The sequence below is a fragment of the Erithacus rubecula genome (genome assembly GCF_903797595.1).
Source record: "Erithacus rubecula genome assembly, chromosome: 2".
NCBI classification, from domain to species: domain Eukaryota; kingdom Metazoa; phylum Chordata; class Aves; order Passeriformes; family Muscicapidae; genus Erithacus; species Erithacus rubecula.
In genome coordinates this window covers 31,419,966-31,492,054 of record NC_136685.1, presented here as the reverse complement: position 1 = coordinate 31,492,054, position 72,089 = coordinate 31,419,966, and the positions used below count along the sequence as shown (strand labels likewise).

The 72,089-nt window shown below is 38.8% G+C and overlaps 1 protein-coding gene across 1 annotated transcript; it reads right to left on the bottom strand.

Moving 5' to 3' along the window:
* Window positions 1–22,882: 22,882 nt before the first annotated feature.
* Window positions 22,883–51,209, bottom strand: TTK (TTK protein kinase). The gene is made up of 23 exons (XM_079297553.1): window positions 51,111–51,209; window positions 49,525–49,693; window positions 47,264–47,408; window positions 46,757–46,982; window positions 43,587–43,693; window positions 39,867–40,010; window positions 36,987–37,095; window positions 36,789–36,864; window positions 36,612–36,709; window positions 35,922–36,021; window positions 35,093–35,216; window positions 33,581–33,762; window positions 33,317–33,453; window positions 31,742–31,868; window positions 30,553–30,645; window positions 28,737–28,894; window positions 28,501–28,652; window positions 27,224–27,348; window positions 26,835–26,915; window positions 25,434–25,610; window positions 25,016–25,106; window positions 24,682–24,779; window positions 22,883–23,587 (listed from the first exon to the last, which is right to left on the bottom strand). The coding sequence occupies exons 3-23, from the start codon at window positions 47,406–47,408 to the stop codon at window positions 23,501–23,503; spliced, it is 2,637 nt and encodes an 878-aa protein (XP_079153679.1). The 5' UTR covers window positions 49,525–49,693; window positions 51,111–51,209; the 3' UTR covers window positions 22,883–23,500.
* Window positions 51,210–72,089: the final 20,880 nt, after the last annotated feature.

Sequence of the window (72,089 nt, the reverse complement as noted above, 5' to 3'; positions counted from 1 at the left end):
CCCCAGGTTTCATTCCTGAATGATGGTCAGAGTTCAGAGGCTCCTAAATTCACCAAGAGTAGAGTCAGGAGTGGTTTATGGGCATCTTTTGCCATATATGCTTATACACATATACTTAATTATCATTTGACACCTAGCTGATTTTCGTAAAACCTTTCTAAATTCTTCTGACAGTCCTGTCTTCCTTCAAATAATTTTGTACCATCAGTAGGCATTCATATTCTCAAACTTTGAAGGCACTGATCTTCAGAAGAGTTCACTCAACACTGTGAGTTATTTAAAAGACTATAATAATATAACTATGAGGCAGAAAATGTGACACTGCCCTTATAGCAGGGTGTCCATACAATCACATATGTACATCATGTATATAGTAACTATGTTATTACCAAGCATTGATGTGAGCTCTTCTACTTTCCTAAAAGCTGAGATTGGAGGCAGATGCATTTCTGGAGAAACAGAATCTTCTGCAATTATTTCATATGGACTATAAGAAGGAAATGCCTTCCTAGGAAACTGACAGCAGCCTTTCTGGCATCACACCAGGTTGATATATGCACATATTCCTTGATTCAGTGACCTCTTATCTCTCTGGTCTCACTTGCAAACGTTTAATTGGCTTATAACATCCATATGATTTCAGAACAAGAATCTCTAGGAGTTTTTTACGATGTGTTTTCTGGGAGAAGTTGGGTGAATTCCACATCACTGGCACTTTTGAGGACAACTGATCTCTCTTACAGCCTCAAGAAAAAAACTAGTAATAAAACCATTCTCTTTCTAGAAGGGTTCCATTTCCTTCATCTTTCTTGAGCAATAAAGGCATTCATTTCTCAGCAAGAGAAACCAAGTGTCTGGCATTGAAGAGTCTGGCCAAGTCTGAAACTGGCATTCAGACTACCAACTTTGGCTAGAGAGATGCTGGGAAATACCAGGCCCACATTGAAACCTGCTCAGCTTTTAAACAAGTTCTGAAACAGTGTCTTTAGCTTATGAGAATGCCATGGCAAAGTAGGATTTGACCCTTATATATGAAGCAGGTCTACATGAATCATGAATCCAAGTAATTTAAATATGTTTAGCCTACCTTGAAGCTCGAGTTATTTTTAAAGATGTGCTTTTAATACTTTGGTTGCTTATGTCTGATAAAATGAACATCTTTTTGATGATAGCTATTTGAATAAAATATCAAATTAATAGAGAGGCAGCTGCCCTGCCATGAAATATTTTCTCACTGAAACTATATCTGTTTTAAATTTGCCTCTGGTGTCTGAGTTAGATAGAAGGCAAGTGTCTCTGAACTTCTGTCCCAAATCTTGATGCAAAACAGAAGTTCTGAGAAGTGCTCTCCCTAAAATCCTATCCAAGGCATCATATTTAACTCCTGTTCTTTCTTTCAAGGAACCTTGGAGTAGCATTTAAAGTGACCATTTGGCAGGTGCTGCTCACTAGCTGAAGTAGAGGAGGTGTTTATCTTCATTTTGAACCAAGGACATTTTGTTAGATATATTATGCTGGCTGCCTGTATTTCAGCTGTTGCAAATGTGAATGCAAACATGTGCCATCTGGAGCTATAACCACATATGAGACTAAAATATTAGCACAGAAAGTAAATAACAGCTCAGCAGTGCTCCTCAGGCAGAAGACAGGATGACACAGGAACATATTTCTTAACTCTTCAGTTTGTTATAAATCTAAAGAAGCAATAGGTTTCTTTACATACATATGCATAAATAAACACAAAAGAGCTCTTTATGTTGTTTAAGAAAGCAAAGAAACAAACAAACAAAATAACAAACAAACAAGCAAAACCAAACAAACCCAGCTGGATAAGTAAAATCTTTCCACGATTTTTAACAGCTCTAACCTGCCTCATAGTAACATGGGGTCAGAGCCCTTTACACCACTTTGCACACCATAGCAGATGTGCTGCTTCTGGGACTGGTTTAAGTTGTGTTTGGAAATGGACATGAATCTGGAGACATGAATAGCTTTTAAGCTGTCCAATGCCAATTGTTTGCTTTCTTCATACTAAACTTTTTACAAGGGTAAATTGGCAAATTTTTTTAGGGGGATGGGATGTAGAGCTTCTAAAATAAACCAGAAGTGACCTTGTACAAGTTTGTGCCAATTTTCTGCAGGTCCCCCACTGAGGAGATGGTGTTTGTACAGTCACCCCTATCAGTGCCTGGACAGGCACCATCTGTCATTTTAAATACAGATAGATGTACCTCTTATTATTGCTCAGCAAGTGAAAAATGCTGCAAAGCACACTTAGAAAATGTCCCTGGCTAGAAATGCCATCTCCAGAGTGGCACTGAAAAGCAGCTCCTCCTTCAGCCCCCACCTCTGTTGAGAAGAGGGGTGCAGATGATAAACTTTTTAATGTGGTATGGAGGCTACTATCATATTAAAGCTTAGCCTGTCTTATATCTTTGAAGATAAATGCCTAATGCAGTGATTAGTACTCTATGAATACCAGATTAGTATTAGATGGCAGGTCAGATATGTGGTGTGTATCTTCAGACTTGCCTTTATACATTTCATTTATGATCAGATTAGCAAGGCCCAAGAAACTGAATCCGAAACTCTTTCATTTTATTTTGAAATATATAGGGGACAAAAAGATCAGAAGATGTCTTCTGCAAGGAACATAAGACTAAATTGAAGTTTTCCCTGTGACAAAATTAACATGCCCAAACTTCCCTCACTGTTTGCCATAGGATAACTTCTCTGCTAATAATTCTTGATTTAAGTATCTCGCTATTCAGATTGGGGAAAAAGAAGAAAGTAGATCTATTTCAAATCTGAATTTTTTAAGAGCTAAGAGCATTTAAAAACAGAACTAATTCTCTGGTACTACATACAATGGATGCACAATCTGTTAAACCCTTACTTGCCTGGCAGCACTGCAGGCCAATAAGAGCATGATTCTGCCTGCCTTTAGGCAAGTATTTCTTTAGAAATAGGTTGGTCTGACAAAACTGGGGAGTAAGAAAATATGTTGAGTTGTACTGTAAATTATAAATCTTTTTTTTTTTCTATCTCCATGTTAGAGATAGGGAAAAAATAGGCTCAGCTATCAAAATGCTTCAGGGAAAGAGCCAGTTTTCTGAGAACCATGGACTCCAGAAGGGGTGAAGAAGAATGACTGAAAACCTTGCCAGAAAGCATGTATTGTTTTGAGCAAAAAGTCCTGTGGAATTGAGGCTAAGGAAATGGATTTCAAATGCTCAAACCCAGAGGACAGTCACAGTGTCTTTGTAGAAAGAACTAGGATGCTGAAAGAGTAGAAGATTCTGATACCTGAAAATGTTAAATAGTACAGGTTAAAACAGAAGGGAGAGAAAGGAGAGAAAGATCAATCTCAGCATATTTAATAAGAACAGATTATGAGAGGATAAATGCAAATAGTGGTATAAAGATGTGAGTTGCCAAGTTAAAGGTGGCCACAAGACACAGCCATTTCCATGCTGTCTATGGTAGTTTAAAAGACACTCAGACCTTCTTCTGGATCTGTTCTGTGTACAATAAATTACTTAGCATTGAAACTTCAGTGTTGCAAATCAACTGCTTACTCTGGCATTTATGTTATTTCTGTCACTCTGAAAAACAGCTCTAAGATTTTTAGAACCATGCACATTTGCAAAAATCATATTTTTGAAAGAGAAGTCTGGCTCCATTTGTCTCATAAAAGTCTGCACTTAACCACTTTTTTTAAAAAACACTAATATTTTAAGGTCTGTGGAAACTCCATAAACGTGTTTCAGGAAATCATCAGATCATTAGAGCAATGGAAACTGAAATGTATGCAATGTACTGATTTCAAACACATTATAAAACTGGACAAGAAATCAAGTGTGTAACATTCTCCTTTGGGAACCACACAGTTCCAGTATGATTTTATCATGCTACATGCCAGTGACTGCTCCCAGCTTGCAGTGGCTACTGGAAGGTATTTTTCCTTCAGAGATGCATCCATTGTCACCTCTCAAACCAGCCTTTGAAACTCAGCAGAGGCAGACCTTTTTCTCTCTTAGCTACTCAGGTGAACATATGTAGGAGGAGTTTTGTCCTTGGGAGTGTGTCTGATACCTAAATATCCCACCTTGAAGGGAGTAGACACCTTAGAGTCCTGCCATTGTGCATTGAAACTGTGCTCAGAAAGGCAAGGTTTGAAAACCACAAATCAGATCAGCTTAACTGCAAGGGCTGTGTGAACACATTAAAAGAAACAAAAGATCAAGAGAAGCGTGTCTGCAGTGTTTAGTCAGTGTTCAGCAGTCCTTTGCTGTGTTCCTGTGACAGGATGGTGACAGCTCTGAGATAATCTTGTAGGAGGTCACATCCAAACTCAGATGGACTGAAGCATTTATGCCTCCAGGACCTCTTTCCCTTTATAGCTCAGATCCAACAGTGTAGGTCATTCTGGCCCAAACCTCTCCCCTTTGTCCTTCCTTCTCCTGTCTCATGTGTTTCTGGTTCATTAGGTCAAGCAGGAAAGGCCCTAGAATTTCCTTTTATTAAGTCAGTACCTGATGCCATCTGTTGTGGCATTCTCTTCTGGACAGGGCAGAAGGATTTCTCCTTGAACAGTTTGCAGCTATTCCCATAATGGGCCAGGATTAACCAAGTTCTCAGCTGAGCATGAAGTAGAACTGATCTGGGAAATGCCCAAATCCCATTATATAAATGTTTCATGTTAGAGCTCCCACTTTGAACCCACACCAAGTACCCTGCCCATCATGTGTTACAGGATTTCATAAGTGTGAACGAATGACACAGCTCATTATTGATCTCATTTGAACTAGAGTTGGCAGCAACCACACATGTGGAGGTGACAGTGCTCTGGGAGGGGATCTCAACCCAGTTCCCAGCTCAGTGTTTGGAAAGGCTTTTGGGACAAGCTGTACTAAGCTGGCCCAACAGGTCCCATCCTGGTAGGAGGTCACCCCTTCACAGATTTTTGCTCCTGCCCAGTTCCCCACAGTTCTGCAAGCAGAGTTTGGAAAGGGCAGCACTCACCTTTGTTCTGCTGTCATGCTAGCACCACTTTACTAATAAAACATATACTGTCACAAAAAATAGATTTGTTTTTCAGAACAAATGCAGGAATGGAACGCCCAGTAGAAAACAAACCTGTGAAAATTTTAATTTCACACATGTTTTCTCTTGAGTAACTATCCACATGGGATGTTCGGTTTATTGTGAGTAGGAGTGTCACCTTTAAATCCCAAAAACCTGGGGCAAAAATGAAGTCAAAACAAATAGGGGGAAAAGTAATTCTGGTTTTATTTGCAATGTCAAAACAAGACATCACTTGAAACACTTCTAAAGTTGAAACAAATAAAATAAAATATATTGGAAAACAGCATGCAGAACAGCTAAAAAGATTTATTTTTGGAATAAGCACCCCCAACCCCAATTCATGTGTCCACAGTAAAAATATGATTTTTTTAAAAATCAAGCAGAGTTTTGTTAGCTGGCCTTCCTCTGTTTGAGTTTGTGTTTCAATGTGCCCAGAGGATTAACAGATTGTTAATACAGCCTCAGAAAACATACATCTTGACCCAAAATGTCATTTCAGGAAGCAAGAAAACAGAAAAAAATATCAGTAGATGATAGAAAATTCCATTGAATAATCATAGCAGGAGAGGAAGAGGTCTCTGGAATATTAAACCTTCTGAAAAATGAACATTTTGATAAGTGTGAGATTAAGTGTGAGGTCTTGGTGCATTCTGTGACATATTAAATCCTGACACAGAAATCTCAATAGATGGAGGCATTTAGAAGAAGTGAACAATTAAGGAAGAAAACTGTCAAGCAAATAAAATAAAATTATTGGAAAAATTATTATTACGGTTATTTGTTTTCACTGTTATTTCTTATTAAGAAAATATCACTTCACTGCCTGAGCCAAGAGTTTACTATGGAGTGTTAATCTCAAAGAAGATAACATAGAGGAAAGTGGGAAGACATTTTTCCCCCTTTAATTTTCTTTTCTAATACCAAAACATTTTTTTTTTTTTGCTGCAAATAAGCATGGCTATCACTGATGTCCATGAGCAACCACACAAGTGCTTGGGTTTGGATGTGCCTTGGCTACACACAGCTGATACTATGATTAAAACTGCAAGAAGAAACAATGACATATGAAGATACATTAAAATGGGCATTCATTTACTTAACAAACAAATGCTTTCTTCTAACTGTTTCTTTCCTGCTTTCTGTTTTGTCTGCTTGTTTGTCACAGGATGTTTGAGCAGGTAAAACAACTGGACCTTGACCTTCTTTGGACTCATCACAAAACTAGTTAATACATTAAGTAAACAAGCTCCAGCAAATTACAGGTGCATCATTGCTTATTGCTCTCAAAACCCAGATTTCTAAATGTGAAAGTAAAGAAGAAAGGCAGATTAACCCTGACAAACAATATCACAATTTCTAAGACAGTTGCTGGGATATGCCCTCAAGTGTGTGTATCACCTATTTATGATATTACACTTAACAAGAGCAGTGCTGATAGGAAAATACTTCCCTGTTTGTGGAGCACTGTAGAGCTTTGCTCTGCCACCCTATTTCCTGTTTTCTTTTCTCACTCCATTGTGGGACAAATCCAGGTACGCTTTTGAGTCCCTAAATGCACAACCAGATTAGCTACAAACAGGATGATGACCACACACCTGGTAATTCTCTGCAAGAACACAATGATTTTTGATCTGACAATCACCTCCACAAGTATATTTTTTTCATTTTCACTCTAACCATCTTAAACTACCCAGATGTAATTGCAGAATTCAAGGACAGAGAATTATATTCAGGTTGACCTCACATACAGAAAACAACTGATAAGCCACTAATATGACAGCTGACTGCAGTTAACCTTTAATTGGGATCCAGCAGCAGCATGTGCTTGTTAATATGCTGCTCTAAAAGCAAAAAACCCCACAGTCCTGTCTTGTTTATGGAACACGAAAAATTAATGGAAAAACATTAATCTCTGGTCTAACATGACCATGTTTACCCTGTAAAGCCACAGTGCAGTGAGTGTTATTCAACACTGAGTCTCAAGTTGGACTGCTCTGGCTTTGCCTTTGCACTCTGAAACCAGTGCTTTAATGTTCACTAAGCAGACATAAAAGTTTTTTAAAATAAAATCATTTACACATACATGTATTTAAGCACAAGCAGGCACTTCTCTCTAGTGTTACATAGCTATAATAATAATTTTCCCATTTAACTTCACAGGAGATATAGGGCAGGAAAAAAAGAAAAGGTAAACCTCACTTAAATCTATTTTGCACCTTTATTCCTGTGCTGCATGCATGTAGATATTCCAGGCAGTTTGAATCATTAGTATTTCCATGTGAACTGGCTATTTGGGGACATGCTGCTCTACAAGACAGAACTAGAAATACAAAGCAGGTTTGCAATGACCACTCTGTGGACACAGAGATGAAATCTGTATCTCACTGCAGCACAGACACTGGCCAAGGGGACCACCTGTGGTAAAGTAACAACTTGAATCAAAAACATACACTGGAGAAGATGAGATGTTTTGCTGTTTTGGATGGGGTGGAGTTAGCTTTCTCCAAGTGGCTTGCAGGGGGCTGTGTTTTGGATTTGTGCTGTACACAGGGTTGGTGATATAGAGCTGGTTTTGTGCTTACAGGGCTTACACAGAGCCAAGGCCTTTTCTGATTTTTGTACTGCCAGGCTGGGGAGGAGACTGGGGGTGCCTGGCAGGTTTAGAGGAGCTGGGCCAGGTGGCCCCAATGGATCAAAGGGATACTCATATGACTTCATGTTCAGTATATAAGATGGGTGGAGGAAGGGGAGGACATTTGCAGTGATGGCATTTGCCTTCCCAAGTCAGTGCTGGGTGTGGTGGTTCCTGCTCTCCTGGGGATGGCTGAACAGCCCCCTGCCCGTGGAAAGCAGGGAATTCATCCCTTGCTTTGCTTTGCTTGTATAACTTTTACTTTCCCTGTCAAACTCTCTATATCAACTCATGAGTTTTAAGCCTTTTACTCTTCCAATTCTCTGCCTTCCCCTGCAGGTGAGGGAGAGTGGCTGCATGGGGCTTGGCTGCTGGCTGGGGTTGAGCCATGGCAGGTGTAAAGCTACCTTTAGAAGCTGCCAAGCTTCTAAATGGATTTAGATGAAAGAAAACCAGGAGCCAGACGGATTTACATGCAGACATTCCTTGTAGCGTGGATTGAACAACTAGGCAGGAAAAGAATGGAACTGAAGACTTAGAACTGAACTACCCAGCACCTCAAAGGGGGAGTAGAGTTCATAGACAACAGGAGAGGAGACCAGAGCCTCCAAAGGTAGTAGATATATACCACAAAAGTATAAAATCAAGTCTAATTCTCATTGCCCTTTTGAACTGTGCAGAGGCCTGTTAGATGCCACTGAACAGGAACCATTCTCTTCTGACACCTACACCAAACTGCTTATGAAGGATGATGGAAACACTGCTGGAGTCAATGTTCACAGCACATAGCTTGATTTTCTTTCCAGAAAATTGGTTGGTTATCTGGTCTGACAGAGAAAACAGATAAAACAACTTGTGGAGTTGAACCCTGGGCTTTCAGACCATTATTTTATTCAAGAAGCAAGAGACATCCCAGTACATGGGCTGTCTGGGACAGTGAGGACCCTCACAGTTCACTCAGTGCAACAGCTCTGCAACAGGGAGACTTCTGGGTTCTCACTGTGGAAACCAGGGAGTTATTTCTATCAATAAGCAGTTCATTAAAATCAGCTGTTATTTGATTTGCAGCCTCTGTGGGGAGTGCAGGCTGCACCTCACTCCTGGCTGGCACAAGCTCAGCAGAGTCCCTGGCGGTCCCAAATCTCACAGCCTGATCACCAACCTCATTCAACAAAGCTAAGAGAGAGATAATAGTTGGCAAGGGAGCAGCTGACCCAGGGACAAGAGGCACTCATTTTTCCCACCCTTTAGACCAATACCAGCCTGCCCAAAGTCTCTTTATCGGGTGAAATTTCATCTGTTGCAGAGGAGTTCTGAAAGAGATGAATCACCCAGAAAGATAAGGTTCTCAATTGAGGCCATAAATAACAAATCTAGACAGCAATGTCACCCCCGCATTTTAGGCCATTGAATGTGAACATAATGAAGTGCAGTGTGCAGCTACTGAAGCTGAAGCTCAGAGAAGACACACAGATTTTCACACAATCTAGTGGCTGATTTGAGACTTAAACCTATTTTTCCTGTTTATTTGTGTGGCATGCTGCCATCCAGGGCCCTTTGTTGTCCTGGGCTGAGCCTCAAATTAAATTAATTAATATTCTTTCTTGCACTATGGGACAGATGTCTCCTACTGAAGCTTTATGCATTTGGGAGCCCATTCATGTGCTGACAAGCCTGCAGTGGCCCAGCCTCTGAAAAGAAAACAGAAACACTTTTGGGGCACAACTCCAAGGCCTGCAACACTTGCCAGAGCAGCACACACCTCCTCCTTTTTATTTCTCTGAGGTAATAAGCTTAAATTCAAAGTACCCCTCAGGAGGTTTCACCAGGCAGCTCTTAATAGTGCTTTATAGTGCTTTGAAGGACTCCTGACCTAACAATTGGCCCTAGCAGGAACAGACCATCCATTGGTCCTTTCTGGCTTAGTCAGATCCTCAATCAGCTCTCTTTGCCAAAAGGGCTCTACAGAGGGATCTGGACAGGCTGGATCAATGGGTCAAGGCCAACTGTAAGATTCAACAAGGCCAAGTGCCAGGTCCTGCACTTGGGTGACAACAACCCCCTCCAGCACTACAGGCTAGAGGAAAAGTGCCTGGAAAGCTGCCCAGAGGAAAAGGACCTTGAGGTGCTGGTTGCCAACAGCTGAACATGAGCCCACAGTGCCCAGGTGGCCAAGAAGGCCAAAAACATCCTGGCCTGGATCAGCAATAGATCAGCAACTCTGCAGGTTCCTGAAAGGAGGTTGTAGCCAGGTGGGGATCAGGCTCTTGTCCCATGTAACAAGTGACAGGACAGAAGGAAATGCATTCAAGTTGTCCTGAGGAGCTAGATTATGGGAAAATTGCTTCACTGAAAGGTTGGTCAAACATTAGAATCACCTGCCTAGGGAAGAGGTGGAATCACCATCCCTGGAAGTGTTCTACAGGCCTGCAGAGGTGGCATTTAGGGACACAGCTTAGTGGCGGACTTTGCATTGCTGGGTTACCGGTTGGATTTGATGGCCTGAAAATCTTTTGCAACTTTAATAATTCTATGAAAATTCAGAAACCCCCCTCTAAAACCAGTAAGTAACCATCCCTCAGCCACTGCCAGCATTGCTCTCCTTCAAGCAACCAAGCCAAGGGGCTGGACCTCTGAGGGGATGCAGAGTGAACCAAGGCCATTTTTCTTCTGGGGCTTGTTCAGCCTCTGCTTCTCTCAGGAGCTCTGTGATACAGGGGGACCTCCTCAGCCACAGGAAGGTGACCTTATTGTTAGAAGGACTCACTTGGCTGAGGGAATGCAGCTGCAGGCAAACCTGTCCTGTGCCCTGCCTGCAGGGGATGCTGCAGAGGGCAGTAACAAACACGACTGCAATTAGGCTGGGTGCAGATGGAAAGGTCAAAGCCTGAGAGTAAAGCTGTGCTTGAAGGGAGGGAAAGCATGGGATGCAGACACAGAATGTAAAAAGGAAGGAAGAAGAGGTTTAGCATCTCACTCAGTGGCTTAGCCTGTTGGAGGGGAGGGTGCTCCCCATGCTGAGCACAGTATCTGCCTTTGGCTCACAAGCCCTTCTCAAATGAATGAGTTGTCACTGTCCTGGCTCTCCCAGAAAAGCTGGTATCTCAGCAGAGCTAAGAACTGAGTAATTCCTTGTTTTTTCTCTATTTGAGTCTGTACACCTAAAAGCACATGTCCCTCTCAGCAGGGGAAGTGCTGGAATAATGTGTGCACCACAAGAGGGTCTCTTGTGCTGGGGCAAAGTGCCCACAATCCTGGGGGAGATCAAACAGAGCAGAAACACACATTCCTACAATGTGGCAGTGGTTTTAAATAAATTATGCAGTTGTCTTTTTTTTTTTTTTCACTAAAGGATTTTTTAAAGTGCAGGGTACAGTCCTCCACGGAGTTAAATCCCTGCTACTGGCAATGCTGTGGTGCCCTCAAGTGGATGCAGAACACTGAGAAATCTGTTACATTGCAATCCCTGCTCCCTGCCTCACAAACCCAGCCTGCAAACAAAGCTCCTCCCCACTACAAGAACTCTTTGCAGTGCTAGAGGAGTAAATGTGGTTCAGCATTAAGACTGCCAGACCAACAGTTTCTCACTTAAGAGAAATTTATTTTTCAAGAAATTATTTATGAAAAAAAAAATAAAAGGGGATTGGTTACAGGACTACTCTCATGATATTTCCAAGGAGTAAGCAGAAAACAGATGTTTGGATGGGTCCAACCGCAGACCAAATGCCCTTGAATTTGATTCCCCTCACCAAATGCAGTATTGCTGGCCTTCCTCTGGAAACTGGCCAGTAGATGCCAAATTGCCTGACATCAGCCCCTACTAGTGTGCCATCCAACCAATTCCCAGTGCCAGCAGATGTGAAACACCCCATTTCCCACCTGCAGCTTTACTGGTGGCAAGCTACCCATGTATGGTTTCCTCCTCTTCGTGATTGTTCTTCCCATGCACTGTGCTCTTTATCACAAAGATGCAGGGGCAGCACAGGCTCCAACAGCCACACTGAAAGAAGACAGGGAAGACCCTGAGGGGCTGGAAAGGTAATAAAAAATACCCTGACACCTGGACCACATAATGTTAAAAAATCACTAACTTTTAAGATTACACAGTGAGCACGGCTGTGCTTACTGTTCAGAGGTCACAGGGCAAATCATGCTACTGCTGGAGAGAGCTTGAATCATGGGGAATGATGCAAAACTTAACAGCAGTGTTTAGCCAATTTACCTCAGCTAAACACTCTGCAGGCAGAGGCTCTGTTGGAAGAGCACTGCAGGTACTGATCCAGGGCACACACTCACTGTCTACCATGGTCCTTTCCACTGAGCTATTCCCCAGCAGTCCCGGCCTGTCCTAGTGCTCAGGGCAGGGCTTAGCATTTGCCCCTGCTGAATTTTATGGGGTTCTTGTTTATCCATTCCTCCAGCCTGCCCGGGAAAAGCATCCCTGATCTCAAGCATTAATCATCTGCAAATCTGATGAGGGTGCATTGCACTGCCTCCTCCAGGCCATTGATGACGTAGAATAGGACACACCCAAGCAACAAGTAGAGAACTGCAGGGGTCTGTAAAGTGCAACTCATTAACCACTGCCCTCTGATCCCAGTCATCCAGCCAGCACTTCACCCATCTTCCAGCTGTCCATCCACCCAATCCTTAATATCCTGCCTTGGTTACAAGAGTTTTATGGGAGGCAGTGCCAAAAGTCTTGCTAAAGCCAAGGGAAACATCTCTTGCTCACCCCTTATTCCCAGATCCAGTCATTTCACCATAGAAGGCCATCAGATTAGTCATTAGACTTAATCTTGTGAGCAGCTGTGGAAAGAACTGGCAATACAAGGCTAAAGTTATCTCAAACCATATTGATTAGAAAGAACATTTTTAAGTCAATAGAGGAACCATGGCCAACCAGAGTCAAACAGAAGCAACTGTCCAGCAGAGCAGGAATGAATACAAAACTCCTTAAACGAGTGAACTAAGTTCAGAACCAGCTGCTTTAGAGTATTCCAATGCAAAAGTATCCAAACCACTGCTAAAATTTCCTGGTAAAGATTCAACTCTTAAAGGAGTTAATTAAAGAACCTGATAATAATATCTGTGGGTCTCTGAAGCAGTGCATGGGCAATGCACTCCTAAAACACCAGGAGGACATGGGGCTTCTGGCATGTGGGCCAGGCACAAACAGTCCCCAGCAAGCAGCACATTTGAGCAGAAACAGGTTTGATCACAGCCTACAGTCACAGCAAATTTTAGTGTCACTACTGGAATACCAGTGTTTGACTCTGGACAAAAAATGTTTGCCATCCCTGACTTCAAGAAACATGCCTTTCAGACAGTCAAAAAGCTCTGTGTGCTTTAAGTCAGTGTAGGTAACCCACAAATCAAATGCCCACCTGGAAAATATTTGGTGAGTGCAGGAATTTTTCCCTGAGGATCATCAAAAGTGAGTTAAACTATAGTGCAGAGCCAGTGGCATGTCAGTATTATACAGCTCAGCCAACCACTACAAGAGCTGTAAATCAACACAAAACCCTACCAAAAAAAGGTAGAGCTATGAATACAAAAGATTGTTTGTAATCTCTTAAGTGACAGATGAGGAAGCTGCCAGTACAGGTAGAAACATGTTAAAAGGCACCTAGACTCTGACTAATAAAATTATTTTTTTATAGAGAGAGAACTAAGAAAGCTAAAAGACATTTCATATTAGCTTGAAGGTGGACTGAGGACACTGTCAACACCTGCCAGTTTAATGCCAAAAATACAGGCCCATGCAGAGAACAGAAGGGACTGCTGACATTGCCATAGCAGCTCTTACACCAGTGCCACTATCAGTTTGACATTTGACTGGACAATGACATTGTTCTGTAGCATCATCACTGATAACAAACCCCAGGAGAGCATGAAAAGAAACCCTGTCCACTCTTGGGACTGTGTTCTGACTGTGACACTGGGATGGCTGAAGGAAGCAAACCTGGACTCTGGCTGCCACTGGTACACACCTGATTTGGATACAGTCACAGCTCACATTAACAGCTTGCAGTCATTAATACAAGGGCAATCAGTAAGCAGCAGTTACTTGCAACATAAATACAACATTAAGTTACTTGCAGAAGTGAAACATCAAACAATTAAAAGGCGATGTTTTGATTGAGGCAAATAGTTGAGTTCAGTTTGTAGAAGATGCAGCAGAACATCCTTCTGCTGAGGAAATCTCTCCTGGCCCTTAGTGCTCACCAAGCACCAGTCCAGACCCAGCCTGAAATGCAGTTCCCAGGGCAGGCCTGTGGCCACACCAAACCAGAAGCATGAGGAGAGCACTCATTTGTAGGCTTGCCTCAGACCAAGCTTCTCAGGCTTCTGATTCCTTTCTGACCATTCTGGCCAGCAGGTGACATCCACCTCTGCCACCCTGGGCAGCAGCTCTGCCTACAGGAAAGAGCTGCTCTCCAGAGACATAAAGGCTAAAACAGATATTAATATTTACATATGCCGCACCCTTTGGGAGGCTGGCAACCTCAAAAACTAAAAGTTCAAGACACAAACTAGAGAGAGACATTTCTCCTTACCAAATAGCTCCTAAATCTGTAAGTCCAAAAACCAGGTGGTTTCATTTTGTTAAGCAAAGAGGATAGAAGGATTACAAGACACTCTTGTAGAAACAAGTGATCATAGAGTCAAAGTGGAAGGACAAACAAATGCAAATCAAGAAATACAGCTTTTGATTTCTATAAAACTCAAAAAGCATGAATTCCACATATAAAATGTCAGAACTTTATTTCAAAAAGGGGGAGGGGGAATTTTAAAACTTCTCAAAAAATTGTTTTTCATCTAAAAGGTAATCAAAATGAACTGGATGTTCTCCTACATAAAAAGAAACAGGGAAAATGAGAATATACACGTAACTAAACCTACACATAACCCCAAAAGAAATCTGTTTTCTGCCTCAGGTTTCAGTGAGGACCATGATGTCTCCTTGGAGCAAAGGCATGGCAGGCACTGAGACTGAGCAGAGTGTTGCACAACTCCACTGTCCTGGAACTGGAAGAGCAGCTGTACTTGCACCCAAGGGAAGGTGCTGATCACCATCTCAGAAACATCCCTGCACACCTGCCCTAGGCCACTCTTTCCTTAGCACCCAGTACTGGCCACAGACAAGCTCTGAGGCAGCATGGATCTTAATTCTAATCCCAACAAGCTGGTTTTCAGTAACTTCCAAAGGAATGGCACATGAAACAGCAGCTTAGGTCAACTCAGTTTGAAGTGAATGTAACATGGTTGAAGATCACCAAGACTAGTAAAAGGCAGTAATTGTGCTGATCCACACAAGGTGAACGAGCCTGATCTCAAAAGTAAGTCTTGATTTAAAAACATGCAACAATAATGTAGGAATTGACACAAAATGCAGCTGGGGTATTAATGATAAATTAGACCCTCCTAAATAGTTTCTTTTCTCATGACAGTCAGGAGATCAGGATGCATTGCATGTATCTTCCCATGCATCTTCTGGAACAACTTTTTACTGGTTGAAATGAAGGAAAAGTGAACCATTAAGATGATAACAACATACAGTACTAACATTCATGTTCATCATGTGACTTTGGATGTAATCCTGCTGGTCAGAAAGAAATCAGCAGCCCAAGTTGCTCAGTGCACAGCAAGACCCTCAATTCAGCATCCATCAGTCATTCAGGTCTAGGTGTTAAGGAAAAAAGTTGCAGTAACCTTTATCATACAAAGAGCAGGTTAAGTGCCTAAACCCAAAGCTAAAGCCTTTCACTGTGTGCTTAACCTAACTATTGGAAGTGAGAAAGGGCAAGGGGGCAAAAGAAGAGTTCTGCAGTGGTCACTTTTTCATTAGTTATAAACTATACCTGCTCAAGCCAAGAAAAAAAAAAAAAAAAAAAAAAAAGCTGCCTAGGGATTGTACTTAGAAAAGTATTCCCTGAAAAGATAAATGTTTCCCTCTAAAAAGGCACCTGGTGAGACTTCTGAAATTTTCTCATTTTCAATGCATCTTGCTTCAATGTGGCCAACCAGAAGGCTGAAGGGGAATGACAGTTTAGTAGATGTGTCAGGAAAATGCTCTACAGAAAAGTCTGACTCATTCAGTCAAGAAGAAGGAAGTCTGGGAGAAAGTAGGAGAGCAGACACCAGCCCAGAGAGGCTCCTAACAGCTCACAAGGCAGAGCAGTAGGGATTAGCACCTCCCTCTCTCTGGCTGGGCTTTTTGTATTGTTGTGTGTTTGTTTGTTTTTTAACTGGAGCAGCTACAGTAGGGTTTTCCTTTAGATACAAGTGGATGCCTTATCTATTCCTGCATTCATATCTTCATCTTTCCTTTATGCTTAGTCTGTCTTAGGGAAATTCTTCATTATTAAGGTGTGATGTTCTAAGAGATGCTTAAGATGAAAATCAATTAACCTCTGTAATACCATATCTCAATATAGACTTCAAGTTATTATTATAATTGCAAAATAGAAAGACACGATATTTCAGTAAATAGAATGAGTAAGCCTTCACTTGTAGTGACTCCTGTTTACTGTAATCAGACACAATGAATAAGCTTTTATAGAAAATGTGCTTGGATGCAGCTTGGGATGCACAACTCATGCATTAGCAATGTTCATGGATTGACTCATTACAGCCTTTCTGTAAATCCCTTCTGAAAACTTATAGGTTTTCAGACATAAGCAAAAAGAGAATGCCCCAAGTGTAGGAAAGTTTATTTTTACTTGTCTTCCATGAATCAGAATCTTCCTGAACTCAGAAAGATCCTTGCCCAGAGTTTGAATGGAGAAGATTTAATACTCCAATATAGTGACTAACCACAAAGTGAACAGCAAATGCTCAGGGCTCCTTTTTATTTAGCACTTATTCCAGATCCTGGAAGGACCTAAACTCCAGGACATTGAGGGCTTTTATTCAGAATTATGGCAGGAGTCTACCTAAATGATACCAGACCCTGCCTAAAGTGAAACTCAGAATTTGAAAGGAACACTGTGAACTCCTTGAACTAGCATTTCCCCATGAAACCACCACTGGATAGATTCCAGCTATTGCCTTGAAACAGGGTGTAAGGATATGCATGTAGCAAAGTGTGAGGCAAGGTGCTGTGGGAAGACTGAGCACAAAGGGAGCTCTGAAAAAGAAAGGCTAGCTAAACAAGTTTTGCAGGACCCACCCATGACAAAAACCCACCAGTGTGCCAAAGTGATTATTGAAACATCACGACCTGCACTGACCTAAGCTGCCAGCAGGAATTGCTGCTGGTGTTATCAGCAGGCAGTGTGTGAAGTGGGACCTAGTGCCAACTAGGTCAGGACATGGTTACAAGCAGAGCCAAGAAAGCCACAGCATGTATAGAGAATGTAAAAGTGAATCTGTGGGACCAAACCTCTGCTTCTACCACAAAGTGCTGTAGTTGACTACTTGGCTACTTTGCTTTCTTGTAGCCTTGCTCCCAAGCTGGCACCCAGGCAACAGCCTGCCACGATCCTGGCTCCCAGGTGCCTTTCTGAGGTACAGTGTGTGATCTCAGCAGGGAACTCACAGCAAAGCTACAAAACCTGCCTGACTCCTAGAGGCAGTGGCTCAGGTAGGAAGTGAGATGAGGCAGCACAGCTCTGGCCAAGCCGCTGCTGGTACACAATGCCTGCTAAAACATGATCAATAAAACAATGCCTGCTAAAACTGATGGAACAAATACATTCCAACACTGCCTGTGAAAGGTGCCACACTGACAGGCACAGAGGTAATTATAAATTAGGTATCTAGGACCCAAAGAAACCCAACCAAGTAAGGAATCAGGGGTCAGAGCACAAGGCAGTGTGGTCTGCTGAACGTTATCATAAACCCTTTCAGCAAGGCAAGCGATTCACTTCTGGCAAAACATCCCAGGCACTTGGGATCAGAGATCTATATATAGGGGGAATCCCCAAGCCAGAGATTACATCTCGCTACTTACATACAGTGCCAAGGATCATCCTGACCTCCTTGAATATATCCAATCTCTTTCTGAGCACACTGATATCTTTAGCTTCCACGATACTTCAGATGTTGCATACTAAACCCTAGGATCTTTCTTTCACCCATTTCTAACAGTCTGACTGATCATTTCATCAGCTCCTAGCCCTACGCAATGCTGATTCCTCCTATCCAGCACCCAACCCAGAGTGAGAGTTTCCTAAGGAAGTCATTCAGCTTTTAGTCTTGTATGGAAGTCACTTCCATCTCCTTGGACACTTGTATTTGTTCTCTCCATATTCTCTAGCTTTATTAAACCTTTTCAAGGACTGCAGCCAGCATTCAAACCAAGTATGTTTACATAGCAGCACACTAATATTTTCTTGAGTTTGCTTCTTTTCCCAATAATTAATATTCCAGTTGGTTCCTTTGGTACAGAGTTTGGGCAGACATTTCCAGAGAATTATGCATAATGCAGAAGAACCATCCCCAAAGAGCACTACACAGCCCCTTGTGTTGTATAAAAGTTAGGATACTTTTTTCCCCATATGAATGCCTTTGTGTTCTGTCAACATTGGCTTTATTTACTATGGAAGGCATATTTGGTAGTCTAATTTACAAGCTTCAACATGCACGAAGACCAGTATCATATTTACAACCTTTCCTTTCTGTGTTCCTAAGGCTAATTTAAAAATCACACAGGACATCATCTCACACAGCTCATATATTAGGCTTCAGCAGTCAAAGCCATCTGGGTTCTGAGAGCTTTGTCAACTGCCCTAAAATGCTGCCACTGGCACACCAATTTCAAGTAGTTCCTTGGACTAAAATCTTACAGAGCATGGCTTGACATGAAATTTTCCAAGTTTCTCAGCTCTGAACATCCATGCATGTGATTTGGCTTTTCTTTCCAGATGAGAAGCTACAGCAGCAGCAGGAGCATTCTCTAACCCATGGCAAACAGCAATCCAAAAGCCTGGGTTTCTTTGAAGTTTCATCTGTTGTCCCTAAAACCAATGCTTTGTTCATATTTGCATTGCTCAGCACCCATCATTGCAGTTGGGAATTGTCTTTCCCTTTGTAGTGCTGGACATCTGCTAAGTCCAAAGATCAGACTGAAAGAGATTTAGGCAGACACTCACCTTTCACTCAGGTACCTAAAACCTGCTGAAGACTGAGAACTTCTGATTACTCAGGTACCTTCCTGAAATGTTGGTGAGTGCTTCCTGCTGCTCAGTCCCTCCACCCCACAGCAACTGCTGGAGGAGACTTCACAGGCTTCTGCTGCACAGAACTATGTGTTCATTGCATGAACATCCAAACACATGTGGGTGACAAGTTTTATGCCTGATAAGACTATTTCAAAGTACAATACCACTCTGCAGTAGCACTGAAGAGCATGAAGCCCCAATGAGTTGCTGAACACAAGCAGCACTATACAGATCCGTGGCATGGAGCAGCTTTCTGCCAAACTCTAAGCAAACAAGATAAGGAATGTAAAGAGCTAAAACTCAGAAATATTCAATCTGTGACTTGGCAGTACTAGGCTGACAATCATTAAGGACCTCTGAGATTTAGTGTGTTCAAGACTACAAAGGAATCAAGTGCAAATCCAATTCATATTTCTGTAAATATAGTTATTTAAAGCCCAATGAAAAATACAATTAGCAGTGACAAAAAACAGGGGGAAGGCCAGAGACACAAAGAATGTAACAAAGAAGAATTCAAAGCATGCCTGCACTTGCCACAAACATAAACATTAAGTGGGTACAGAGACCCTTATAACATATAAGGGTTAGGACCAATGGACAGATGCTGTTTAAAACTGACCAATTCCTTGTGTTTATTCGGGGTTCAGAACAGTGGTACCACTATTCCACTTCAAATTAGTCATATTTCATTGCAAGATCTGCCTGGATTTTAGCAATTCATCTGATTAGAGCCAGAATCTTGAAATTGCATCATTGTTTATCTGTGAATATTCTACTTGCCAAGAGAAGGAATTGAGGTGAGGAGTCAGATTTTTATCTCAGGTTTCATTTCAGCAACTCCCATGAAAGTGCATGGAAGAGGTTGTGTAGACACTTCTGTGTCCATACAGGTGTACACCTCTGTATCCTACAAGTCAGTCACACTGCATTGCCTGCTCCATTCTTTATGGCCTTTATCTTGCAATATTTATCTCTTAATTACTTTATGTGAAGCAGTAAGCAAACAAGGGCACACTGCACCAGCTCCCTGACAGACTGAAAAGCCTTGTGCTCCATGGGGTGGGCACAGAAAACAAAGTTGGGAGGAGATGTATACATCAAGCAGGAAGGAAATACTCCCATATTAGCAGTTTATCCTCAGCTAAAATAGGAAATGCCTTAGCAATAAGCGTCAAAGAGAGAAATATGATAAAAAGTGGTATTTGTTTTATTCTTCCTGTTGAGAACTGCATTCTGTGTGAGAAGCAAGGCAATAACAGTGTAAACAACTGGAAGAGAGAAACAAGGAGTAACTGGCACCTGCAAGGATTAGTCAGAGATCCTTGACAAGGAGTTCAGGGAGCAAGCTAGACTTCACACCCAGGCTAGAACTCAAGTTTTCAACAGTTGAATTTTTAAATTAATACTTATCACCACTCTCAGAATTAGCTAGAACTGTTTAGCATGAGACCATTATCAGTACTTAAAGAACAGAAATCCGCAGAAGGGACCAAAATAGTGACAATTTGACAACTTCAACTAACTCACACCCTCTGCCCTTGCACTCTCTGCTATTAGGGATTTGACTATTTCTCTTCTGCACAACTACAACAGTAGCACCTTAAGAGTGCATTTCACAAGAAACTGAGAAGCAGGAGTTTGACTCCTCCAGCGTCATGGTGATGGATTTGTGAACAGATTTTTGCTCCTTGGCCAAGTGTCCTTAGAGGAGAGGTTCTTGGACTTGTCAAGGACTCAATTCTAAGAATTGTCACAACAAGATTGACTACATGAGGAAGTCTTCAAAACTTAAACTCTATTTAATGCTTGAATTCCAACTAACCTGACAGAGCAGAGTTCAGGCAGAATCACAGAATCAAAAAATGTCCTGAGGTGGAAAGGACCCACAATCATAATCAAGTCCAGCTCCTGGCCCTACACAGAACACCCCAAGAGTCACACCATATGCCTGAGGATATTGTCTGAACACTTAAACTCTGTCAGGCTTGGTGCTGTGACCACTATCCTGGGGAATCTGTTCCAGTGCTCAACCAGCTTCTGGGAGAAGAACCTTTCCTGATATCCAACCTAAACCTCTCCAACACAGCTTACTGCCATTCCCTCAGCTCCCACTACCAGAGAAATCAGTGCCTGCCCCTCCCTTTACCCTCATGAGGGAGCTGGAGACTGAGTCATTGCTATACCCATTCATAAATGAAAAGGGAACTCACCCTTCTGCAGTTAGGTTTATATATATATATAGTCAACTGCTGAGCAGAGCTTTTGGACCACAGTTTTAGATTTAAAAGGCTGGAAGTTCCCAAACCAATTTTTCCAACGAGAAATACATCAGGCAGCTTATTGAAGTGTTCTTATTTACCTTTGTACACTTCACATTGCTGTGGTAGCTCACTGTTAGCTGATATAGCATTATACTGTACATGTATCCAGTAATAACAACTTACACATACTCTGTTTCAACAGATCTCCACTCTCCACTAAATACAATGTCCTGAAATTAGCCTCGAGGGTGACAGTAATGCAGGATGGACATTTTGTAACCTTGAAAAAGCTTTTAGCAGTTACTGTTACCCAACATTTAGGATTGTTATTTTTTGTCATTTAAAGCTAATCACACAATGTTTCTGTAATTCACTTATGCTTTCAAGACTCCAGGATAACCTAAGGGAGATAGCTGTCTATAAGGCAAAAAAAAAAAAAAAAAAAAAAAAAAAAAAAAAAAAAAAAAAAAACCCAAACTGGAACAGATTAAGGACTGGTAAGTGGCAGCTTCCAAGGCTGCCAAGGTAGACAGACATCCTGCAGCATGGCATTGAGGTGGGGAAGGAATATAAATCAACTGCCCATCTGCAATGGAAAAAAACATAAAAGGGATGACTGATAACAACCCACTGCCTCTTATCAACCTCAGGGCTCTTTCATAAGCTCCCTCTCATGCCAGTTATACTTCCTGTGGGTTCTTCATCAGTCATGGAATAATAGAAAAGCTTGATAAACCACACACTACTAAAGAAAAATAGCTGTAGCTATTGTAGCACTGCTTCTCAAATATGTAACACAAACTGGAAGCAAAACAGTAAGAGTTAACAATTGTAACATTAGAATAATTACAAAAAATATTTTTCAAGATCTGTAATCTATACAAGTACTTGGGAAACTTTTCAATTTATGAAAAAACATTTCTGCAGAGTAAAAATTTTCTTCACAGGTTTTTCTCTGAAGAGGCTGATACTCCTTTACCCCTCCCTCCAGAGAAAGCCAAAGTGTTTCAGTTCCCATACCATAGCAGTCTCTCCAACTGCTTAGAATATGAAATGTGCAGAACAAATTTTTTCTTCATTGGCTTCAACTTTGAAAATTTTAACATCTGTATAACAAACTATAAACAAAAGGCAGAGTATGATTAGCATATGCATCTGTCATGCTGGAAATACCACTGAATTATTGCAGCAGCAGCACTAAGTCTTTAAAAAAATGAGCAAGAACAAGACATTATGGGGAACAAACTTTTTTCACTAGAAATATGGGACAACTACCTCCATTCTGACAGATGACTAATTGAGATTCCACATCCTGTTTCATATAATGACAACGAGATCAACATCTTAAGTTTATCATTCCAGGTTTGCTTTTAGGAAGGAAATGTGCTGTTCCTGTGCATGCTCCAAGACTGGGGTGGGCACACACACACTGCCCCTGCTTCAGCCCTCCTCCTTATCAGGAATAGTTCCCACTCCTGATCACTGTCTCTGTAATGTGGAGAATCACAGCTAACCCAAAACAAGAGAGGGCAGGTATCAGCATACACTTGCACCAGAAATGTAATTCAGTTAAAACCTGACCAATCCAGTAACAATCATGTAAAAGCCATTTCTCTTAACATTCTGTGTATTTTAGCTTTTAAAAATTCAAATTACTGATTTATTAATTACCATTGTGAATCCTGAAGGCTTTTCTACTGCTTTGAAATTTGAAAAGCAGACTACACTTATAATACTACTTTTAATACAAGAGCCATTTTATTCATATAAGTTCAGAACAGGACTGATGATTCCATCATAACCACAGGAACAGCTCAAAAACTGGTGACATTTACATGCATCTACCAATATTGTAACTAGTGCTTGATATAGAGTGTTCATTTCCTTGGTTATAGTCAAAACTGGACATGAGGTACTTGTTAGCAAAGAACAGAACAGCATAACACTCTGCTTGTGCATGAGGAGGTTTTTCAAAAGACATTTCATGTTTTTCACAAACATCAATTGGCATTTTTTGGGACCCTTTTTATATTAGCTACTCATAAGATCTCATATTAAAAGCTTCTCATACAAGTTTTTGTACTCCAGCCACTGTAGTGCTTTGTAAGTAAAAATGACCATAATCACCAAGTAGCCATTGTTGTTGCTCAACCCAAGTAGCATGCAAGAAGTAGAAGAGCCCACAGTAAAAAACATTCAATTAAATTCTTTTTAATGACCTGCAGGTATTATTAGAAGAACAAAAAACATATAAAAATGCAAACTTTATGCTGAGTGTCCTTTTAAAAGCTAGCAGCACAAAATAGTCTTTGAACAGACCAGACATCTGTTGCCTCTTGAACAGTAGTACATCATTTTGTTGTCCATGTTTGACTCCCAGGTTTTGCAAATGCTGATACATCAAGAGCTTTGCCACTGTTGCACTGTTCATATAAAGTCTGAAAGTAAAACACACAGGTTATTCAGGTCAACACAGTTGAACTGCACATGGATTCAAACTACATAACAAACATTGTCAACTGAATATTCCATACCAAAATTTTTCTTGTAAAATTACAAAATAAAAACACTTGAGACAGCTTAGTTGTAGCAGCTGTAATGCAGAGCAGTGCCCAGAAGAAAATACCTATGCTGGCTGAGTAGTGTGGGCAGTTATAGTGCTTCACAAGTCAGGAGAGAATAAATGAGCTGCAGAGATCTAAAAAAATCAAGATCTAAAATCAAGTTTACTTTATTAAATATGTCCACTATGGAAACACCAGCATGGAAGGAGAGAGTTGCTTGTGTACTTGGGGCATGCAAGCTTAACATGAAATACTCAAATGCCCACAAACAGCCACACCACCATTTTGTTAGAAGAATAACTACTTGTTCACCATCATATCTAAAACAGAACAAGTGCAACTAGAAGTAAAGCATGAACTCCTTTAGATTTAATATACACTGATTTTACTTTCCAACCCATGAAAGCAGCTTTGCCTTCTCAAGGTCTTATGCATACTTTACCACCATTGCTCCTTCTGAGACACAGGTAGAAAGAACAGAGTTGAAGATTTATCAAGCTTCTCTTTTAGGCAATAAAAAGAGGCTGCAATACTACAACACACACAAACTAATTAACACATAGCATTGTATTAACAGTTCAGCCACTTCCAGGAAGCAGGAACAGTTGCAGTCCAAAAATGAGTATACTTAACAGATCAATTTAGATAATTTCTCCATTGTGAGGGTTCTTAAATTAGAAGACTCCCACAACATAGGGGGAAGCTTAAAAGCAAAGCAGATCTACTGGGAGGTGGAAAAGAAAATATAAAAAGTCAAGATTACTGGCATCATTTTCAACCCTTCCAATTCAGAAGAATCTAGAGAGATTCTGCATCTTTGCAAATAAAAGCACTAAGATATGCAATGTTTTCCCAGCTATGATAAAGATTTCATATATGCATTGTTTCAGCTTTCACTACCAAACATTACAATCTTTGTCTGAATGACCATGTACTACTATACAAAATAAAAAAGAAAATTTACTTACCCTTGCAGCTCTAGAGATAGAATTGGGAGAATTCAAGCCAACAAGCTGGCCAAGGATACGTTTCATTTCCTCTGTTGTTCCTTTTGCACTTGGGACACCTGCAGTTAATTTATAGTTATGCTGAAATTGTACACATTATCAGTGTAAAAATTGCCAGAACAGTTTGTAAGAGGTTTAAGAATCAAAATACTGAAGTCTTTTCTGAAGCAGACATAGGCCCCAAACAAAACTGAGCCATGTCAACAAGCTCCTAGTACATCTAAGAGTAAAGCGTTTTTTAAAATACAGTTACAAATACTATTTAAAAAAAAAAAGTATTTTAAAATAAATGTACCTGTTTGACAGTGACTTTGAATTTGAACATAGGGATGTACCAGCAACTCCGAAACAGAAATTCTCTCTTTAGGATTTCTTATTAAACAGCGCTGCAAATGAAAAAAAAGGAAGAATGTTTTGCCTATAAATTATGAATTGTCCTAGGAATTAACAGTATTTACTTTGGATGTTGAACCAAAGGACTTAAGTCAGACTGCTTTCAGTATTTACTTAACTGGTATTGAGCTGAAAAGAGACTTTGATATGGAAACTACATGAAGTAGCTCTAGTTTCATTCTTCTTTTGGAATAAGGCCTATTACTGCAAGTAGCAGTGAGCATCTATTTGTGGAAAACGTCTCTCAACCACAGCTCATTCAGCTTTAGAAAATAAGCTTTAAATAAACTACCATTATTTAAATCAAAAGAAGCAGTTACCTTCAGCACATCTTGAAGATCCTTCTCAGCAATATCTGGGAACCCTATTTCATAACTTGGATCAACAATAGCATGCATTTTATTGATGTGATTTGTTATATGTTGAAACGGAGTCCTTCCATATGTCATACAGTACAAAATGCAGCCCAGTGACCACACATCGCTTTTGGGACTTATCTAATATTAAAGAAGAAAATGTGAAGATTACTCTACACTTAAGAAACTGGCCCTTGAGTCAACTTACTATGCAATTGTACAGTTTTCATAGTATAAGAGATCTTTGTAACTATTACATAAAACCAAGGCAGCATGCCATTATCTACTACAACAGTAATGTAGCTTCCTCCACTGATATTCCATAAGAAAACTATTCTTATTAACTATTTTTTGAAAATCAACTTACTTGAAGAACTAACTTAAAACTAAAGTTAGTCCTTAACAAGTTGAATTGCAGGATTCTCATTTCAGATTTAAAAATAATTACAAGTAAAAGCATACTGCATTATTTAAATCCAGGAAATGGTGAGATCACAGCTATGTCTCCAAAGTGGAAAACCACAATTCAATTCCCCTGTGTTTAAAAGGATTCAGATCCATGACACCCAGGCTATTCCTTATAGGACAACTTTCTACTTCTCCTGTTGAAGCTGAAGCACTTTAAGAGAAGCACAGAGTGGGGGAGAAGTGGAGGAAGATGCATACAAAGAACCTGACTACCAGCACAGTGGGTAGATTTTTGCTTAGATGAGCTGAAGAAATCTGCACTTTGGATGCAGATGTAATTTAAAAGTACAAAGCCAGGTAAAAAAAAAATTTAATCCTTAAAAAGAAATCCACTTAGAGAATTAAATATTTTATATTTAGAAAGACAAGATACTATTTAATTACATAATAATACTTCCATTCAACTATTAAAAAGCTACTCTTCATGTACATATGGATTTAAAATACTTTTCCACCAAACCATGTACCCCTCAGCTGAAGTTTGACTGCCAGTGTGAAAATGCTTTCCTTCAGTACTCATCATTCACATTCCATTGCCCTGGTGATGTTATAAACATTTCTACAACACATAATACTCTGTAGCATAGAAAAATTAATAGGATACACTGAACTCATACAGGTGGCCCAAAAATGCCCAAGCCTATGCCTCTGTTTTACTTTCAGTTTTACTCATTAATTGAGCACTTACATTTTTCTAAACACCATCTGCTAAATGCTTTTAGGTAGTTAGGGAGATTAGGCTTAACCTTCCAACTCTTAACACCATCATCATGGCACAGTAAGTTTTCTTATGTTCAAGTTTCAGTGGAAGATTTTGGAAAAAACAAATCTGAAGATACATGATTGAATTACTTCCTTCTTAGCACAAAGGGAATAGGAGGAGAAAGATGATACTACCTTAGAACGAGGCTTGCCATTTTCTCCATAGGAAGATCTATCTTCTATTGCTTCAGGTGGCATATAGTTCATTGTGCCAGCCTAGCCATAAAAATGAAAAAGTATTATTTTAAGTAAAGCAGCCATTAAATTTAATTCACCTAATAAAAGCTTAGATTTCTGCCCCAAAATACAGAAAAGCATCTCAAAAATTTATTTGCATTAAGGTTGAAGGCCATTCTGTTCCTTAAAAATATGTAAAAATCAATTTATATTAATATTTATATACACATCTAAAAATATTCAGCATAAAATTTCAATAGTAATTGAGGTTATTACAATCAAAATTATCAGCAGGTACTATAGCACTTCACAGAAAAATGAACATGAATTTTCCAAAAGTATTTCACCTGAGAATCTTTGATGATACTGGTCACATCTGGCTGCATTTGGTTTGCAATGCCAAAGTCAATCAGTTTTAACATTCCATCAACTATCAGAAAGTTTGCTGGTTTCAGATCACTGTGAATAATGCCTGTAAAAGAGTTTAAAGTAAATCCAAATTACTACCATAAGGTTTAGCATTACTCAATTCCCATAACCCTTGCACAGAGAGAAGGTGCAGACTGGCTTTATCAGAGTCTCTGCAGATTTCATAAAAGTGCTTCCATTTCTTCCTAAATAGTTAAGACTTGCATGAGTCGACAGTTAGAATTACTACTTATTCAAATCTGTAGCTACTACAGAACAGCTCCAAGCAATTTGAGCTTCACAGTTTGTCTCAGTTTGTGACAGACCTTCCAGCTCTGTGTGCACATGGCCACACTGAATTGCTGCTCTGGAGCAATTCAGTGGCCTGTCTATGCCTGTAGTTCTCTTTAATTAGTCAAGCAGGTGGTTAAAATAAAATAATTATATTGCTTAGTCTGATTAAAGGTATCATTCACTGGGGAGTATACACAACTGACTTCTCACAACCCTCTACTTGCACAATTTAACATGAATTTTGGTTACTCTCTACATAATCAACCAATTTATCTTGATATTTTACAGAATTCAAAGTCTTTTTCTCAAAATATCACATGTATGTATGTACTGAATTCAGTAGGTTTTGCTGTTTGCTATATTATTGAATGTTCTAGTCCTAAAAACAGGTGATGCTTTCTGCTATATGTATTAGTCTTCATTATTATATAGGAAAAGATCCAAGTCTGCCCTCTAATAGAATTTAGATGCATACACTTTAATTAAATAGGTAAGGAGGAGAGGAAGGCCTGAAAAGCTCTGACAAAGTGTTTCCAGTTTTTCCTAAAGTAAAGATGGCTGATCTGTCATTAATGTCAAAGCTATTTTTGAGAGGAGTGATTAAAATTTGAGTCTAACAGAGAGCAAGTAGAATTGGAAGTATTCAATGTCAAAAATGTGAAAATATATTCTGGCTGTTGAAAGAAAACATAGCATTACATAAACAGTGATATTTGTGAGATCTTTCTTGAGTTAGTTAAGTCTGTCCCTGGATCAAGATTTACCTTGGTTTTTTGCTCCACTGCTTTTTTTAAATACAGTAAATACCCATCTTTGAAGATCATAAAGATTACACCAACACTAAAAACAATACAAGCTCCAAAATTAAACTGTATTATCTGCCAAATAACCTATACAAATACCCAGAATTATTTAAGAATACCGTGTTCATGGATTGTGTGAACAGCTTCCAGCATATTTTTCCAATAGCTCTTCCGTTCCAATGGATCCATCTTTTTTTTCTTTTTAAGCCAGCTATTGAGATCAATATTTCCACACTCCATTACCATGTAAATATGTTGATCAGTGATTTCACTAAAAATAAAACATTATGTTAAAAGTGAAGGAAATATTTTTTATAGAGGAAACATTGATTAAATAAAGTTAGTATTTACTCACTAGCCATAAAGGCGGATGATCTTATCACTATGTTGCTGCAGTTTACTCAAATGAGCAATTTCATTCTTATAGCTCTCAACAGTTTGTTGATCAGCTTCCTCTAGATTCACATATTTGACAGCATACAGCTGCTTCTTGTCATTGAGTACTTGAAACACCTGCAAAACAGTATCATTATATTAACAACTTCATTTATCCCTAATTGTGATTTACTATGGTCCTTCTCAACTCAGCCAGAATACCAAAGAAGTCTACCTTTTCAAAAGGAAGAAATTCATACAAGTCAGCATAAAAAAAAAAAAATCAAGAAAGAAGACATCAATTACAAAAGAAACAGCCCTCTATCAGAAATTATCTTGGTGCCACATTATATTTCACCAGGTGTAATACATCATGAGTCTACAGTGTTCCTAAGATAAAGATTATGAAATAACACTCCCAGAGATACAGGTTTGATCTGCCCTCGCACATTAATTTTTTCACGCCAAAATCATTTGGAGGCTAGATCACATGACATATTAGAAGAGATTGAGAGAAAAAAAGCCTCATTTAGTCTTAAGATTAGAAGGGTGCAAGAAATCCTATTGCTGTCTTCTGCTGTTTAAAAGGAAGATATGGCAGACTCCTCTTGAATCAAAGTATGAGATACAACAGACATAGCTAAAACAAGGAAAATTACAATCAGATATTTTGATTTTTTCACTGTCATATAGTCTAACAGGAAAACTGCTTGTCCAGATAGGCTGTGAAATCTGCATCCTTGAAAATATTTAAACTCGAAACCACATGAGTAACATGCTCTATTTTGGCCTTGTTTGCAGGCTATGAGAAAGTGAAACACAGAGGTCCCTGCCATCCTCTCATTCTACAGCCATGCACTGGCAACACAGGGAACTCCTCCTCCTGGAGTTCCCTGCTCACTGGAAGCTGGCTAATATTAGCCCAGTTGACAAGAAGGATGTGAGGGAAGACCCAGGAAACAGACTTATTAGCCTAACCTCAGTTCCTGTAAAAATTACACATAAACTGTTACTACTAAAATGCAATGATCAGACACAACACGGATTCACAAAGAGAAAGACCTGTAAGTAATTAATTATAGCCAGTCTTAGGACACATCCTCCTAGAAGCTATGCTGAAACACATGGAGAACAGGGAGGTGATTTGAGAGAGCCAGCACTGCTTCATCACTTGCAAGTCTGTCTGACCAACCCAGTGGCCTTCTGTGAGGGACTACATCAGTAGACAAAGAAAGAGGTAAAGAAGTCAGCTATCTGGACTTCTGTAAGGCCTTTGACATTCATTAGCCACAACATTCAGCTAAACTACTTATGGTGTTAAAAAGTAAGGAACTATAGCAAATCCAAGAGATTTTGCCAATATTGTTTCCCAAGCTCTTGTGACCCCACAATTCCATGCAAAAAGCAGCTCATTTACCACTTCAGACATGGCTACAAGTCTACATCTCACACAAGTTACAGAAGTAGTTAAAAGATGGTCTGCCTCCTTCAGGCTCTCAATCAACTTTACAAGTTACCCATTTCCCAAAACTGCTCTAACAACAGCCTGTCACATTAGGATGTACACAATAACAGAAGAGCTGATTTTACCAGGAATTTTAATATTTACCCTAGAAATTACCTTCAAGAGCAAAAAGTTAAGCATAGCACTAAACCAGGAAAGTTCTAGATTCCTTGGGGCAATCGTATGTACATGTTAACACTAGGTACTCATTAGATGATTTCAATGTGTATTTACAATGGAACTACTACTGTGCAAATGAGTGACTGTCTAAAAGGATGAAGGAGCACCTTACCTTACTTGAGCCTCCACTACCTATTTGCTTTAACACTGTATAAACTCTTCCATTGATAGCAAGGCATTCATGCGAAGGTATAGGAGCTGGAACCTGTGTACACACAGAAAAGGTTAAGAAATAAATATTGGTACATGCAACAGAGCTTGAGAGAGCTCTACTTTTTATTAAGTTAAAATGCTTTAAGTTTATCTTCTTCAGAAAAAGCAAGACAAGTTGTTTAGAAGCAGTAAAGAAACTTAAATTTGAAGTTCAATCCCCACATACTGATTATCATTTGGCACATGATTCATTCAACTCTTATAAAAGGTGCCAATGCTCTTCATACTGGAAATCAAGGAAAGCATGTTCTTTAATAAGGCTTCCCAGATCATTAGAGACATCTCTCTCTTCACATAGAACGTCAGAAACTACATTATCCAAGAGACTTTTAGTCCCAGCATGCAATTTAAGAGCTGAAATGAAATAATCTACCATTTTATTTGAAGCTAATTACTAGCTAAAAGATGCAGTAGTGTGAAGTTGAAAGAGCCTGCATTGCCCATATCTGCTACACCAAGTCATAGAAAGGCATCAAGTTTGATTTAATTTATTAATACTTATCCTCTGGTAGAAAGCTTAAACCTATACCCCAGTTTTATCTACAATTAGGAAGGGTTCCCACCTGAATGCACAACATATCTAAGGTAACCCATTGTTACATTATGTCAGGCAACAACAAATGTATCAGAATTTGTGACATCTAACAAAAATGGAGGAGAAACGCAACCTTCTACCTCCCTCAAACTGATGGTTTTCAACACACTGCTTCTCTTGATTGGTATGGTATTGTAGTGGGTAGTAGCACTGTAAAAGCACAGCAGAATAAAAATAGAGGCTCTAGTTTTTTCCTCTGTCTTTATGTAGGATCGAAAAGGTTTAGGTTGCAGACATTAAGGCTCCAGCATTTTGACAAAATTGAACTGATTTTTCAACACCTGACTTATGTCATCTAAATTCAGACATACACATGAAAGTTATTTTGGGAATAATACACTACTTTCCATTAGTCATCCAGTACTACTGTTCATCCAGGCAGATGAACAGTAACTTCAGATTAAAAATATATATATATATATATACACAAATTTATTACCTAAAGTAGTACCCAATGAAAATATGCACTGAAAAAATGACAGAAAATTATTACCTGCAAGCCAACTTGATTTTGAAATGGAGTTGCTGGAGTATGTGGTAAATAATAAGGGAACTGGCTGTAGGGAGTAGAAATTTGACATCCTGGTAGAAACTTGTCCTTTACGACTGGTGTACTGAAACTAACAAAAATATGAACAATATCTGCATTAGTTGTATTTTCTTAAGAAAATTTTAACAAAGTTGAAATCTTCAGTGTTTCTTGAAAGTTAAACCCTATTGACTAGCAAAAACCCAAGCCTCTACTTCATTCAATAATTATCATTATTAAGATCACCTCAACATCTTCATTTAGAAGTCCTTTTAGAAATACACCGAAACTATAACACACTTAGCAAATACTTTTAGAAACATAATTTTGCTATCTTCAGACAATAGCTGGCACTTTGCAGCAACTGAAAAGTGAAAGAACTATAAAGCTAGAAGAGCTGTAAGAGAATTTGAGACAGGTACTCCTCTCCAGCTCATTATTTATTAAAAAACTTCTTAGATTACCTATTTTTTGAAGTAAGCATATTCACAGACAGACTTCAAAAACCCTCAGTATTGCCTTGAGAGCTTTAACTACACTGTGTATGAGCAGAAAGATCATGGATTTAAGAAAACTAAAGATTGCAAAAACTCCTTTTTTTTAATTTGTTCTCCTGATGTGTCTACCATCGAGTTATATTAGTTTTATTTCTTTATTTTTCCCCACTACTAAATACCCTTAGTATTTACGGAGGCTAATGCCAAGACCAGAACTGGAAAATAATGTATAAAACTAGAATTTATTTGGTAGAGTAAAATCAGAAGGGAAAAAAAAAAAAAAAAAGGACAAAACCAGCCCAAACATGGTTTTCTTTGAATAATGAAACAATCAGCAATTCTGCTTATTTACCACGTACATACAAACATACAAATTAAGTAAAGAAAATTTAATCAAGGACTATTATCAGGTTCCTTTGTGAAATTATGTGGTTCATGCCCTACATATATTCTAAATTCTACAGCTATAGAGACAGAAGTCCTACCAACAGGAACAGAGCTTACTCAGCATACAACCTTGACCTACATGATTCATCCTAGAGACTTATGAAAACAATAAGTAATCATATAATTAGAAAGATCTGCCAACACAGGCAGGGTTTATGCCTAATTTAAGGTAACATGGATAAACAAATACTATAATTTCCTAATATAAGTACTTAATTCTGCAAGCCTCTGGATTTCTTCAAGTGCTTTTAAAAAACCTCAGACACCTGCATCATGGGAAATAAACTGATATATAGTTATCAATCTAAAAAGCCTGTCAACCACATAAAAGTCATCCAAAAGAAAGTGTCACGTAGCAGGGATCAGTGAAAAAGGTAAATGCTCTACTAAGGGCTTATTGAGTTGATGGCAAACATTTATAAGCTGAAAAGCTGCCCAAAAAGGAAAAGGTTCCTAAATACAACCTGAATCTCAAAAGGTACTTTACAGAAGCATTTGGAACATTTGCTATGTAAATAGAAAAATATTTAAGAAACACTGTAAAAACCTGCTTAAGCCTTTCCAGAGATCAACTACCATCTTTTAGTAGGCTTACCAGGCCATATAATCCTTAGATGTGGTGCTTGGTGTTCCATAAATGTGTGATGGGCCACCTATCTTAGAAACAGCATCTAGTGGTGATAATTGTCTTGAAACAGGATGACCAGACTGTTCAAGGTTCCTTTGTTTTCCCTACAAAGGGCAAAGCAAGATATTTTATCACACAAGGAGCTGCAATTAAGAACACAGAAATAGTTTCTTCAATGTGAGAAGGCTGCTGCTAGCAGCACACACATAGTACATATTTTTGTTATTTTACCTCTCCATAGCAGCTTTTCTGTGACACTTCTCGAGTTGTTTTGTTTCCCCTGGCACTACCACAGCTTAGTTTAATCTGTTCCAAGTGCTTTCTATAACTTTCACCAAAACTAGATCGTTGCTGTTGATTTTCCAGACTCCTAGGCTCTGGTATATTCAGCTCCAGATGCTGAACTTTATCTTCTGGGGACAAAAAAAAAATAAAATAATCAAACACCATAGTTTATAAAACGATTCAATATTCAACACTTGAAAAGTTTCTTGAATAATTTTACCTCATTTTCTACATCAGACTAAAAAAACACAGATGATTTACTGGAATTAGGATTTAAAGGACATTAATGACGTCCTCAGGCTCAATATTCAATTCAGAGTAGTAAAATGGTAACTTTCTTCAAAATCTTAGGATAATACTGTATCAGTAACAAAGGTGCAACTGTTTCCTTCATCAACACACAAAATTCATGAAGAGTACATTCATAAATTATACTACAACTTCCCATAATATCGAGCAGTTTTATAAAGTACTGAAGATAAGCTTATTACCATATTCCAAATTAGAGGTCTCTTGTCTGTGACAATAGGCAAGCTATAACCCAATGTAATGACTGAAGGCAGAAGCCTGAAAGGACTTGGCACTGTCTTCTGGTTCCTTTTGCACAGGTAGTACAAGAGTGAAATCGTGTGATGTGGCAGTGCAAGCTGCTAACAGCACAGCTTGAGTATTCATTCACAAGCTTGAAAAGTTTTCTTTTCAAATTACTAGAAAGCAGTACTTCCATGCTAAGCAGCTTAGAGCAATTCAGCTGTTGAAGGACTAAACTACCAGCACCTCACCTGGAAATGTGAATGAAGCACAAACAGGGAAAGTATGACCTGAAACACAAACTGTTCCCAGTGCAAGTCAGAGGGAAAATTTCACTGGGGGCTGAGGGGACACTGAAGCTGAAAAAGCATCTTCCAAGCAAAATATTTCTTTCCTACAATACACATGTACTTACACAATCCTAAATCCAACTCTTGCAATATTAGACATTTTCACCAAATATTTTTCAGCGGGATGAGAAAACCACTTAGGGAACTAGCTTTGGTTACTTTCTTTCCAGTGATGAAACACTGAAGTAGCAAGTAACCATAGGAGGTTACTACATGTATTCCATGTTCCATGAAGCTGGTAAATAATTAGTAGCAAACTCCTAGATTTTGCTAGCTCTGAAATCCTTGCTATAAAACCAAGTTGGTTGCAACATTTTCCAGAAAGACAAACAGAATGTAATATCATGCCATTTCTAGCTACTTCACACAGTCAAAATCCATGTATTGATAACCCAATATCCAGTGAAGTATTTATTTCTGAATTACACTAAAACTGGCGTTTTTTAAAAGAACTCTAAGAATCATTACCCAAAAGTATGTTAATACAGTAACTTCTGCTTTTTGAAAAAATAATACAGAACAGCATATTTTCAATGCTTATTCTATTTTAAACTATTCAGATGACATTAATAGTTACCTTCTCCTTTTGTCACAAGACTTGCATGCACTTTGGTTTTGAGAGTTACAGTTGAATTGGTAGCTGTTTCTGAGCTGCCCTCATCCAACATCTGCAACTGTAAAGCTGTTTTTTCTTGTAAGGACTACAGAACATAAAAAGCATCTTAAAAAAGCAAAGGAAAATTCAAGACTAGTATACAAAAGACATTTCCTTAAGGTAATTAAATGGCAGGTGCACTGCAATGCAAATATGCCTCAGGGAACCGTGCATGTTAGACATGTATTACTGATGCTATTTTTAAATACATCAACATTCTGAACTTCTTTAATAAAGATCTAAATGCTTCCTATTCTGCAATTTTCTTTTAGGGGATGAGGACATGGGACATGAAAATCTAAGACATAGTAATGTAAGACTTTGTTTTGATGAAAACAAATCTCTATCAAAATCTGTAGTTTATGGCTCCATAGAGCACTTTAACTTAGTTGAATGGACTTAACTAAATAGGGTACTTCTTGATAGTAAAATTCACAACTACAGCTGAAAGAGCTGCAGTCAAGTTGAAATCTGTTTACCCCCTCCTCATAAATAACAAATTAATAAATAATAAATAATAAATAATAAATAAAATAATAAAATAAATAATTAATAAGCTCTTTTTAATGCCCTATTATGCATAACAATTTTCATGTTTAAAAGACACAATGAATGTTTCTATTCACAAATGATTACTTAAAGGAAAACCCTACATTACTTCTCTCTTGAATTGAAAAAGGTATTATTAACTATCCTATGATATTATTAAAAAAGTTAGTTCCTTTTATGTATTTAAAAACATTAAAGTTACCTGCAAATCTCCCAGGTTGTACGAATCACGCCCACAAGGTTTGGGCTCTGATGGTGGAAAAGGTGTAACAAAGGCTGTTTGTTTGGAGCTGGACATTTGCCTGTTGAAGTAACATTCTTAATTACAACACATACCAACACTGTGGCAATGGCCTTTTTTGTGAATGAGATGAAAAAAGTAGTTGTGACTACTTTTATAGCAGTCACACACTACTTAAGAGTAGTGAAGACTTTTGGCTACAAGTTTCAAATATGGAAAAAAGCAGGTCCACTCAGACAGCAAAGTGAGAAACAATATCAAGAAGCCCTATAAAACAAGGATTTAAAACTATTTTGAAAGTTATAAGACTGCCTTAACTCTTTTTTTAAAAACGGGACTATGTAAACAGATATTTAGAACTAAATTTACTTCCATTTGAATTTCCAGAGGATTGGTTTTTTTTTTTGAGCTTACAGATTAGCTAGAACATGCTTTCTCTTCATCTTTATATGCTTTCTTTCATACAAAGAATCTGCACAGTAAGATCAGAAGTAGGTTACTGCAGTACCTGTTCCAACTATGACGACTATTTGTGTCTATCCTTCAGGTCAAATTTCACATTAACATCTGACATTTCCACTATCCAGTAAAAGCACCATTGAAAGGGGGTATCAAACTCTGTTGTGCTGTAGGTAAATCCAATAACCATACCTCTTTGTAACACTGGCTGTGAGTGGGACATCTGAATCCTCCATGTCATCATCATCATCAGATACTAGGGCAACAGGAATCCTCCCAAATGGGCAAATCTTAGAGCAAATTCAAAGTTATCAGGTGTGTAAAGTGGAATAGAGTTTAAGATTTTAAAGAAAATGTTACATGTTTTACCTGGTTAGATTTGTTTAGTGGTCTCAATGGATTGTGGTAATTAACTAGAGCACCCAGCTCCTGTGACTTCTCTTCCCTAAAAGAAAAAGCAAACTCAAATGAAAAAATCCACAAAAAAAACCCACACAACACTGCAGTGTATGTGTTTGGTTTTGGTTGAAATGTTCTAAGACATGAAACAAGAAATTAAGACATTACCTAAATAAAGGTCTGGTAACAGTGGAAGAATTTTCACTGGAATCATTCTTTTCTAAGCTCCTGTGATTTCCATCTATATTCTGAAGTCCAGACTCCTGTGTACTTGATACTGTACAGAAAATAGTTAGAATCATTCAGACCATATCAGACAAATTCAATTAAATTATTCTAAGCAGTTAATTGGGTTACATTAAACCAGCTGATTTCATTGATAGCACATTTGAAATTGGCCTATAAACTGTGATCAGGGAGTATTAAGGCAGGCAATAGCAAACAGCCCACTCACCAGCCCCTCATCCTAATCCAAAAGAGAATTATCTTGCTTGATTATTGAATATTTAGCAGAAGTTTCATGAAGTTGTACAATTATCTTAAAATGAAATAAACTTAAATTTTGTGAAAGAGTCTATTTCAGATCTACCTTATGGTAAACACAATCAGAAATCAGGTTATTTGAAAAATCATTCTAAAACCTCAAACCCACACACAGTTCAGAACAACATTGTCATCTACATTATTTTTCCCTACAGGTGAAGGGAAGGTCATTTCTCAGAGACAAAGAAACCACAAAACCTCAGAATATACTTTTGAAAATATATCAATACCTAAATGAACACACATCCATGTTACAACACAGTTTAATTCTTCATTTAGGGAACAATATTTTAAGCACCTTCAGATAATGTCTTGAACTCAGCTATTTTCCTGACACACCCTTTTTAAAAATTTAAATTAATATCTGGTTATTTTGATTAAGATCTCTTCAATGCTACAAGATTATTTTTTTTTAAGAGACACCAAAGAACATATTTAAAAAAGAAAAAAAAAAAATCAAAGGCAACAGGACATGTTCAAAGCCAGGTTGAATGGTGCTTTAAGCAACTTGGTCTAGTGGAAGGTGTTCTTGCCCCATAGCAGGAAGTTGGAACTACACAATCTTCAATGTTCCTTCCAACCCAAACCATTCAAAGATTCTAACTAAGATATTATATAATATGATCTTCTATATCACATAGGCCTTGTGGCCCACCAATATATGGAATTACCTGTTTGACCCAGCAAGATGCATGGCTATCCACAGCCTTCCAAGAAGTCATAATTTAAGGACTTTTTTATATAGCCCTTATCTTAACATTTTAAAATTTGTATCAGTTCATTAAAATGGATTTTACTTGACATGTGAATTCTCCCATACCCCTCTTCTACTTTCAGGCAGAAGTCAGACTTGTGGTAGATGAACAGTGTAGTATTGTCAATTTTTAGTACTTAATGTTTTATAAACTAGTTATACCAATAGAGAAAACTATAAAACAAATACAAGTGCCTCAATGTACAATGTAGTTTTATCACCAACCCAGGACCATCAGCATCTCACAAATGCATCCCACACTCTTTTTTCCCCAGAGTTGTTTTTTTTACCTCCAAGCTGGCCACTGGACTCTCACATCCAGCTGGTGATCTACAATATTTTAACTGCTTCACAGACCAAGACAGCCTGGCTGTCACGATACACCTGACCACAGTTGGACCCCATGACCTAAGGCTCTCTTCCACCCAAAATGATTCTAAAATGGTTCTGTGATCTACGTGTCTTAAATACTAAACTACCTTTTCCCAATTAAATGTGTTTGATTGCACCTCGTATGTCAAATGGCTTTATCCCAGAGTCTGAGATATTTCAAGTCTGGTGTTACTGACCTTTTAAACTTTAATCTTTGAATAACTGAATTAATAGTTAGCATTTTTCACATATCTAATTACAAACCCATATATATGAAAAACTAAATGAGCCTACTCTTGCCCCAACTGGTGCTTCCTAACTGGTAGGCAGGTTTTACCATGCATTCTCACAGGTATTCCCTTAACTGTGCAGCAGCAAGTCAGCAATGTCAGTGAGAAACTGTACAATCCATGAAGGATATTGGCATTCCTCAGTATATTCTCCTGTGGCACAGTACATCAGCAGTGGTACTTAAGATGTCTGTATCCAATTAATGACAAACAAAATAAGACTGAAAATAGTTTATTAAAAATGAATGCCATAGCTGAATTCTATTAAAAGGGTTCACCTCCACTAGTGTTTCAGTCCAAGGTTGACACAATAGGTGTCAGGCAAATTTCAAAACCAGTCCTGAAGATAAATCCCTAAGGAAATTAAATCAGACCTATTTTACATTAATTCTGTCCTTACACAATGTGAAAATATGGAAGTGTTTGATATCTCTTGAAAGCATTAGCTACACACACTTCAAAGCTGAAGTCAAACTATTTTTTTCTCAATTTCACTCCAAACAAATTTACCTCTCAAAAACTTCAAGAAAATAACTGTGTTTCCCTTTTTGAAGTTATATACCCAGCAATAAGGATCACTTAGGATTTATGATACAGCCAAGAACATCAGTTTTGTACTGATCAACATATGGGTTTTGTCCTAAATAAAGTTGAAATGGATTTTTCCTAGACCTGACTTAACAGAAATGACTGTCAAAACTTCCCCAGTCTGTCACAAGATACACCTCCAAGCAACCTCTATATGTGTAGCTTAATCTAGATGTTTCAGTCCAAATTCTTCTCTACCAAGAGTAGCTCTTACTTCACACTTAGCTGTAAGTTTCTACTACAAAACTGCAAATGCCTGATGACAGTCAGAGGAATACCCTCTGCAGAATTACAGGATTGACCATCCCATGGCTCCTGCAAACTGTCACTGCATTGAAGATTAAAAAAAAGCATTGAAGAAATAAGATTCACAATATAGACAAATCTGTTTATTGGGCAATAGCAACTGAGTCTGTATCTAGAAGAGACAAACACCAGTGATTTTTTTTTCCAACCTAGAATAACACATAAATAACCAGTATTTTAAGAAAATGCAATTACCTGCCAAGTTCTCCTTCTCCTCATCTGAAAGTAACTGCTTTTTTTTCAACTGTAAGTTTTGCAGAGCAGTTTCCAACAATTCCAGGGGAACAGCTGAGCACTCTACAGCTTTCTGAAGGATCTGCTTACACTTCTTCTCATTTTCTAAGAGGTAAGAAGCACCGAGTTAGAAATCACAGAAGTAAAAAAACAATTACAGTGGGGCAATACTTTTTTAACAAGATGGTTACATTCATGTTGCCTTTTATTCACTTTGCATAGTTCTATGAAGCCATTGATCATTACAGACCCTTCCCCTTACATGGCCATTTTAAGAAAATTGCCTGGAAATAATTACAAGCAAATCACACAAGTTAAATTTTCACATTAAATTGAATACCAAGTCACAAAATATGCATTCTTAGTATTTTTTTAGTGTTATAGGAACAGTGAGAAAATTCTCCTCATTCTAAAATCCATTTTTTTTTTCTGTAGTATCAGCAAGGACTTTATGGACTTCCATTTAGATCTCAACAGGTAAGAGTTTTATTATGTATGTATTATAAAACACTTTAATGCACTTCATAGAAATCAAATTTAAAACCAGCTGTTGTTAAATAAAACATCACTACTCTGGACAGCATTACAGTTCAGAAAAGACAGAAAAGCAAGGATTTCTTTTCATTACAGTTTTAGACACTACTAAATACCATGAACAGAACTTCTAAGAGAGCTGAGTGGAAAAGGGAGTCTGTTAACAAAACCTATTGAAGAAGTGAATTTATATACATAAACACATACACAGGCATCTATTAGAAAAAGTCAAATAAGGAAAAACCTGTACTGTAACCACAATACTTTACTTGGTTTAAAGAACATCTGGGCAAAATAATGCAATGTTTTGCTGCAGCTGTCAATGTCCCTGAAACCCCAAATGCCCTTCCTCCTCCATTCCAAAGCAGCAAAACATAAGCCACTTTATCCTTACATTTGTGCCACATATGCATAATATACTTAAGTATTTCTGATAATATATAATAGTATATTTAAGAGCATCGAGGCCCCTGCACTCAAAGCTCCACTCATAAACAAAGTTAGACATCACTGTTGCCTGTAGCTCAGGCTGGTAGAAGTGCAATGTAAGTAACAGGAACTTAGGCTTTAAATAATCTATTTTAAGAATATTAAATGGATGATGTCAAACACTGAAGCAAGGAAGCATCAAAATTAGATGAGCTATAATTTCATTTAAATCAATTTTGTGGTAACTTGTTAGAATTTGGTTTTTTACCATATAGTCAAATATTGTTTTTTCTCCTAAATCATTAGAAAAGTGGATAGGGCTCCAAGAATCTTTAACCAGCATTCTGTGATTCTACTTTTGGCTATATTTAGTAACCACACATTGCTTCAACAAGACCTGCTACTCGAAAGTAATTTCTCCTAGTACTACGTGCCTCATTAAGTAAGAAAACATGGAACCAAAACATGTATGTGAAAAATTAGCTGCTTCATCCCCCTTATCAGATGAGGATCCACGGCACAAAATAAAGCCAGGAGTATTTCTGAGTTTAAATCAGTTCACTTTATCACATACCAAACACCTGAATCAATCACCTTGGCATAAGATTTGAAATAGTCAAGAATAGTTTTATGGTCATGAGTTCTGACCAATTCACAGCAAACCATCTTCAAGCACACCACCCAAGGCAGCCAAGTAAAGACAAGACAGCTCCTCCTCTGAGGTATTTAAATGAAATTGTAGTCAGTACTTAAGTTTTTAAAAAGCCACAAAAACAGAATGGCACCTTTATTGTGTCAACTTCATTTCCAGGTCACTAATACTCAATTAAGAAATCAACAGCAATTTGCCAAGTCTAATTTCACAATTTCAACTTGAGCTTTTATCTTGAGCAAAACTTTGAGCTAAGGAAGAGAATGTGCAACTAGGATCTTCTTAATGCAAAAGAAAATACTGACAGGTGTGCCAAGCCCTGCTGAAATCACTGGGTTGAAGAAGCAGCAAAGCACTACCCTCCTCCTTTCCCTCTGGCCTAAGTGGACACAGTGAAAAAGGAACAGCACTCTTAAGTAACAATTTACAATGCATATGTTCCAATAATCCTCTTTGAAGAACCCAGCAGGAACACTGTAGCTCCATACATATTACCATAGAATATGTATATACATACATAAGAATATGTATATAAATACACCTAGATCAGCTCAAGGGTAACAGATACAAATCAGAAACCACACTGCAGATAAAACAAAGCCAATCACAACTGGCTTATTTCCTTTGGGATTAGGGCTTCATTTTAGGTTGATTACTTGCTGTCAAAGGAAGATAAACTATTGCATGAACATATCCCATAACTACAGGATGAATTTAGTCACTGGTAACCTGTAGCAACATTTCTACATTTTATTAAATTACACAATAGGTTTTATTACACTTATTTAACAATATCTTTGTTATTACAGTATTATTGTTTAATTATCTGTTTAAATAAACATTCAGTCCTCACTAAATAAATTATTAGCTTCTTTTTACTACTGTTTATAAGTTCAATACCTGAAGTTTATATTAGAACAAGCCTGGTGAGACAACTGACTTATGCATAACACAAACTGTGTCATTTCAAGACAAACTCGCAGATTTTTGTCTTCTTTTCCCCATCCTGTACAGGAATAATTCATAAAACATAACATGTGCTTCTGGGGGGGAAAGTTGGTTCACAGCCTTTCCTGCTCCAATGCCAATCAACTTATCAGTTAAAAACTGAAAAATCTGAGATGACAAATGAATATGTACTTATTGATTTTAACAAAATAGCTCTGCCTCATGGGCCACACTTTAAACATCTAAACTATATCCTAAAATACAGTTAAAAAGTTGTACTGGAACAAAAATATATAAAGAAAACTACTATCAGTGGAAAATAAACAGAAGCAACGAAAGAGGAATAACTAGTAAAATGTATTCAGAATCTGGAGTGTATAATAGACAGATTAATTTATTTAGTGTAGTTAAGTTTGGGGAGAATTACTCATACTAGGCAGTATACAACAACTTGCATGATAATGATAAGAAACATGAAGGAAAACAAATCACAGAAAAAATATATCCACCAAGAACTTCTCCCATTCAAATAAGAACACAACTTTCATGGCACGTGCTTGTCTTTCTGAACAGAGCAAGCTGTCAAAGGAAGAAATAAACAGGGTGACATAGGTCACTGTTCAAATCACCCATGGAAACAAAAAAGACACCCAAAAATACCAGCCTGTGGGCAGCCAACACAGCCTTGCTAGCAAGTACCAGGGCAACCAAATTGCACATTGACAATATATTTTGGTTTAATAAAAAACAATCTATAGATGCTGTTTGGAAGAAGGCAGAATTTCTTTCACGAGCAAGCCAGGTGTTTGAGCCTCACTTTCCAATGCAGCAAAATCTAAGGCTTACTGCAAGATCTAAATCAGAAAATCAGAAAAAAGATTTTTCACCTGGTTTGAAAGTTATTTCTAAAACAGAAAAAACCAAAAGGAATTGGGTGCATATTTTAATTTTAAAAGTGAACACATGTTCTCAGTAAATTTCAATTTTAAAAATCCAGATTTTTTTCTGATTCCATACTTATCAGTTTCCTTACAAATTATGTACGGGAGCAGAAGTTTAAAAGAACAAAACTGAGAACAATACAGAACAGCAACACCAAACAAGTTTATTTTACACACCTTGTGATAGCTCAAACTGTGCAAAAGCCACATGCACAAAGGCAAATTTCTTGCAGTTCAGTCTGGCCAGATGAAATTGATCCCGTGCCTCCTCTGGATCTTGAAGACTGTAAAGACAGCACATTCATAGTTATACAAGATAAAGAGCCTGAGAAGGATGAAGTTCCATGTGCTGGATGAAACCTTTAAGTAACTTTGAAATAGCAACCCACCTATAGGGTAAAGATTTTCCTCCTTCTTAGAGCAATCAGTGAACTACAAATAAGCAAATTTTAAATACTAATAATTGAAAGGTATCAAGTTGAACTTTGCCAAAACTCAAAGGACCCAATCCTTAAGTTCATTTACTTTTGGCAAATTTTAATCCTAGTGTTACATTCAGCCATAGATTGCTGAGCAGGTTAATGCTTACATACAGCACATCAACATTTAAATATTCAAGAGCAACTACAGCCTATGCAAATACCAGTCAAATTGCAAAAGGCCCAAATCCCAAATCTACATCACTATGAAATATATTAATGTTACATTTCAACTGACATTAAAAAAAGGGAGGTTAACACTTTTACCATCAACATCCATAATCAAGAGATAAAGGAATTCTTTCCCAAGTTCCCCATTGGCTCAACAGGTAAAAAAGGTACCACTAAGAAATGGGAAGAGCAAAACATTCATCACCATGGTTCAAAAAGTAGAGAAAAATACAACATGGAAAGGTAAATAACATTTTCAGTAGAATCCTATGGAATTTTGAGTGGAAGAAGTTTCTCATAGCTTAGGCATGTTACTAGTCACGTAGGTTTACTGAACCTGGCTCTGATCATCCAAAGCAATAGGACAGGTACAGAATAACCCACCTGCAGGCAAAGTCTGAGCCAGACAAATTGAGCTGTAATGTACTGCATTCACTTTCAAAGAGTTGGTTCAAATTTAAGTACCTGTAGAAAGCAGCATAGCAATACACAGAACAAAACCAAACACTGGCAGTAGGCACCAAGAGCCACACGCCTGGTGGCACTGTGCTACAGCCAGAAGCATTCCATGAGAGCAGGCCTGGCATTGCTAATGCAGAACACAGATAATCATAGAAGGATTGACTACTCAGAGCACACTCAAGGGAATTTTCTTTAACAGACGCTAAAACCAAGTAAGACAAAATATATAGTAATGGATAAACTGACAGCCAGGAACAGAGAAGGCAAATGTAGAACACCAGGTAAATGTCAAGCAAAAAATGAGCAATGAGAATAAGTTATGAGCAGTAAGTAAACATGGCAAACAAAAGATCCAAATACATAGCCACTGATTAATTTAACAACCTCCAAAAATTACAGACAATCACCATTGTTCGTTTTTAGGTCCAACCAACAAAAGGAATTTCATAGGTAAGAGTATAGAGGTAGTTCATAAATGTAGTTTCATATAAATAATTGATAATACATGCTGCTCTGGACAAGGATGAGCTTATAAAAATGATTAAGAACAAGTTAGTATCTGAAAGCAATTTCCAAATGGGAAATTTTAGGGAGATGCTTATAGTGATGTTCCAGTGGGATTGATGCTATATCAAATTTTGCTGGGTACATTTTTTAACAGGGGTTTGGAGTGGGCTGTTCATCTTCTAAAAGAAAATTTTATTAGGCATGCCAGGAAACGTATGACTGATGATATTTGCCAATTAAAAACTACACATCAGAAAACAAAAAGTGCAGATCTGAGCCACCTAGTGAGATAGGTAGATTCTGTAGTGCTGGATACTAAAGCAGAAGTTATTTAATACAGCTGTAGAGTGCATTTTAATAGTGAAAAAAGACAATTTTCCCAAGAAGGTCCCTAGAGACTGTAGCAGTGAAACAACTGAAGACATTTCAGTGAGACACCACAACTAGAACTGCTCATACTAGTAATGTATTAACAAGCTACTTTGGTTTTGCTGACTGGACCTTTGGTTTTCTTCCTGCAATACATCACAGAACACTGAATGTAGCTCTCGCACACATCTTAAAAGTATCCACCTTTCAAACCATGTTCTAAAGATCAAGTGAAAACAGGTCCAAGTGATTAGGGAGGTAAGAAATAATCTTTATGAACACAAACTCTCCTACAATGAGAACAGATGTTACTTGATCACTATCCTGAAAAAGAATTTCCACCAACTAGGATACAGAAGCCTATATTAAGAGTTTTTGCTTTGAGAAAAAGTAATTAATCTTGAATAAGAATGCCATCTTGCAATGTATCTTTAAACCTTTCTGGAAGAGATTGCTTATTCTACTTATACAAAAACACCTTCCTTCTTCAAGATACTAAAGATTCACAAGGTCATTATTCACTCCTGTTTCTCAACAGGAGATTCAACAGATTACTTCTACAGTATGCTTTTAGTAACAATGATGCAGCAAGATCCATGCAAATGGCAGTGCAGAGAAGTATATATTTATCATACTGCAAGATGAAATCATATGCCAAAATGTCAAATATTGGAAGAACATACAAGAAAAAGATTAGCTATGTTCACTGGAAGATCACCTGCTCAGCTCTAATTGTTAGATTGCTGCATTGTTTAAATACAGCTCTTCATCAAAATATTTGCTGTAATATTTCAAGTGACAAAAGAACCCCTTTTGAAAAAAATTCTAATTATAACCCTGTCCCAAATCATGTCTGAACATGTCTGAACAACCACACTGCTCGAATTTGGACTGAATAAAGCAATAAATGACTAAAACTAATTTTCAAAGTGTGGAACTACAGAAAGATGTTCTGAGAAATTCTTCCTATCCTAAGACAGCTAATTTAATCAAACTGTGATGATATTTTCCAGTATGAGAAAAGGGGTACTAAAATAAAGAACAGAAAAAAAAAGAACAAACTCATTATACCCCCTTGTATCTTACACAGAGAAACAAGAAAAAAAGTAGTGTGCTAACATCTAAATCAAATAGCACAAAACAATCATGTTTACTAGCATATACAAAAAATGCAAGTACTGTGGAGACAACAGATCCGCTTACTAACCAAAGCTACCTACCTTCAAGGTGCCAGAATGAAAACATTCACCCAAAATGATAATTTGTGGCAGAAAACACTTATGAAACAAGGTATTCTTGAATTCTTAACTTAATTCAAAAACAGAATGTTGAGTTCTCATACTGAAAATTCATACTTACGCTTTCAACTCAGCAAATCTCACAAGGATGCGAGCATAGCTCTCATCTTGACTATACTTTTCTGCAGGCAATGCAGTCACTGCTTGACTGTAACGACCAATGAGTCTATTGAGCAGGCTAACATCCATCTGAGGAACACCTTTTTTCTCTAGTTTAAGCAAAAAACATAGCCAATCTTCTGGATTATTTGCTGTCATCATTATTTGATTGACAGTTCCAGAGTTATCTGACAGAAAAACAAAAAAGGAGATTGATTAAAACAGCAGCAAACAAACAGAAAAAAACCCTTTTTATAAGCTTTTGTGCAGGACAGTTACTGACAATTTTTTGATTTGAGATTAAAGACTAAAGCAACAGAGCTAAAAAATAAGGAAAGATGACATTAACTTTGTGGTCCTTAATATTGAAGGAACACTAAACTTGAAATCCTTTCAGTCAATGGTTCTTTCACTTAGTCTAGGTTAAGATCTTTTGCATAAGTGACAGTAGAATAACAAAACCAAATACCTGTTGTATCAGCTGAGATTTTAGTATAGTGAAATTCATCTGTGATATTCTCTTCATTTCTGTATTTGTTTTTCAAGTTTCTAACTCTGTTCATGATTGATGCAATCTGTGGCAATCCTCTTTCTCTTAGGTCTGTCTCCTCCATCTGCAGGCACAAAGTTAAAAAACAATGAAGCTACTGAAGAACCCTGTAGCTCACTTTGATTGGAATCCCCATTGGAAAATCTCTCATGTATAATTTGGAGCTTGAGATGTAACCACATTATGTAACATATACTCTGTTAAGCCTTTGCCAATGTAGTTATACAAGTAAATTTCTTTCCAGAAGACAAGTTGGACAAATAAAAAGAATTAGTACTTAACTGATCCACCCAAATCTTAATCCATGCTTCAAAGTAGCCCTTTCCAATAAGGTATATTCAACATTTGAATAAAAAGCTGAGTAGGATGGGTGCCTGAAGTAGCTTCCAGCCTGTTGCATTAAATCACATTCTGCACTCATAATTAGGCTGGCTTTAGTTTAGCACACAGTGTTAACCTATGCTCTCTGCCACAGGTTATGGCAATTAGTGCTCACAGTGGGCTAAGCAGAAAAGAATTCACATTCTCCTCTGTTCCAAGGATAAAGACCAGTGGCACCTATTTTTAGGCTTCTGAAAAGAGGTTTAGAGACTCTAAAGACTTATTATAAGAAACTTATGACAAATTCTTAATGTTCTGACAGTTTATCATCTGAGACAAGACATGTATACAGCTGAGAAAAGAATCTAGGCAATCTGAGCAGAGCAAGACTGCTAAAATAAACTAAAGAAAACCCTAATGATTTCTTCTTTTTCTGCCTACAATAAACACCTTTTCACATATCAATGTTCCATGCATCTAATCAACATGAGAACTCTAGTAAAAACTGAGGTAAATTTAGTGTTTAATTACTGTGAAGTTGGGCCCAGAAACAGGAAAAGTAACACACTTCAGACAGATTAAATAGGTTCAAAGAAAGACTAAGTTTAGTTTTAAAGTGAAATATTGGTCTTCATTCCTCTTGTACTTGGGTATAACAAATCAAAAAGTTGCTAGAGGGCTAGAAACTTTAGATCTACTTTAAGGTGAATTATTGCCAGAAAAGGAATTGATTGGAATGAAGTTCATCTACCTTTAACCCCACTGTCTAAAAAATACACCAGGCACCACTCTCAGGAAATCTCACAGAATTTTTATTCACCAGAAGCTGGTGTGTCTTTAAAAGCACCAGGCTTCCCAGCTTTCCCCAAGCAAAGACCATAAGTCAGAAAGATTATCATGCTTACAAGAGCTTGCTTATAAAGCAAAAGCAGGCATATTTCATATTCATCCTGAACAAGATATAGCCCATCAAGAATACCAAGCCTGCTCCTGTCTATATAGGAATGTTTGTAGGTTCAAAACACAGTTTTGCTGAGTAAATTCCAAGACATAGTTCAGCAAAAGCACCATCTACATTACCACTATGAAGAGGCCTTAGCACCTTAAGGGTCTCTAGAGAATCTCAAATAGCTTCAAGCAAAAACCCTATTACTAAACACTGTATGCTAAATCAGCAGTATATGAAACACTATTTTTGTTTCACTGAACAGAGACAAATAAAGGAACAATCCCCCTTCCTATCTATTCAAAAACGTAGACTGAATAAATTTCAGTGCTTGTTTGGAACTTGAATTAACATTTCTCCAAGCCAATTTAGGCTGTTCTGAGAGTGGGTCTGTAAACTGTCCCATCTTTTGGGGATCATGTTAAAATTACATAGGAGGTTACTACAGCAACTACTGTTCATGTGCAATTCTACAGATGATACCTATTTACTTCATAAGGAAAATTTTAGTAGGCATTGCAGTTCTGCCTTTTAAAAATACTGTAGAAGGGGTTACAGGAAATCAGATACTACAAATCGCTCCTTTATGGATGAGAATATCCATAGAGATATGTACCTACTCCCTCAAAGTATGGATGAAGTCAGATTCTCCAGAACCTGAAGCACCAAGACAATCAAAAGAAATTCACCTCATGTTAAGAAATACCACAGCATCTCATTACAAGTTTAACTGCTAACAATTCCTAGGTGGATTTTGCATTTCTTAAATGCATAGTCTTTATATTTTCCTCACCAAGGTCAAAGGTTCATTATTCTTCCTACAGTGATAGCTTTCCAAATGCAGTAGACAAAATGAAAAATAAATTTTTGTATAAATTTGTTTGCAAGTCTCAGCAATACACATCAAACTTACCTTTCTGGTGTGCTGTTTAACTGCTCAAAGTTCAATGTGTTACAGAAAAAAGCCCTCCAGAAGAATGGATATGCCTTGTCAAAAAGGTAAGGTGGATGAAGGCTGACTACCTCAGATGATCCCAAGAACCCAAAGGCAAGAAATGAAGTCCTCCATCCTGAAGACGTTCCTGTGTATCAGAGATTGATGGGTTAAACATTGAAAGCCTACCCTGTAAGATAGGCTAATCTCCACACCCCAAAAAGACAGTTTTCATCAAAATCAATAAAACTATTCCTAGTTAGCAATCTAAACAGAAAAAAAAAAGCTTAAAGACAACTTTTTGAATGAGGACAAGCACTTCCAAATGTGTCAGCTTGCTGTGATGTTCAGAGACTAAAAAGTACATACAAAAATTCCCAAAGCTAAGAAAAAGTGCCACCAATTAAAAAAAATAGCAAGCAACACTAGCAAAGAAATAAAATTAATCTACATATTGTCATGATTTGCCAGCAATCTTTTCTACTCATGCCAAGGTTCAATCATAAGCAAGTACTCAGAGGTTCCTTCTTTCCCAATCTGCTGCATAGTTACACTTAAAGAAATTATTTGCCATGAATTTCCCTTGTGTAAGTATGCACACATATATATATATATATATATATATAATCTGACAACAGCAAAGACCTAAAGCAGCTTTATGCTGTTAGCATGTGGCACTGAATAGGAACTGAGGTTGTAACTGCAACAGCTACACTGCAGCATACCTGAGATCCAGAAATGCCACAGGAGGGAAGGTTAGGGACAGGAACCCAGGGAACAAGGAGAATATAAAATACAAAGAGCAGGAAGAACTACTTCTAAATAAAATGCAGCAGTTAAAGGAACTTCAATCCCTCATTCAGAGCCACTAAACAAGGAGCCAAAGGACAGAGACTTGACAGCAGTAAATGGATAAAGTGGTTGGTGGTAAGATTCCACATCTAACACGCTCAAAAATTCTCATTGATAACAAAAAGAAGTAACAGCATCCAGTCTTGAAATACTGTATTTGTTGTATTCCACCACTTGTTCTGTTTACGTCCTCTATAGAGGAGAGGTAAAAACGCACCAGTTTCTGAAGCATCTACCCAGGCTTGAAAAAATACAACCCATAAAAGCGCATAATCTTTCATGTCTTGTTTACAAGCCCTAAATCAGGATTTTTAAAAGGAAAACAAAAACTCTCAACAATAACAAAAACCGCCGTAGGTTTAAAAAGTTAGCTACACTAGTGAAGAAACAGAATAGAAAAATACTAAATTCTAACGTAAGACACAGAAAGGATAAGACTCCAAGATGCAAGAGAGGGCTAAGAGAGAGGCTGAACAGCAGCGGAGTAGGTGAGGCAATGTGGCATAAACAAAGCCCGTGTGGCGAGGAGGCGCAACCAGCTTTCCTCGCCCTCAGGGGCGGAAGCCCAAAGAAGCCGCAGCCCCGCGGCTGCCGAGGAGCCCGGCCCAGCTCCTCCGCGGCCTCACCGCAGACCAGCACCAGCAGCCCCGCGGGCCCCGGCCCCCTCATTCACCTTCCCTCACCCCGCTGCTCCCCGGCCCGGCCGCACTCACCGAGGCCGCTGCGGGGCCGGGACGCGGCTCCGGCCGAGCGCGCCCGTGCGCTGCCCCCAGTTTGAATGTGACAGACGCCCCGAGAGCGCCCTTCCCATTGGCCGGCAGGCGGGAGGAAGCGAGCGCTGATTGGCCGCACCAGGGAAGGGCGGGCGGGCCGCTCGCCCATTGGCCGGTGGCTGCGCCGTGCGCGGCGGCCGCGGCTCCCAGCGCCCTGTGGGGCCCGAGCGGACGGGCGGTGCGCAGGCGCGCTGGGGAGGCTGGGCCCACTCCGGGTTACGGGAGGGGGGCGCGCGAGTCAGGGTGCGCCGGCTTGCTGAAGTTATACATCTTAAAGTGCTGTCCTCGATTGGCCGTTTGGTTATAGTTTGAAGCTTCATTTATCTGTAATGGAATAGCCGGGCTGTGTGTCCTGACCGGCTCCTTAAGATTACTCCTCTCTCCCCTGTACCTTTTCCTCCGAGGGATCCTTCATAAGCCGATCCTATATCTGCAGTGTGCCTAAGGCGGCTAAAAGCAGCTCCTTCCCTGAGCTGTCCCGTTCTTGGATTATAGTAATGCAAACGCACTAAGCAGAACAGTTCGGCCTCTCGGTTCGCGCTCTGCTTGGACACAATAATTTGTGTTCTTTGCAGCTTTGGTCCTTCTGATGCTTGTCATGTATTCAATATTATACTTACTGTATTTTCAAGATTGATAGCACATTATAAAAAACATGTATATTTATGCCTTTGATAATTTGATAAGTTCCTAATCATTCACTTGCCATAGACATCACGCATGATGTCTAATAAGACACCAAAACTGGCCTTTTACTGAAATTTATCTCATTCTTCATTATTCATCTACATTTTAAGTATCTCGTCTCACCTAGTCTAGTGGTACAGGTTTAGTCTGCAGCAAAAAAATTATTTCAACAAGGAAATTTAGTCCAAACATTTTTTTTTAGAATGTAATGGATGATCCCATGGAGGTCCTTGAGTTTCTCTACTAAATAAAGAGCAATTCTAATTCTCAGCTAAGGCTAAGTGAGATAATATTTGTCAACATTCCCTTACTCCTGCTTGCATATTTGCATTTTGGTGGGTTTGTTGTGTTGGTGGTCTTGCCTTCCATGAGAATCCAAATCTAGTGAAAATGGAAAGAAACATCACGAGTTGCATGAATCTGCTTTGCATCTGACTTCACTTGAGGGACACAGAGGTAGATTTTTTTATTAGCAGGAGTTTTAATGGATGTTAAAGGAGAGGAAAGTTGTATTGTTCTAGTAAGTGAATAATGCCATAAGCAGCTGTTATTTGATTTCTGTAGCTGTGACAAGAAATCTTGATACCATATAAATTCCTGGCAAAGCCAAAATAAATAGGAAGAAGAAGATGGGAAAGATCTTGGGGGAAAAATAACCCAAAGGAACATGGGAAAAATAGTCAGAGAAAGAAAGGCTGTAATATTTATAGAAAAGAAATAAAGGATCATCCATTTAGTGTTGTTCAACAAAACATAAAATATGCCTAGGTCTTGGATGGTTGGTAGAACCATTTGCTTATAAATGTTTCTGCTTCTCATTTTATTTAATATAAGGTCATAGATACACAGGGAATTTAAGAAGTATGTGAACTGATGTTCCACCTAAAAGTAATTGCTCTTTGAATGACAGAAGTGAATTGTGAATTGCAAAAACAAGTACTAGGCTGGATAACAACCAAAAGGAGAGAGAGGTCAGTCTTTTGTAATGAGTCACTATCAGAGGAATCTTGTTTGACTATTTTAAATACCTCATCATATGGCAGGGATTTGTATCAGTTTGGATAATGGCATTGCAAATCTAAATGTAGCAAAGGTACAGGTGAGTCACAAAGGATTTTTCAAATGTTAGTAAAATATTTATACCACACTATGGTGTTTTCTGCAATAGATAGGAGAGAGAGGCCTTCCTCCTCTTGAAAATTTGGCAGCCATTAGCCCATCCTCTCAATTTGGTACTTGAGGTTTAATGTCTGAAGCTTATGAAGTGTTTATCTCAAAGAAAAAGAATGGTCTTTGGTTGCAACTGTTGAAACACATTCAGTGTTGCTGACTTGGTGGAAAGTGCATTTGGAGAAAGCTTTGCTGGGTATTTCATTTACTCACTATTTACTGAGAGTATCTGGACTATTCCTGACTCCTGATGCATTGCTACAACTTATGGATGCCCGTGAGAAGAAGCAAACAAACATTCTAGATGGCAGAGTCACCTCAACGACTGAGGAGTGGTTCTGAAAGCAGTGAGAAACTGCTAATATTTTGAGCAAAATAATCACTAGGTGTCTAATATTCCCAATCCTCCTACATGTTGTGTTTCCATGACATACTACCTGTTTGTCCTACTGCCTACTTTTAGATTTATGTGTAATTTTTTTGTTGTTTTTGTCAATCAGTGGATTTTATCCCATGGTATTTCTTCATTTACAGAATGGGTGCATCCTTTGTGACTGGATTTGAAAAGTAAACTTTTTTTCCATGTTGATGGTCATAATCAATAAAATAATGAGAACCATTGCTCTTTTGGGCTTCTGTGTGTTGTCTGATTCCACTTTCTGCGGGAGGTCTATAAAATGCACAGTTTTTCATGCACAAAAAATACTGATACAGAAACTGAATCTCAAACAGATCAACAGATCTCAAAAAGGAAGTGTCAATATGAAGCTGTTCATGACAGAAAGGATACCTCAGGGATTGGTTTAACAGTGAGGTGCATATTGTATTGGTGATTTTAAATTTTTGCTGATTGACTTGATACAAAGATTGTGTTAAGGTTACAGGCAAGTGACTGGGCTCTTGACTAGAGCCTGGATGGAGGTTAGGCTGGCTGAGGGGAGGTGGAATATAGAGAATATAATGAGAAATTGCTGCACATAACATTGTAAGTGGCTGATGAAAGCTACAGACCAAACTGTGAAAGTTGGCTGGAACTTACATGTTATTATGGAGGAGTTAAACTTCACAGGTATTAGAAGTGGAATATTTTGAAAAGGTCATCTTTCCTGTAGCAGGATCATACACCATGGAGAGCACCTACATAGCCACATCAAGAATACCACCACCACAGAAGTATGAAATCACTCGGGTAACGGTGCCAGCCATACCAGATGTGAATGTAAGTTTATCAAAACTGAGACCAATGGAGAAAAAGGAATTAGAGGCAGGCTGTATCAAGGAGACTGAGACAGAGAAAAGCAGGTGCAATACTCAGCCACGTCACAAATGCCACATTGTCCTCGTTTTGGCTGGGATAGGGTTAATTCCTTTCCCTGTAGCTGATAAAGTGTGTTTTGGATTTAGTAGGAGGATTGTGTTGATAGCACCCTGATTTGTTTGTTGCTTACCAGTGCTTACCTTAAGTAAAGGACTTTCCATTTTCTCATACTCTGCCAGTGAGGAGCAGCACAGAAAGCTGGGAGAGAGCATGAGCAGGACAGCCAAGCTGAACTGGCCAAAGCGATATCCCACATCTGAGAACATCATGCCGTGTATATAGACTGGGAGGAGCTGGCTGGAAGGGCTTGATCTTTGCTCAGGGATGGGACAGGCATCAGTCAGCAGGTGGTGAGCAGTCGTATTGTGCATCACTTTGTTCTCTTAGATTTTGTTTCTCTCTGGTTTATTTTTGTCTTCGTTTTATATTGTTATTTTAATTTTATTAAAATTATTAAACTGTACATATCTCAACCACTGGGTTTTGCCTTTTTTTTTCCTGATTCTCCTCCTCATACCACCAGTGGTTGGGTGGGGAGTGGTGAGAGATCCTGTAGTTAAAACATAACAGTCCTTAACAGTTCTTTTTGGCTCCCAACATGGGGCATAATGTCTTGAGATAATGACAAATCTGACTAGAATGTGTTAGAACAATTTTATTATAAGCATTTGTTATATCAGTTTAATAGTCACTGGTCACAATGTCAATTTATTTGCTCTCAAAGCTGGTGTGCTTGTTCTTTTAGTTGTGCTATGTCATACCTTGCTTGCAGTATCTCACCCGTGGGAGCTGGGCTGAAGTTACCACACTGCTGTACTTTGTAACACTGGCTTCTGGTATGACAGAATTGCTGGTTGTGAATCTAGTGAGTCTACAAATCTAGTGTTTGTACTCAGCATCGCTGTCACCACTGTACTTTGGGAGCCATCTATTGGAAACTATTAATAATGATAACTTTTTTACATACCAAGAGCTGTTCAGCACTATTCAGTACTCTGCAGGGAAGAAAAAGTCTCTGTATCAGAGAACAAAACAACAGGCACTGTGGTTACCCCAGCCCTGAGGCTAAGGCTAATCCAACTCCCTTGGCAGGCACTGTAGCTGAACTTGAGAACCAATCCATGCTGATATCAGTTGCTCCCGTAGAGAAGAAGAAATGGAATGACAGCTCACTTAATGAAGGACAAAGCAGGGTTACCAAAAGAACAGGAGGAAGAGCAGGACAAGAGGTAACCCCTTGATCCCTATCCATGACGATCTGCAGATATGTGAAAAGATTGCAGCCATCATCCAGACGAGCACATTGTCACTTGGCTGCTCCAGTGGTGGTATAATGAATCTAGTACCCTGGAGTTAGAGGGTAAAGAGGACAAGCAGCTGAGGTCACTTTCTAGCTAAAGGGAGTATTGATAAGGCAAATGAAGAGGGAAACACAAGTCCTCAGCTTGTCAGGCTGAAGGAAAGGAATCCTTTCAAGAAAGACAAGTGGACCACCATGAATATCCAGTACCTTCAGGAATGAGCCATGCTAGAGATGATTTATTCTGACAATATGCAGTCACCCACACATCAAGATGAAATCTAAAGTACATGACCTATGTGGCAGAAATTTGTAGAGCGTGCACAATCTGTGTATGCCACCTCATTGACAGTAATTATCTGGAAAGACAAAGAGGCACCAATGATGGATTAAGTAGCTCACCAACTCCAGCAATATGAAGGAAGTCTCTCTTCCTCCCTATAAGCTTGTATCTTGTCTGTAGAAAATCTGCCCAAAAGTGGGAAAAGCTGTTCTTGGAGTTCCAGCAACAAAAAGAGGATAGGTCCTACTCCTCACCTGTACAGACCAGTATCTCAGTTATTAGCAGTGAGTGTTCTGTTGCTCAGGAGATTATAGATGGTGTACACCACAAGATACCCTGTGGTTTTACCTACAAGACTGCAAAGAAGACATGAGGAAATGGGAAGGAAAATCCACCTTGACTCTAGAGGCATGGGTATATGGGTTGCAAAGAAAAGCAATCACAAAGGGGGGTCTTCCAGGAAAATTGCTGTTCAAGTCTTCAGTGGGCAGTTCCTCACTGAAGTCAGAGTGGAAGGGTTGGTCTTACTTCTGATCCTATGGAAATTAATTCTGATTTTACAAGTCAATGGAGACATCTATGAGGAGACATCTATGACCAGTACTAGAGGGGCTCTCTCTGCAAACAGGTGAAAGAATGGGACAGCCTCGTTTACTGGACTGTATGGATCCCAATGACCTGGTACATCAGATCCACAGGACTGTAAGGCTCCAGTAAATACCAGGGCACAGTGTACAGTAATACCATCAGATTACAAAGAGGCAGAATTCACCTGTATTTCTAAAGTAATGAGAGATCACATGATCTCTCTGTGTTTAAGGTTGAATTAAGTGTAACTGAGAATGAGTGGCAAAAACCCCTTTCTGTGACAGACCCAGAAACTCCATGCATCTGCCATGGAGCTATCTCAGGAGAGGGTATTTCAAAGACCTAAAAGAGTATTGGTAGGCTTTCATTATAGCTGCCTTGGAGAAGGAGGAAATTAAGCAGCTGGCCACCTTGCTGGGTCTCTCAGAGGACCCTTCTGTTGTGGCACTGCTGGAGGCTGAAGAGCAGCAGGTGCTGATTCCTACCACTGCAGTGTATGGGCAGCATTATCACACCAGGTAAGACTCCCTGATTTCCATCCATGAGCTGATTCATCAACTGGAGAGCCAAGGAATGATCATCAGGACTCACCCTTTAATGGTCCCACATGGACAATGTGAAAGTCTAACAGAGAAAGGAGACAAACAATAGATTATTGTGGCCTGAATGAAGTCATGCCACCACTCAGTGCTGCCATACTGGACATGCTGGAACTTCAGCACAAGTTGGAGTAAAAGGTAGCCAACAAGTATATCACAATGGACATTGCTAATGTGTTTTCTCAGTCCTTCAGCAGCAGAGTGCAGGACACTGCTCAGGGGGCATCCAGTACACCTGGGATTGACTGTCCTGGGAGTGGAAATACAGCCCTACCATCTGCCACGCAGCAATCCAGGTTGCACTGGAACTCCAGAACCCCTGTAGTACATGGATGGTAAATGAAATTATCACAAGTGGCTTGGTGGGCACTTCTGCCAACTCCCTCAGTGTCCTTGGGGGTCCCATCTGGCCCTATAGACTTGTGTGTCTCTGTTTGGTGTAGCAGATTGCTGTTTCCCCTTGGATTATGGGGGCTTTGTTCTGCCCTTGGTCCCTGTGTTCCATCTCAGGGAGCTGGGTACCAAGAGAACAACTGGTTTTACTATTGCAGACTGAGGCAAAGGAGTAATTTGTTACCTCAGGCTTTTCCTTATCTCTTGTTGCTATGTTCCCCTTGCATCCAGTAAAGGATGGAAAACATGAGGAAGAACTTCTTCACTGTGTAAATGGCCACCACTTGTGACATCCCTGTCGTCTTTCCAAGCTGCCTGCTCCTTCTTTCAAAGGTGATCCACTCACTTTTTTACCCTGAGTTCCAGCCAAAGCTGTCTGCTCTGCCAGGCCAGGTTTCCCTGCTAGCTCAACTTTTGGCACATGGGAATGGCCTGCTCCTACGCCTATAAGAGTTCCTCCTTGTGGAATGTCCAACTGTCCTGGACTCCTTTGCCCTCAGGACTTCTCTCAGGGCATTCTGTAAACCTGGTTGACACTGAGTGCAACAAACAAGATGATTGCTCACCTGCCTACTAGATAATTAGTAATCTGCCATGGACGACTTTTCAGCTGGAGTTCTTCTGTGTATTGTTCTGTTATCTGGCCAGTATAATGCATGTGTGAGGCCACACAGGAAATCTGTGATGATATGAGAGTTGTGGTACCTCCAGTAGGAGGATAATACCCACCTGTACACACTGATTTCATCAGATCCAGCTGGTGCTGTTCAGCAGCTTATTTCATTTATGACCAAACTGAGTTACAGATTTATGTGGGCTGGAAATAACTAGAAAAGAACAGAGTTGAGAAATCGTCAAATGTTGCTTGTGCAGGTTCACAGCTTTGTGTCGTGCTGGATCCACAGGTTCTGTTGAATGTGTAAAAAGAACAGAAGAAAACATATATATATATATACATGTATATCTGTCAGAAATTTCCTTTTGAGTGTCCATTTTATAGAAGCTAAGCATGGTACAGTTCTCATGTTTACTGCAGCACACTTTATATTAGTGCATTCTTGAATATTTCTAAAAATGTCAGATGATAAATATTAATTGCAATAAAACCTATCAAACTTGTTACACTGGGTGCTATTCAATTCCTTAGTGAAATTTTAAATCTGAGGTTTGATATGTACAGCTGTAAATAATGCTGACTGCTATTTCTGATTAAAGGTTTGGCAAAAGTGGTCTCTTTAGGCCAATTAGTCAGATAGTCACGTTATAATCTTTCCTGTCTGCGTTCTGGTTCGGTTGGACATGGAAGAACTCCAGCTCAGAGAAGACACAACTGTACTGGAACAGTCCTCTGACACCTGCCTGGAAAGCAGCATATGCTAGTTTGTGCAGAATTCCTCTGCACAGCTCTTGGACTGCATGTGGCTCCTATGTGAATGGCCAGTGAAACTTGAATCTATTTTTGCCACTCCCTAAAGAGTGAGAAAGCCCTGAGAGGCTTTTACTTTTTAATGAAAACAAGGGGTGTGGACAGAGGGATATAATTGGTGAATGCCACCCAACTTAAGAAATCTGCGACCATCTATTCTTGACATCTTTCCTCATAAATTCCTCACTTGAGACCTAGCTATTGTTAGATTTTGGAGAAAATACTTAGACTATCAGAAAGAACCAAGTAAAAGTAGTTTTACTTAGGCAGCTCAAAGTAGTAAATTTAATGATGTGCATGAGTGAAAGGCATTTGTGTGCAATACCAGATCAGGGCTTAACATTATTACAACATATCACCATTGTTCCCTGCATTATTAGAGTATTTCAGAGAGGAGGTGGCCACAATGCAATAATGTGTATCAGTCATTTTAACGTGCATCTTTCCAAAGAGGTATAATAGACATCTGAACTGCAATCACCATTATGCCTGTAATGGGACATACAGGTATGCTATCAGACACTTCTTGGTTCACTGTCTGAAAATAAAACAAAAAACAGATTAACAGCAAGCCACATTGTTTATTGCCAAATCGTATGATCTTGCAGAGAAAATAGGGTATGGATTAGTTTCTGCTAGTTCATGAGTCCCTGTGACCATGTGGGGTCTTTAGGAGGTTGGGAGAGCTATAAAGTGTTAGCCATAGTGCTCCACAGACTATTAACTTCTGATACCATTGCAGCTGTTAAAACCACAAACTCCTTCACCACAAACAGTGTAAGCAAGAAAAGATACTACATATAATTGTGAATTTGGTCCTGAAAAAGTGATGTTAATATCTAGATTTGCATAATATAAATTATACTCTTAACCAAAAGGACATGAAGTGACTTCTAAATATTTAATCAAGAAGCCATTTCTTATCAGACTGGTTTTATGTGCAGCTTCTATTAGCCAGTGTACCTGTGATATCTAGTAACAGGAAAAAAAAAAAGTTTAAAAACCAACAACAACAGAAGTGTTAATTTTCCAGAAATTATCTGCTGGGAAAAAAGAGTGGAATTAGAGAATTGCAGAGATGGAATGTGTTTGAGGATAACTACATCCAAGAAGGCACAGTCAAGGTCCAAGAAGCTTAGACAGGGTCTTCAGAGAATAAATCCAGCATTTAGTAACATTTGCCCTGCCCCTCAGGTGTAATTATGACCCTGTTTCTGTGCCACATCTTACTTGCCACCTACTTCTTTTTCCAGAAGCCATTTGCAACAATTTTATAAAACTGAGCTGACAAAAATCTAATAAGGAAAAGGCCTGTGTTTTCTTTAGATGTCTTCCACTGTCTTACCTACATACAGCTAAGGCTTAAAGCATGCTTTTTTCCTTCTTCCTTATCTATGAAAAATGATAGTAATGGATTTGCAGCTGGCACTCATCTCAGTGCCTCATGTGGAAGATACTCTTATAAGTATGTAAATTGAGTTACTCTTGTTATTGCATATATAAAAATATATTTGTACTGGAACAAAGTGTTCCCTCATAACTAGAAGAAGTAGGGTTCAAATTTTATTTTAATACTTAATCATTAATACTCCACCCTCTGAATTATCAATGCATCCAAACAATGTATCATTAAGCCACAAAGATTGCACTTCTGACCTATTAATTAAACCTTTACTAATGGCCTTAAGACGGAAGTAAATAAAATATTAGTGAAATTGATAAGTCAATGGGAGGAGTTAGAATAGAAGTAACATATAACAACCTTAGAAGAACACAAAATTAAACCAGATCAGGTTACAAAATTATTTAAAAAAACCCTATAAGCATTCAAGAAGAACACCTAAGTGGGCAATCAGTAATGCTGCAAGGGAAGTGAAGGTGATATTACACAAGAACTTAAGTATATCATAACTGCCCCCCAAAGCAAGGGCATTTTATGCAATTGAACTCTGAAAAAGCTCTCATTAATCTTGTTTTTCACCCCTTACCTGATTTCTCCCTTTTCTGTTGGAGGTCCTTACTTTCATAATGCAGATAAAGAATTCAGAATACTTCTTTAATCCCAGTGAAAATGGGTTGCTCCACTGAAGCAGTGCAGCTCAAATACACATTCCTTTTGATGCACTTTGCTGCAGAGAAAGTAACCTGAGGCCGTGGGATGAAAGGAGTTTCTCACATTGGCTCACCTCTTCCCTCAGCAGCATGAGCAAAACATTCAAGGCCAATTACTCTCAAAATCATCTCCAAACCCTGGAAACAGATTATTTTATGCCTTGAATGTTCTCACTGTTTCTGCTGATAATAATGAGAAAACATCCCTGATGTTAACAATTTGACATTTGTCTCACACAGCTTTAGTGGAAGACTCCAGTGACACAAAGCACTCATCTCCTCATTTCAGTAGGAGATTTTCCTGTGTTAGATGAACCATGAATGTGCACAAACCACAGCTATACAATAAATTAATGATCTGCTAGCAAAGAAGCTTGTTAAAACTTTTGCTGCCAGAATTAGGAGGGAGATCAGATTCAGATTTTCTGATTTTTTTTTAGCAGCCCTGGACAGACTGCATCAGAAACATGATGGTGGCTCCTGATTGCCACCTCTTCACAAAGTTATTGTTATTTCAAAGATATTTACAGTTTAGCTAGAGTTTAGGAAAAAAATGTAGGCATTTGTTGAAAAAATTACATAGGGACAAAAATCTAATTGATTTATTTGTGAAGCCAGACAAGAAGTAGGAAAGTATCATACCATAACAGACAGTTGGACCAACATTTAAAATGACAGCAGATTCTAGTGCCATACAGATAGGTCAGCTTTGTGTTGCATCATGATGGTATTAATTGTCTTGAGCTCTCTTTGGATGTACATTGTAATTACTGTCCATCAGTATTGTTGAGAAAGAGGAGCCTGTTCTTTTCAATCATATAGGAAATAGGGATTAATCAGATTTTGCCAGGGAGGAAGATAAGATGTTTGATGCAAAATGTCTCAGAAAAATACCTGCTTGTGGATACTGCTTAAGCTGAAGTTACATAGATAGTTTTTTAATTACCAGTACAGCCAAATAATCTCATCAAACTGTTTTCTTTCATTGGGTCTGTTGGGAAATTATTTTCCTCAATTTATTTCCTTCAAAAGTAGTTCCCTTGTGTTGAATTCTGTGGCTTGATTATTAATATTTCAATAAAATAATGTTTTCTCTGCAAATTTTTAAGTGTGATGGGTTTTAAATTAAAGCTTATTTTCTATTTAATGAAAAAATAAGTTTTGGTCAACTGAAGATAATCACTTAAGTCAACTGAGTGATTCTTCAGCTATTTTTGGGATATGTTCCAGGAAACAGAAATAAAAATCATAATATGTAAACAGTGAAGAATGGTAAGGTTTGAAATATCAGGGATTGTTTCCATTGCTGGAATTAAAAATTGTAATCTTCAGCAAAAGAGAACCAAACTGAAATTTTAGAATAGACTCAAAATGGATTTATATGTTGTTTCTGTAAAACTTAGAGGAAAAAAATGACACTGAAGGAAAAAGACATAGAATCACAGATTGTTTAGGTTAGAAAAGGACTTTATGATCACAGAATCCAACCACTAACCCAGCATTGCCAATCCACCACTTAATAATGCCCCTAAGTGCCTCATCTATGTGTCTTTCAAATACCTCCAGGGATGGTGACTCAACTACTTCCCCAGCAGTCTGTTCCAATGCCTGACTATCCTTTTGGGGAAGAAATTTTCCCTAATATCCAATATAAGCCTTCTCTGCCACAACCTGATACAATTTCTTACTCTCTTTTGCATGTTAATTGCCAGAAGAGACTAAATGCTAAGAGAAGGAACCAGAGGTTATTCTCCTCCATTGTGGGGAATATGGGTGGTCTGCTCTGTGATGTCCAGGAGATGCCCATTTCAGGCCCTTTCTTCAATTTTTTTCATTTTTTGAAGTGAAGAAATTGACTAGATTTACTTGTAATTGCTATTATTCAAGCAACAATTTATGCTGTTTGCAATGCAGCTTGCTGTGATGAGCAGTTTTACTACAGCATATTAGTTGGTCCCTGATTGTTTATATTATCTCTTTCAGAAAAATGTGACTGTGATCTGATATTCAGTTCACAGGATGTGCTGCTGAATACAAATCTCCAGATTCCTTTCTGAAACAACTGTCCAAAGAACATAGCAGTACTGACAGTCTAGTCCCCAATACTGAGTTATTGAAAGGGCTAAAATTGTGATGCAGGGTGATGTTTTCCCATGAAAAGAACTTGCTTTTTTTAGCTGAAAATATGATTGAAGATTACACAGCAAAACAAAGTGAATGAAAGTTTTTAGTAGGCAGATTGCCCAGAATGGAGCCTCAGGAGATATTTAAAAGAAAAAAAAAGTTGGATCTAAGCCTGACAAACATGAAGTACATTTTAAGATCTTATTACTAGAAATAAATATGTAACTGATTTTTATCAGAGCTGTAAATACCAGCATGAGTGCCAAAAGATCCACCTCAGGACATCCTTGTTAGAGCTCTTAATTTTAGCTCATCTTAAATGAGCTAACCTGGTTATTGAAAGCAGTCCAAGGCAGCAACAGAGAGCAACATGTGTTCCCATGCACTGCTGAGAACTGTTGAGCTGAGAAGCCATGCACTATCCTGCACAGCTCTCCATACTCTCTTCTGTTGCTTCTGGTACCCAAATAGAGTTTTTTGAAGAATACCTCTAAGATATAGCACCATAGTGACTACTGCCTGATAGAAAGTGTTGCTTTCTCTGTAAGAATATTACTAATTTAAAATATGATGATAATTTTGTGCAGAGCCGTTTCTCCTATTCTGTCCTGACAGGTTTGAAGCAAAGGTAATAATGACAAATCAGGTGATTTCCCTGAGAATCAGATGTTGCAGTTGACTGCACACTTTCCTAATTGTTGGGGTATGAAAGCAGCAGAAAATTGGGAAAGGAACCATAGTTTCAGTAGCACACTGTACTTGTGTTAGGTCACTGCAGCAACACCTCCTCCCAAGGTTTCTTAAGGAAGGAGGTTACTCAAAAAGTACCCATAGATTAATGGCATAAAGGAAACAAACACCAAGAGTGATTGAATCCAAGGTATGAGAGTTGAAATTAGCAATTAGCAAATGTCCAGACACATGATACCGATAAAAGAAAATATTAGAAGGCTTTGCCCACCCTGTTTCTGCTGGGTGTGTGAGCAGCATGAAGAGACATGCACAAGTTAGGTTAATCCAGAAAGCAGAGGCAAAATAGCAGTCAGGATATGGCAGTGCAGTGTGGGGCAGTAAGGAATGTGTTCAATAGTCACTGGATAGCCCTGGTGACTGCTGATGGTGCAATTACCAGCACTGTGCTCATTGGAGCTACCCAGAGCACAGCCCACATAGAGGTTCCTGTCAGTGCTGCTGCTGTCCATCCCATCTGTGGGTGAGCAGGTGGAGAGGCCAGTGGAGGCAGTGGGTTGTGCTATGCAGAGCACTACTCTTGGTTTCCTGCCAAGGTAACTCCAGGCTCATTGGAAGGGCTGACCTACATGCAGTTGTCTTGCAGCAACACTTGTTTACATTGTGCATGGAATAGATACCCAGAGGTAAGACTAGGCAAAACAAAACTTCTTTTTAAAAGTAAGGCTGTGAATAAACAGTTATCCCATACCTAGAGTGCATCACAAGAGGATTTGTCCCCAGGGAGGAAAAAGCAAGAGTAATCGAAGGGGGATCACCATGGCAGTGCACATTTCTGGTGCTGTGCAGCAGAGAAACCCCATCAGTTGTCCAGTTTACTGCCTTATGCCCTGGGAAAGTTGAAACTCAAGATTATGACTCTTTAAAAAACCTTAAAACCATTGTCTTAAGCAAGCAAATGTCCTTACATCGATGGTATTAAATCCTTCAAAACTGGAGTAACAGTCACAAACAGGCAAGGTTGCTGACATTTTGACCCTACCTAGTATGTATTCCATACATACTAGGAAAACTTGATTATTGGCTGTAATAATTACTTGGTAGGACATTGGCACTTAGCCTCATTCTCAGGGAGGAGGTTCTGTAGCCATGTGGTGATCCAGTGTATGAGCATGAAAACCAGTTTGGAAAACCTGTGCCCATTTTCAGTGGCAAGGAGGGAATTTAATTATGACCAAAAGAAATATCTTGATTGTCAAAAATTAACACCAAGAAGTGATGCAAGGGCTGTCTTCAAAATAGAGAAAACTGCCACGAACTCTTCAAGCTTAACACTAAAGGATTATGTTGGAAACTTTAGGCTACTAATGTCTTAAATCCCAGTGGATGTTTAGAAAGTACTGAGCCCACTGAAGATGGCCTGAATTTTAACAAGGTAGCAGCAAAGATCAAGGACTGAGCTAGCATAAAGAAAATATGTACAAAGGAGATGACAGGAATATGTTCAAATTAGCAGTTTTGTTCACCAAAAAGACCCACAAAGCATCTTTCAAAAAAAAAATCTGCCTAGTTCTCACTCATCATTAGGCAGATACAGCAAAACTTTCTAACAGCAAAATTTTCTTACATATGAAACCATTATACTTAATTTTGATTTTTTTCATTAGGATCTGAATTCCCAGGTGCAAAACCACAATGATTTATACTAGCTGGCCAGAAGACTGGCAGAGCAGCCAATAACATCAGATCTGCTTTTGCTGTAGTATTTATCTTACATGTCTTCTGACAAAAAGCCACGTGTGATCTCATATTAATACCATGAAGATACCTTGAAGGAAGGAACATATCAGCCAGTTACTGTGGCCTAAGGCAGGGTCTGAATTTAGCCTATTTGTCCATGTTTGCCATGCCCTTCTGTCTGGTTTAATCTCCAAAGAATGTGGTAAACAGGTCACCTCTCAGTGAGCTCACTTTTACCACAAGGTGAGAGTAGACACACAGGGAGATACTGATGAGTAATTGTAGTGAGGGGACTTCAGATCCCTAGATTACTTGCTTGCCACCTGCTTCCATGCTGTTCTCCTAAGTTTCATTGCTTGTAGGTCAGGGACAGTAACTGCAATCAAGTAGAATGTTTCTTTCCATTCAGGAAACCTGCAGCATCTATTTTGAAGGTAAATTTCAAGATTTCCCCATAAGCAAAATGCTTTCCTGTTTATTTACAGAGATGACATATTAAACTGCTACATATTTAAGATAGTAGTATCTGATTACTTTAAATTAAATATTTTCTAATCCTATCATGGAATGATTTCCAGGTTGATTTTTTCTAGAAAATACACATTTTCTGAGAAAATATGTTGCAGAATACCCTGTAAAAGCCAAAAAACAGACATCTTCTAGGATTGCTTTGGATATTTAAAGAAAGAACCATTGTCTCTTAAATTTGCTTTCTTACAGTCCTCAGTTATCTGCCCCAGTGGCCAAGACTTTCCAAAGATAATTGTGTCTTTTCAATTACATTGGCCAGTACTTGTGGGTGTGTCCCATCAGGTCCAGTGTGTATGCCCTGTTTATTTAAGTAGTCCCTAACATGCACCTCATGTACCAAAAAAGTCTTCCTTGCTCCAGAACCTTGATGTATCTTGGGAAACTCTGAGATTTATATGAGAGGATTTTAAGGACAGAAAGCTTAAAACTATGATGGTATTGCAAAAACAAATTATTCAATCCTCATGTATAAAAGTCATGTGGTTAGTGAGTAGGGGCTCAGACACGATCTTATGTTTACATGTGGTGCTGGGGAGTCTCAAATTAGTCAAGAGCAGATGACTCATTTCAAAAAAACAAGTCATTAAAATACACAAAAAAGTCACAAAATTATCTAAGACTTGAACAAAATGCCTCATTTTTAAGGAGGAAAATAAAAATATGTTTGAGACATAACTTGATTGCTGTTAATCTTTGCTGGGAGAAAAAAGTAGGTACTACAGTGGTCTCTAATTTAGTGGGAAAAAGTTCCAAGGAACCAGTGTCTGGAAGATAAAACTGGAAACAAAACACAGTACTGAAATAAAGCTTTCAAGGGGATTTGTGAATAATCATCTTTGAATCAAATTTACTCTGAAAGAATGCTTTTTGTCAAAAGTTTCTTTGTCTCAATACAAATGTAATACAATGAAATGCAGTGAGTCTGATGTAGCAGCACAGTTGTTAATTTCACGGTCCTATCTAACTTAAAACTATTACAGAATTCATTCCAGACGTCCTGGCAGTGAGTTTGAGAACAAAACCAGTGTCAGACATTAAAAGTACTGCCTGTGCTGAAGGGTATGGTTGATGCAGTACATCTAAAGAACACCAGTCAGGCTGAGGTATCTCTGATCACTGTTGAGGCATGGCACCAAAATTAGATGGGAACTAGAAACACACAGTGCATGGAAGGTAAAAAAAAACCTAGTTAAACATGAGATCATCAGAAGGAGAATAAATCCCATTAAACAGTGAACATTTTGAAACTCCTACTCAACAGTGTTTCTATGTAATTTTTGTGCTATTGAAGTTTCTACGGAATTACATCAATTTTTTTCATCATGGACTAATTTGAATGTGTAAGTTATTCAGCATTCTTAAAAATGCAGCATTGACAGTGATGTTGATTTTTTTGTAGATAAATGTGTCAGAACTATCAAATGTATTTTCATGTTTGTTTTATATTTATTACTTACTTTTTGCTTCCTAAATGAATTGCCATATGCTGAGTGACTGGGTTGCATTGCTGTATAGGAGGTGTAATTCACATGACATGAATATTTTGCAGAACATCAGGGTTTCTACCATTATGCATCTTAGTCTTTTCTCTACTCCATCTGTTGAAATGGTGAATTTATTATAGATAGTTTTAAAATGAGACTTCTGAACCATGGTTGTCTCAGATGTGACCTTTATGTTGAGCAGGGAGTGCATAATTGTTGCAAGACTACACAGCTTTTTGTGGAATTATAAGTTTATCAAAATATCATAAGAAGGAAAAGAAAGAAGAAAATAAGCTCCATTAGAGAATTGAATAACTTGGGAACAGTTCTGAATGATTAAACTGAGTATTCTGCTATAATCCCTTTTTAATCTAAGAAATCTACTTCTAAGAAAGGTGATTGTATTGTAAGAGAAGCTGCAGTTAAATTTACATGTGCACTATCTCTCTGACAGAATGATCTTGGTTGTACTTGTATATTCATGTCTTCTCCAAAATCCCATCCTCTTTGAGAGAATTACATCCCAAGTCTACATTGTGAAAGTATGCTCATATTCCCTCTGTTTTCACATTATTTTTCCAAGCAGAAAGGGCCCATCTATTTCCTCACCTACATCTGTTTTATCTGCATGCAGATGCTGCTGTACTGCTGCTTTTTTCACTCCTGTTCCAGGAGGCAGACCCAGGTCCCTCAACACGCTACCAGCTGTATTGGTGCTTGGCATAAGACTGGTTGGCCCTTCCTTCCTTCCTCCCTTCCTTCCTTCCTTCCTTCCTTCCTTCCTTCCTTCCTTCCTTCCTTCCTTCCTTCCTTCCTTCCTTCCTTCCTTCCTTCCTTCCTTCCTTCCTTCCTTCCTTCCTTCCTTCCTTCCTTCCTTCCTTCCCTTCCTTCCTTCCTTCCTTCCGTCCTTCCTTCCTTCCTTCCTCCTTCCTTCCTTCCTTCCTTCCTTCCTTCCTTCTTCCTTCCTTCTCCTTCCTTCCTTCCTTCCTTCCTTCCTTCCTTCCTTCCTTCCTTCCTCCTTCCTTCCTTCCCTTTCCTTCCTTCCTTCCTTCCTTCCTTCCTTCCTTCCTTCCTTCCTTCCTCCCTTCCTTCCTTCCTTCCTTCCTTCCTTCCTTCCTTCCTTCCCTTCCTCCCTTCCTCCCTTCCTCCCTTCCTCCTTCCTCCCTTCCTCCCTTCCTCCCTTCCTCCCTTCCTCCCTTCCTCCCTTCCTCCCTTCCTCCCTTCCTCCCTTCCTCCCTTCCTCCCTTCCTCCCTTCCTCCCTTCCTCCCTTCCTCCCTTCCTCCCTTCCTCCCTTCCTCCCTTCCTCCCTTCCTCCCTTCCTCCCTTCCTCCCTTCCTCCCTTCCCCCTCTTTTTCTTTAGTCTTTCTCTCTCTCTTCTCTTTCACCCTACTCCTTATCCAAAATCCACCTCTGTGTGTTTATAGTAGAAGATAAGGAATTAACTCATACTGATTTCCATGCCAAGTGCATAATTTACCAATAAAACTTAGTTTTTTAGGACCCTCTGAATTCTGTTGTTCTTTTCCAAACACAAGCCCCTATGACTGTTGGGTGCTCCCTTTCCCTAAGAGTGGGACACCACACATACAAAATCAGTCCTTGAAATGATAATTCAAGGTTATAGGAAAATTCTGCAAATATCCCTGGAATAACAGTAGTCTGGAATGGGACTTTGCAAGTGTCAGTAAGATCATCAGTGGCACTCAAACACGTTATTTATCCATTAAATAAACACACAGAAACTGAATTTCTGAGGGTGCTATTCCATCATTCTCAAGTGGTACCCAACTACAGTGTATGTATCACAGAGGCACAGAATTGTAGAATCATGGAGTGGTTTGGATTGGAAGGGGACCTTGAAGATCATTTAGCTCCACTTTCACTAGACCAGGTTGCTCAGAGCCCTATCCAGCCTGTCCTAGAACACTTCCAGGAATATAGGAAGTATTACCAAAAGTATGTATTGTGACATTGTTAAAGAGTTAAGATGTTTGCATTTCGGGACAAGAGAGATTTTAGTCTCTTACTGATGAGGTCATTATAAAGTATGTGATTTCACAGTAGCTGCAAGGAATCCCACTGACCTGCTCCTGCCTTGGTGCTAATTGCAAGATGATGAAAGGATGTGCAGGCTGCAGTGAAAACATCAATGTTTAAAGAAACAGCTGGATGCATTCCTGGCCATGACTTTGTGGAATGCTGAGCTTTCAGAGTGAGCAATTGCACACTATGCATGTTATTTTTTCATTACCTGAGCAGATACTGGCAGGCTCTGGTTGCATACATAATCCCCATATACACTCAGCTGGTAAATCTGGCACACACAGACAGAAATTCTATCCCCTCCCTCTAAGTATAAAGGGAAGCAATCAGGGAAAATGAGGGATGCCTCCTGCTCCCACATCCCTTATTGCACAGTGACGTGGCTTAGGAATGAAGGAATGCCAGGCAGCCCTGTGTCATGTTGTGTGTTGTGCACTGGTGTGGTATGCACATCCACTCTGCTCTTATGACTGATATATGTGGTGCATTAGAAACTTTTGTGTTTATAGACTCTACCTACAATAAATGTATTTGATGCAACAACATGTTTCCACATAAATTTCCTAGTACATAATACCATTTTTAGGGTACCCAGCTATTGTGTACATAAGCAAAAGTGTATGTAGAACAGAAAATATTTTTTAATAGAAGAGATGGAAAATGTTCTCCTCTTAATCTAAGGAAATAAAGCCTTGTTAGGTATTGTTATCAACATGACACGCATCTATTCCCATTTGAAATAATGTGCATTTGGAAGCCTGCTCTGAAGCAGTCTGGGACAAAATAAACAGAGAGTTTTGTTAAGAATTTATTTTTCTTTATTAACTGGTAAAATCTTTTAATAACTGGAAAAATGTAAAGACGATTTACTAGGGAAAATAATAATATAACATGATCCTGTTACCAGAAATGGTTTCACTATTTCTTCATGTCCTGGAACACATTAGTAACGGGGACTGAAAACAAGTGAACTGTGGAAAGATAAGCATAATTCCATCTGTTAATGCAAAGGAGATTTCTTCATTACCTGGTGACTCAATAGTATATTATGGACTGCAACATGTGTTAGTTATGGAAGTTGCTGCTGAAAGCAAGCACTCACTAGCATCTCACTGACCATTGCAATTCCCAGGGTATGAAGTGGTCTGAGGTGTCCCTTGCCAGCTACAGAGAAAAGTTAGACAAGCATGAAAAGAAGCTGAACTATGAGAGGAGTTCCAAAAAAAGCAAATGTTTTCCAAGGCTTTCCACATCTCTTTCAGTCAGAAGAAGCTTGCCAAGAATTGGACAAGCCAAAAATTGTAAGCATACCAAGTTCCACACTCCATCCATTTGGGATAATTTTTCAGTGTTAGTTAATTCATCTTAGTCTACTGATATGTTAGAGCTACAAAAATATTGTAAGAGATGGGTAGTCTTCCTTAGTATACCTATATCTCTTCTATTTCTGCAAACTGAAAAGATGAATTAAAAGAGGCCCTAGTTACGTGCTTAGATCACTTCATTTCCTCCTCCGTAGTTTACCAGGTACAGGGGAAAAAAGTGGTGCAAGAGAAATACTCTTTTCCCAACTTTACAGGAAGAAAAATGCAACCCATAGCTGTAAACCAGTAATAAACCCAGGTCATAAACCTGGATACTGTAGCAAAATTCAGGAGTCTCTTCCTGTTCTCTAACAACACACTCTTGGCAACAGTAAAAAGGGTCAGTGGACTATTTTCCTTTCATACATTCTCTGAGACACTGCTTTTAGCTAGTGCTTGTAGCATTCAGCAGAACATCTAGTTCACCACTGCCAGAGGCTGACCCTGAGGTCCATGGTCATCGTGGTCTCTTCTCCTCCCTCTGTGCCATTAACATGCAGCTCTCAGCCACTTTCACTGTGTCCTACAGGGAAAGGTTCAGGGAGCCTCTGTTCAAAGTTATGTCATAGCAGATGGTGGTGGCTCAAGAAGCTGGCTGTTGGCTGCTCACAGCAGCAGCTGACCCAAACCCTTCCATGACCCAGATAGCAGCAGGAAAGGTGACTTGGCATTGTGTTGGATGGCATAAGTGTGATGAACTGTGTAGCAAATGGAGAGGGACACATGGAAATGGAAAGTGAAATACTGTGCAAATATCAACTCATCAAGAAGTTGTCCAGTACATGGAAAGTGAAAAGGGAAAAAGCAGGGAAAATAAAAATGTGAAGAGAGTTATATTAATGATACTTTGGAACTAGTTTAGCAACATGTGCTTACTTCTTCCAAATAGCAAAGCAGGAAGTTAACTGCACAGGATTTCTGCTGCAGCTCTGGTGATACACACTGATGAGTTGAACTGTAACACAGTACAGTTACAGTCTCTGACTTGTGCCATTTCTCACAGAATTGCTGGACAAGAATAGCAGTAGGGGAATGAAGCCAGGAGGAGAGAGGAGAGCTGTGGGGA

Coding starts and splice junctions, on each gene's coding strand:
- TTK (XM_079297553.1), bottom strand. CDS start 47,408: ATGGAGGAGACAGACCTAAGAGAAAGAGGATTGCCACAGATTGCATCA. Junction 40,011..43,586: donor ACAGTTTGAGCTATCACAAG/GTGTGTAAAATA, acceptor CTTACCTCTTAG/AAAATGAGAAGAAGTGTAAG. Junction 28,653..28,736: donor ATCATCCGCCTTTATGGCTA/GTGAGTAAATAC, acceptor TTTTATTTTTAG/TGAAATCACTGATCAACATA.